General features: G+C 47.1%; 1 protein-coding gene across 1 annotated transcript; it reads left to right on the top strand.

Annotated features, from left to right (window-relative positions):
* Positions 1-31866: 31866 nt before the first annotated feature.
* On the top strand, positions 31867-60755 carry LOC119376252 (acyl-CoA:lysophosphatidylglycerol acyltransferase 1-like). Its single transcript, XM_037646156.2, is given in 7 exon segments — positions 31867-32007; positions 41248-41473; positions 47470-47684; positions 49393-49529; positions 52245-52377; positions 54397-54555; positions 60157-60755. Coding segments are annotated over 7 exon segments (1245 nt in total). The 5' UTR covers positions 31867-31905; the 3' UTR covers positions 60430-60755.
* Positions 60756-72089: the final 11334 nt, after the last annotated feature.

Raw genomic sequence — 72089 nt, 5'->3', positions numbered from 1 at the left:
GTGCGTTGGGTACCAGCGTTGCATATGCATGCTGGCGGGGATGTTGGGAGCACCGGGGTTGTCCACACCGATCGCAGAAGTTGCGTGTGTTTAGCGTGAATATTTTTCACTCGTTGCGGCACCACCGGTCGCGCACGTGGAAGTGTGCGCGCGTCCGTCCGTGAGTGGTGGTTGTTGGGTGCCCGCTCTTTCTGAGTATCTGGAGAGAGAGAGAGAGATCAGGGTGATTTCGGTGTGCGCGCGCCGATCAAGCGTTGCGCGTGCGTTCGCCGTTAAAGCCGCCGTTTGGTTTACGGGTCACACTACGTCGAGCAGGCGCACGGCTGTCGAGCTGTATGCGCAGAGCGATTGCGCGTGCTACCACTACTTCCCTCTCGGACCTTCTATCTTGTGTCGAAATGAGCGCTCGGAGTGCATTGTTAATTAGTGGGTGCGCTGGTGGGTGAGTTTATGATTTTGTTTGTTGCGGCTTCTTTCGTGCCGATCGTTTGCGACAGCGCGCGCAAGGTTGCGACAGTAACGATCGGGCCTGCTTGCTTGTCTGCGAGCTCAGTTAACGGATTGAACCGTCAACTATACACTCCCACGGCCCCGTTAGTCCCGCTGCGGCTGCACATGGTATTATTTGGTCCCTTCGGAGAACTATACAGTCCGTCGTTTCAACGGCGAGCATTCAGTCTTTCGCAACTTGTTTTGCGAAAGTTCGGCTTTTGCGCGCATACGCAAAGCGAGCCGCCCGTATACGAACGTGGCCTCGTTCAGAAGCCCTGGGAAGTTTCGTTCGCGCCGCCGTCCTTTTATTGCGGCAGAAAAAAAGTTCTTGTGAATTCGTTATCGCCTGGTTCATTTCTCTCCAGAAATTTCGTACACACAACTCAGTCCTTCGATTTGTGATTGAATAAACACAGACTTTAAGAGAGAAGCTTCTAAAAAAAAATTTGGATGAAGAAAATAAAACTCAAGACCCCTTATACGTCACGCAGCCATACTTCTCGAGCCGAATCTCCGCGAAACACTCATGCCCTTAGCGCCTTTTATATACATGAGAAATGATGTAGCCCCCCAAGTACGTGACTCTGCGCTTGGACTGGCGGCTTGCTTCATTTTGCGGTCGATTTCAAACCACGCATATAGGCACATATTTGAATGGCGTGCTTTCAGCAACCGTTCTTTCAATCGCCCAATACGTTTGTGCAACTTTGGTTGTTTGAGGCAGCGAATGTATACGGGCGTGTCCCAGCCAAGTTTCGCGAAGCTTAAAACTCGTAAAATATGTGCGGTTATTAGGGCAATACTCATCTGTCTACTTGTACCACCGCCACTATCATCATCGTCGTCGTCATCATCATCAGCCTGACTACGCCCACTGCAGGGCAAAGGCCTCTCCCATGATCAGCCAATCAACCCGGTCCTGTGCTTTTGCTGCCACGTTTCCCGCGAACTTCTTAATCTCATCTGCCGCTAACTTACTGCCCCCTCGCGCGCTTGCTTCTTGGAATCCGCCATTACTCTTAAAGACCAGCGTTATCTTGCTACGCGCTAAGTGTCTGCCCATGCCCATTTCTTCTTCTTGATTTCGACTAAGATGTCCTTAACACCCGTTTGTTCCTGTAGAACTCTGCTCTCTTCTTGCCTATAATAATTCTTGCCATGGCCGACTGCGTCGTCCTCAATTTTAAGTTTTAAGTTTTTTTTTTCGTAATCCTCCATCAAGGATCCTTGTGCATCACTTACTCACCTATAGTGACAGAAAAATAATGAAACATAAAACAACAGCCTTTGCTAACGTTACCTGGGACTACCTGTATATACTAAGCATCTTCGTTGCAAAACGCTTATGATACAGCCGCGCATTGTTTTGTTCTTTTTCGCCGAAAGTGCACGCTGAGCACGATGGGGTGGAACGCACTAAAATCTTATCGCGACGTGCTCGCATGTCGGGAAGAAGAGTTCCATTATTTGACGTTCATTTCCTGCCCGCATGTCAACTTTCACTCTTCAACAAAGTAAAATTTCAGGCTCCTGCGACCGCTTCGATCTAATCTCTCTCGACTGAAAGGCATTGTGTATATACACAGAGTTCGTGCCTTACAGGGCGCAGCCCGCGACGTGGCGAAATAGGTGTCGAAACTATACGCACCCCTTGTCTTGAAATCCAGATCGCCCGCTCGCCCTTCGCGTGCTTACAAACAACAATTACCCAGACGGGGGCGGTGTGCGCGGGGACCTTTTCGCCGGTAATGGTTGGGAACTGGGGCGCGGCATTGCGCGAGCCGACAGAATAATAAGACACGAGGCGCGGCGCATGCGCAAGAGTTCGCGCGTGGTCTCACTCCTTAGCGAGGCCTGTACGCGCACGAGTATCGCATTCGACGGTTGCGATACATCCATCAGGTTTTCCGCGCGCAAACGTAACCGGTCGGTGTGTACATGGCGTGACCTACTGGAACACTTCGTCTCACCGCTTCCGCGTAATCTTTCGCGTAGTTGATATGGATGTGGCACGTTAATTCCGCATCACTTTATACCCTATAAGAGTACAGTAGGTATTAACTATTTTATGAAATACTCGTAGCTTACACCGCTGTCACACAGGTACTTTCGATCGCGATCAGGGCCGATCCGGATTATGCTCGATCGGGATCACGTGTTGCTACACGCTCTCTCTTTTCTTTTAATAGCGACCAGGCCCGATCGGAATCAAGACGATCGCGATCAACACATCGAGATGAGCCTCCCAGGTCGCGATTTGACTGACGTCAGCGCCAAGCTCGATCCGGATTAGTCTGGACTGTGTAGCAGCGACCATTGTCGATCGCTGTTGACAAATCCGATCCAGATTGGCCCTGATCGCGATGAAAAATGCCCGTATGACACCGGTATCAGAGGCACGACCTTTATAGTATAGGTGGGCAGCAAAATGACGTCTTCCGGTTCGATGCCTAGCTCTTCGCTGATTCAAGGTGTGTGCCGCTCAGTGTGATCGGTGAGAAAACGGGTACTTTCTGCAACGCGGTTGTTACCACTTATCTTGCCTCCGCCCCGGTTACACTTAACCGCACACAACATGAAGCAGCGAAGAGCTGAGCCTTGAAGGTTCCGTGAACCGGAAGTGCTGTAGCAGACGACGCGCCGTTTTGCTATCCACCTATACTGAGATAAAACCATGCGTCGATCTCTCCTCGCATTTGGTTATGTTCTGCGTTGTGCGTTAAGGTACTCTACGCCGTTAAGTAAGTAATCACTGACTAGTCCAGTAACATGGCGATCTCGACTAACGCTGTAACGTCGAAGTTATTTCGTAAAATGAAGTACGAAATTCGCAAATTGCGTTTGCTTACTGCAGCAAATTATTACGTCAGTAGTGCAGATTTAAAATATGCATGCATGGTTTCGCTCTTATGACGCTAAATATCAACGAAAGAAAAAAAAAATATCTGGCATAAAGAAGGGCTTCTCTGTCATCGCATGCGTCAGGCACGAAACTGGCATCTCAACAGATTGCGATCGAGGAAAACGAAAGCGACAAAAGTGGCTTAGTAAAACCAGTCCCGTGTTGTATGTCGTTCTCGTTCCTTTCGCACTACGGTTCATCTTCTCCCGCCCCGCCACGGTGGTCTCGTGGTTGTGGCGCTCGACTGCTGACCCGAAGGTCGCGGGATTGAATCCCTGTCGCGGCGGCTGCATTTTCGATAGAGGCGAAAATGTTTGAGGCCCGTGTACTTACATTTAGGTGCACGTTAAAGAACTTCGGCCAGGTGGCCGAAATTTCCGGAGCCCTCCACTATGGCGTCTCTCGTAATCATATCGTGGTTTTGGGACGTTAAACCCCAAATATTATTACTTTATTATTATTATTATTATTATTATTATTATTATTATATTTATTATTATTATTATTATTATTATTATTATTATTATTATTATTATTATTATTATTATTATTATATATTATTTTATTCAGCTTCTCCCATTGTGCGCCGCTTCAAGTGTCCAAACTCGCATGCCTATTGAGTCGGCGAGCGCGTCTCCGACAAAGAAAACAGAATGACGTGTGTTCTTGCTGGACTATATAAGCACAGCTCGCGACTTTGACGATGTGATACATTCAGTTCGGATGAGTGCAGCGCATTTTCTATGTAGCCAGCTCACTGACTGATTGATTCACGGTTGTTACGAGTGGCCGTAAGTAAACCATGAGCCGAATATTTAGCGTCTGCGGAGCAGTGACTTTGCTTCGATCGGTTTGGACATTCGTTGTGCCCGTCCTCTCCTTGCTGCTCCACGCCAAACGAGCCACCGAACGACAGTTTGTTGAACGAAGCCCACTGAGTGATTCGAAAGTTGGCGCCGCGCGTCGGATCATTGCGACACTCGAGCTGACTTGCAGAGGAGGCAACCTCGAGCGGCGCGTTTGTTTACCACTGCACCGAGGAAAAACACCCGTTTGATGCGTCGGCCGTCGACCCACCGTTCTGTCGACATGCTCGCGGGCACTGCGCCGAGCACGGGTCGTTTGCGACGCATCGGGCGAAGGCTGTAGATGCGCGGCGTCGTTTTGTGTGAGCTTGCATGCGAAATTTACGGCGCGCGCGAAATCGAGCGCTTGCTTTCGCGATGCGCTTCGATCACGTGACTTGGTGTTCTCTCTCTGGAGGACCCGCCTTCGCTTAATAGGCTGTGATGCGCGTGTATTGCCCTCGTGTTGTCATCATCTCGGCCAGGGAAAGTTAGGCGACGTCCATTAGAGAGAGAGGGGGGAACTCGTCAACTCTGCCCGCTCATCGCGTACCGTTATTATGACTGCTGCAAGGCTCGAGTGAGCACCATCAAGAGAAAAAGAGGGAGAGAGAAAGAAAGAAATAGGGGGAACGTGGCAGTGGCCTCCATTAGATGTCTACTGACCCTCTTGCGACACATGCGGGATCTGGCCTATTACGTTAAGACGACACACTGCACAGAAAAACTGTTTATCGCGTACTGGTGGTGAAATTTAACAACGTTGCAGACATAAGGGTGGCATCAGCTCACTCCGAACATGCTAAATTGGAGAACGTTGAGAGAGGCCTTCGTCCTGCGGTGGGCATAATGAGCTGACTGATTGATTGATTGATTGATTGATTGATTGATTGATTGATTGATTGATTTGATTTTTAAGTTACCCTTTTATGATATCAAAGGCACCACTTTTGCTTCGAGAAGGCTCTTGTGGAGTGGGGAAAAAGAACGCGAAAAGAAAATGCAGGTACAGACGCCTTCAGGCTCCCGCACCAATTCGTTGTGACGTCATATATTTGGAGAGCGTCTGCCGCCAGGTCATACGTTATTCTTTACTGGTAAAGAAATGAGCGACGTTTTGTTCTGTGGGAGCCAGATACGTAACATTGCGTGTTTAGGGACATTTTATTCAGACAACGTGGCTAAACAACAAGCAGAAAGACATATGCCGCAGGGGGACACCACCTTAGCTGGAAGAGCTCAACGCGTAATGAAATTATGGAGAAATCAACGACGTTGTAGCGTTCAGTGGAGATAACTTTTCATTCTAAATTGGCTCAGTGTTTCACTCTATGATCAACACTATTCTTGCGCAAAATTTCTTAAGACAACGGACGAACCAGACACGGACGGGCGCAAACTTCCAGCTGAATTTATTATCCAGGTGTGACATATACAAATATAAGGATGACAAAGCTGAAACACCAATGGCACAGGTGCGCAGTGTGTCAGCGCGCACCTGTTCATCATGGAGAAGTGTTGATCATCGAGTACCAACTAGCTCGAACCCACACCTTATTTCACTCTATAGTGTCACCGTGAACGCAGTATGGTGCGCAGCCTTTAGTCATACTGAGGCTGCGTGTATGGGATACACATTGCGCATGCGCATATGTGTATTTGGCTCAAGGTCAAAGGAGTTCACGCTGTTTCGGGACAAGATGTGTCGAAGGCCTCACGCACATCATTTCGTCAAGATAATACCAAGTAATGGGCAGGTGTTCGCGCTGTACATAGGCGGGTATACCGTGCTCTGCGCCTTATATCTGCGACTGCAGCGCATGCATAGCGAATGGAAAGGGCGAGACTTGGACGGGCGTGAGCGCCCGTGATCTGAATGTGCCAAACGTATGCATGCGCTAGAAGCTCAGGAAAAGATGGAGGGTTGTATAGGTAAACTCTTGAACCCGCGGTGAGCTGACGTTTCGGCAAGTGGTCTCGTGTTCAAGGTAGCAACTGGTGACGTTGCGGCCTGGAAGATAAGACCGCTTGTGGAAACGTTCGCCCCAGCGCCGCCACCTGTTCATGGATTTTTTATCTATACGGTTTAATACTATTACCATTGAACCCACCTCCTTTCACGATTCGCGAAACGTCTCTCCATCTCGGAGGCTTTCCTTCCTGCGATACCGATTGCCCCGGCCCCTACCAAAACCCCACGAAAACGACAGAGGGCAGCACCGAAAAACGTAAAAGTGAGTGAGTGAGTGAGTGAGTGAGTGAGTGAGTGAGTGAGTGAGTGAGTGAGTGAGTGAGTGAGTGAGTGAGTGAGTGAGTGAGTGAGTGAGTGAGTAAACGTTTATTCCGAAAAACGTAAAAGGCGGATTGTGTAAGGGCGTTGTCGCCTCGCTTCCTTCGTACCCCTGTCGGCTGGTGTCGGCAAAACTGGGACGATAAAGGACAGCTGCGTATACCGCCCTCTGGTCAGTGCACGGTTCTGCTGCGTGGTTTCTGAGCCTCATTCGCTCGCGCTGCGGAGCTCAAATCCAAGGTTTTTGTGAAGGAGAAAGTGAAGGGAGGTAAGAGTAGACGCAAAATTCGCTTTTCGCTGGTCCCCGTTAATTAGTCGTGGCGCTGACGGAGAGCCAAATTAGAGCCTAGTGCGCGCGCTCTCGTCACTGGCTGCCTCCTGAGACTTCAGCTGCTAATTAGCCCCGCGTTCTTGCTAATAAATGGGGGGGGGGTGCTTTTTTCTTTTTGTTTGGCCCGCTTTTAACGACTATACGGGGCGCCTGTCGAAGTTACGGAGCCGTTTGCCCGTGTAGAAGTGCTGGAGTTTTGAGGATTACGCTTCACTGCAGCTGGCTGCGCGCTTTTGGATCCTCTCGCTTCCGCAGATGATAGGGGTCGTGTCATGCATCGATCGATTTTCGGAGAGGGCGTCGTGGGTGGGAAAGGGGTATGCTTTGGCTTCTGCATCGCTGATCTTCACTCTGTGGACTCTAAAGCGGTCTTCGCCTGAAATCTTTAATAATTGTTGGGGTTTAACGTCTCAAAACCACGATATGATTATGAGGGACGCCGTATAGTGGAGGGCTCCGCAAGTTTCGACCACCTGGCGTTCGTTAACGTGCACCTAAATCTAAGCACACGGGCCTCAAGCATTTTCGCCTCCGGGATTCGATCCCGCGACCTTCGGGTCAGCAGTCGAGCGCCATAACCTGTAGACCATCGTGGCGGGTGCCGAAATCTTTACTTTTTTATGTATGTTGTGAGGAACGAGACAGAGACAGCACCCGATCCTGGGCCAGCTGTTCTATTCTAAACCTCTTCTTCCTCTGCCTCTATCCCCTAGCTGTCCGCGCGCGCCAGAGCCCCGGTGTCAATCTTCGTCATCACATTCGGCCATGACTGCAAAGCGCGCGGAGATGTCGACAACATTTCAGGTGGACGGGGCTAGCTGAATCGCGCTGGTCGGAACAGACCACGCGGCCACTCGGTCAGAAGATCCGCCAGGAGTGTGTCCGGTGGGCGACACTGGCTGTTTCGTGGTGGTCGGCCCCGACCCCGCTTCAGCATGGTTTGGTGGTCTGCTAGAAGTTTCTCTGGTGGGCGACCTGGCTGTGCCGCGGTGGACGATGACCTCGGCCACGCTGCGACTTTGTAGGGAAATCTCTCCCATGGGCCTGTCGTGCACGGAATTGGCAGTGTCGAAGTACTCGAAGTTTTCGGCCAAGAGACCTCTCGCGAAATATCGGTAGTTGCTCGGTGTGGGGGCAATTACTGTTTCGGCATGATGGCAGGCTTATCCCGAAACGGTGACGTTGGTCCCGCCGCAGCTCTGAAGATAGTACAGCATGCGTAACTGTCGAGTGTCGACTATGTGAGGTCGGGTGCAGTTGTCACGCTGGGTCGAGCTGGCGTTTCCTGTTGAGGGTCACGTGAACAAGATGTGTCCAGGGGGCGAGCAGTGCCGTCAGCAGGGCAGTTGGTTTGCGGTGCCAAGTCTCTGATGATAATGTCCTCTGGCTGGTCAGACATCTCGTTTGCGACATCTGGCTGGCCTACTTTGTGAAGTGCCATGGCGTAGGTCGCGTTACTGGCGATCGTGGTCTGGTAGTCTTCATGGTCGTGTCGTTCATCTGGCACGGCAGGTGGGAGCGCCTGTTTATGCTCTGACGACGATGAACGAGAGGGCAGTTTCTCCGTTTGCAGAAGGTCTGGTGGCGATATGCTCATGTCCATTACCGACGCAGAGTCCTTGACCTGCAGAGGAGGGGCAGGGCTGCTCCGGTAAGCGTCAAAATCTACGACGTACACCGTCGATGGACTGCAAGGCGCCATTGCAGCCTCGAGGTTGTGACCCTCCAGAACTCCGTCCTCGGTGGAGGTCTTGGACGCACCGAAGGTACCGGGCATCAGGCCGAAAGCGGCAATCAGGGCTGCACTCCATCCTGCCCAGGACTGCTGCCTCACGCCCTCGTACCTGTGCCACGCCGCGGCACCTTCTCGAAGGCGGCCTACCGCCAAGGACCATTTCTGCGCCTCCGTCCAAGCTTCGCGAGCTCCCAAGGCGTTAACGGTCGCCACCCATTTTTCGGCGTCGTCCTGGAAGCCGCGGAACTCTGGTAGTACGAAGGTAGCCTGGGATAGTGATACGGCAGGCGCGAAACGGTAGATTGTGTACGTGAAGTCACCAAGTTGAGTAGAGACCTGGCTGAGGGTAGACTGGAGCTCTCTACGTTGCTCATGCGAGCTGGCCTCGAGGTCTAGCGAGGTGGCTACGTCCAACATGGTGTTGATGGCTGTCAGTGCCGGAATGATGGGAGGAAACAGCGCAGAGCTCGATGCTGTCAAGGCGTTGGTCGTGACGCGAAGTCGCGCAATGGTACGCCGCAGGTGCGCTGCGCTCTCCGATGGTTTGCGTGGGAAGCCAGTAATGTCGGACCAGTAGGCGGTGGTGGTTGGGCCCTTGACGGCGGGCTGCTGGTCCGAAGGAGCTTGTACCGCATCCCAAAGCGGCTCAGGTGCCGATGGAGCCATGAATGAGAGGGTGTCGCCACGGGAAGCGTGAACGACGCGCGATGACAGGTGGCTTCAGCTGCAAGGTTCGGCTTGCGTTGTAGACTGCGCCATTGTGAGGAACGAGACAGAGACAGCACCCGATCCTGGGCCAGCTGTTCTATTCTAAACCTCTTCTTCCTCTGCCTCTATCCCCTAGCTGTCCGCGCGCGCCAGAGCCCCGGTGTCAATCTTCGTCATCACAATGTACATTCACGCACGCATACAAACACTCACACACTAAAGGTAGTCGAACCCCCTCCTCCTCCCTCCGGAATGAAATCCTGGCTACGGTCCCGCAACTCATCATCGTCGTGGAAGAGGACCCAGGAATGTAATTGGCCTCAGAGGTGCAAAAGCGCTCGTGGTCGTAACGGTCGAATTTGCAGTCTCACGTGCTTTGCTCTAGCGCACGGCGTCACGAAATCGGCCAGGAAAAAGAGATTATTGATGTGTACTTGTATACCTCCGCCGGCCCGCGCGGGGTATGCTCCCGGATGAGGCGTTCGGTAAACAACTAAAGGCGTAAACACGGGACATTGCTGACTGGCAAGTAGAGATCTATTGCGCCAAGGGCAAACAACGTATAGAAATGCACGCGTGCAACAGGAAACGCAAAAACACGCACGCAAAAAAAAAAAGACAAACGAAAGGTCGGCATCCAACCCTGAAAGCGATCGATAAGGCCTTTAAAACAGTCTCGCCCATTTTTTTGCCTTCATGGCGTGCATTGCATGCTTTACGCGCGTGTTTTGCACGTGTGCCAAAGGTCTTGCTCGATCGCCCTTCGCGCGGTAGTGATTCATGTCCGAGTCAATTACGCTGTGTGATCTTGTCAGGTGTAATCCCTGTCGCCTTTTTTAATGCGCTACCATTGAGGGGCCGAGGACGAAGAAAGAACAAAATGTAGGAGTTCGTCTAAATCTGATTAATAGTGAGTGGCATACTGTATTTACTCGCGTATTGGCAGCACTGTGTACGAATGTCGAATAATAACGTTGGCTATTGCGGTAATTGAAGGTGATTGGAAGTAACCATAACGACAATGCTAAAGCATTCCTCTGGCATTTTTAGCTAAATAGCAACTTTTTGTTTTCGTCTATACTTATATCGCGTTTAAAATTCAACATCACTGAGACAGAACCTGTCAAGCTTTGATTTATTTGGCGCCGCTCTAAATTTGCGTATAGTTCTTGTACACTGGCTAAGATATTGTCTACAACAGCGGAGGACGAAGGAGAGTCGTATATATCAAAGATCGCCTCCTGGATATGAAAGGGGGGGGGGGGGGGGGGTTCGGCCTGGCAGATGTGGTCGAGTGTCATTTTGTGCTCTTTCTGCCATGGGACGAAAAAAAATTCGGGGAAGGGGTGGGGTGCACGGGCCCGGTGTACCACCCCCATGGCTACGCCACTGCTAGCGCCAGATGTCCCGCTAGTATAATATTATGAAACTCATGACTATAACACTGGCAAAATAGCGATGCTTGTACAACGCCATGCACAAGCTTTAGCATTTCATTACAACTTTAATTTTGGCGGAGGTATGACGTCATGAGGGGCGTTTCTGTTCAGGTCACGTGACTCCCGCATGTGACTGCGACTGGAAGCTCCATCTAGTGCGCTCTTTAGGATTTGGATGCATGCTCCGTGGCGCGTGGCACTCACGCGGTCTAACTCATCGTGAACGCAGCGATGCTAGGCCGCACGGGCTGATTTGACATATTCTTTTCTTTCCATTCTGTGTTTCTTTCTCCTCCACCGCTGCCACCCGGCCGAACTTGCAGTCGCGCACGAGCTGCGAAAGGCACGCGATAAGAAGGAATCGACTTCGGATGGGGTGTAGTCATTGGAAATATTCCGCGGCCCTTTCATCTCTCGCTACAATCGCGTGAACAGAGGCCGTATATCCAACGCATAATCCGTAGGCCGCGGTGCTTGCGTATCAAATCGGGCGCCTTCGGTATGCATACATTTTGAGCGCGGACACGTGAATGGCGGGGACCGCCGCGTGCAGCCGCTCGTTGATCGGGGACGCACGATCAACCTTGAGCAAGCGCTGACTCTCTTACCGCCGCCGCTGCTGCTGCTGGCTGCACTGCGCGCACTTTTATCACTATATTTGTTTTTTTCTCTCCATTTTTTTGTTCTTTTTCGTGTCGACGATGGACGAGGCGCGCCGGTTCTGCCGCACGCGATGGCCGCAGCGCGCACGACATCCCGTGCGGGAACGCAGTACGCGTTCACCGCTCGTATCTCTGCTTTGCCGCATGAATGCGTGATAGATGGGTACGTGGGTCATCCGACGAGTAAATGAAGGACTGCCCGGACGAGGCACGGAGCCACCATGCAGCGTGACCTCCGTCTTTGCCTGCATGAACAGCGATTTCATAACGAACGTATATACAATGCGCTTTGATAGACGCGGTGCGGTATAGGACGATAGACAGGCATATTTGGGCGCTCTTTCAGTTTCTCTGTCAGGTAACCATGCCGACGTGTGTGCCGCGGGGAATGCAAAAAAAAAAAAAAAAAAAAAAAAGCGAACAGTGCGACGTCTAGATTCTCTGCTGTTCCGCATTTATTTTCAGGCAGTTGTAGCCTGGATGATAATAAAAAAAGCCACCAGAGTCATCTGTGATGCAATCACGAACCCGTCCTTTTATTGCCACCGAGGTCAGAGCGTGATGAAAACAGCGCGCCGCACTAATCGTTTCTTTCTATCCCCCCCCCCCCCCCCCGTGCTTGTATTCAGGGTGTTTAAGCTTACTTGCGCCAGGTATTTTTCACTAGAGTCGCTATTTCAAAAGTTAATTAAGCAGTCTTTGTTAATTACCCAGCTTGGCGGATTGGGAAAAAAATGTGACGACGTGCTGCATATGGCTCAGAACAATACCGGGCCAATTCGACACGCGTAGCGCGCGTGTTTGTTTTTAATACTTCGTGCAAGTTAGCCGAAACACCCTGTGCACATATTACACCTTAGCGCACATTCGTCGGACTGCACGACGAGCCTCGGACGCTTTCCTGGTTTTTTTTTTCACCGAAAGAACAAGCGTCATGGTGCAGCGCCGATACGTCAGTGAATCAATGCGTTCGACCTCATTGATGGTGTACACCTCACTGATGGTGACACCTCACTGATGGTGTAACACCTCACCTCGTTTACACCTCACTGATGGTGTAAATTTTCGGCACTGGCGCACTCGAAAACATAAAACGTCCACGCGTGTAACACAAAAAGAAACGTATCTGTAATGTAGTTACGCGAAATATCGCAAAATGTCCCTATACAAGCGCGCGGCAGCCTTGTATACATAGACGGCCTTACCGGACACTCTAAAACTAATTGTCGTTACTGCGGCTTTAGTTAGCGGTATGAGTGTTATGAACTTTATAGACGATGCGTGCAATTCGAGTCATCGAAGGACCCATTCTATCATTGTGTGCAATTTCATGTGTAATGTAACCGTAAACGTCTCCTATGTATACGTTCATGAATGGAAGATGCTATAATTAACTTGATAGTATCTTATATTGTTGTAATCTGTGATTTAATTATGCTAATAATTATAATTATTACGGTAATGTGGTTGATAACGCTCGTAATGTCAGTTAAACTTGTTTCCAAACGGCCACAAAAATTGTGTTTTGTATGCATAGTGCTCAGTATGTGTATGTTTGCACCTGCAGCTTCCGCTTGTCTGTGTTTCCGGGATGAAAACATCATGCCAGGCTGATGCGCTTCGTGTGACGTCTGTGTGTTGTCTGGAAAACAAAAGCGATGACATATTAGGAGAATCAGACAGTCACAGGTCTCGTGTGCTCTGACAAGCACGACACTTGTTAAATACCTTTGTACTTCCTGTTACAGTAGCACACGGCCGTTCTGGAATGAATCAGTGATTCCCTTCACACAACAGAACAAATTATGTTCTGGCTCAACGTTTTATCCGCGTGCCTCTTCGCCGAAAAAAAAAAAAAAATGCACGGACGCTTTTACGAAAGCAAACAAACCTTATTCGCGGTGTTTTGTAAGGATCGATTTCGTAACGCGGCAAGGAATCTTTTCGGTATGCGGTTTCTCATATCCCTTACGTGTTTTGTAAACACCCGTTTAGTCAAACTTTATCCGTCCGCGAAACCGATCCCGACGATGCGGCTTCGTGCCAGCCACGCACGCGAAGAATGCCGGTGGAATCGAAAGTGGGGGGAAAAAAAGAGGCAGCTTGCCAGAACACGTGGTTGAATTTCCAGTCCAAAAAATATGCAGGGTTTCTGCGAACGCTGATTTTTTTTTTGTCACCGAATCGAATACGAATCGAACAGTGCCAGAAGCGAATCGAATAATGAATACTGCTTGGAATCGTTGTCCGTTATTGAACAGCCATTTTTTTGCAGTTGTTAGGAAGACACATAAACATGGTAGTATTCATGGTAGATGGTAGAAGGGGCATCGTGGGCAGTTGAGAGTATTCTTCGCATGCACAGAAGCCTTCAGGGAACGCTAACGGTCCATATAGATAGCCCAAAACTTCTTCGCTAAGAACTGCCGTGGCTTCCTACATACCCTGACGCCGAATGCATTGTGCGATAGCGTTTCTCATGGTGACACCATGAGAAGCTGGTAAACACCTGGTGTTCACCAGCTTTTCTGACCAGTCACGTTAGAAGGAATGAGTGGCAGTCATTTTATTCGTTTGCTCGTTTCGATGCTGTCGACGACATTCTGGAATATTGGTGAGCAATTCGAAAAAGAAAGAATCGTGTTATATAATAGCGTTTTTTCGATTCGAAGTTCGGAATCTGATACGGCATGTTTTCGATTCTATATTCGAAATTCTTCAGTATTCGCATCACCCCTAAAAATACGTCTCTCGGGAGACTTCTTGTAATCACCGCGTTCTGGGACACGTGGACATATGATATTTATTTATTTATTTATACATACTGTCAATCCCAGAGGGATTATAACAGGTGAATAATCAAAGACAGTGATTTAGTACAGTCAATAAAAAAATAAAAGTAAAAATAATAATAAGAAATTAAAAAAACAAAAAAAAACATACAAGAACATTTTTTCAAAGTACAAACACATTGGCACTTTACTTAAACAAGAACAAAAAGTTCACGTAACACCATATTAAGTTTGCGAGGCTATCAAGTCGCCTTCTACTAGTTTTGAGAAAGTGGCTAAGGATGTGCTACTGGTAATGGAAGGGGACAGGCTATTCCATTCTCTGATCGCAAGCGGGAAGAACGAGAATTTGAAAGCATCTGTGTGATATTTGTAAGGGGCAAGGGTATGAGAGTATTTGTGGCGGGTAGTTCTAGCTGCGGATAGCTTGATGTAGCGGGACTTGTCTATGTTTAGCTGACTGTGTAACAGTTGGTACATTAGCTTTAAGCGTGCCAATGTCGCCCGGTTTTTTATGGTTAGTAGTCCAGCCTTCTTAAGCAGTTCTGTAGGCGAATCTGTTCGATTAAATTTGTTAAAAATAACCCTAAGCGCTTTTCGTTGGACACCTTCGAGCTTGCTGGTTAGTTTTTTTTGTACGGGAACCAGGCAGCGTTTCCGTACTCCAGGATGGGTCGAATAAGTGTATTATACGCCAGTAACTTTGTGTGTGGTGGTGCTTGCTGTAATCGCCTTTTTATAAATAACAGTCTTTTTAGCGCAGATGATGTGATGTAGTGAATATGAGCGTCCCATCGTAGGTCATGTGACAGAATGACCCCTAGATACTTATGTTTAGTGACTTTAGAAAGGGTAGCTGAATTGATGACGTAGTTGAATTCGGATGAATGCTTTTTTCTAGTTATAGATAAGAGCGCGGACTTTTTTTCGTTAATGTTCATTTGCCACTGACTGCACCAAGCTGAAACCGCTTCTAAGGCCATATTTAAGGCGATATGGTCCTCGTGTGAGTTTATTTCTTTGTACAGGATGCAGTCATCTGCAAATAACCTGCATCCAACACTAACAGATGAAGGCAGATCGTTTACAAAAAGTAAGAATAATACCGGCGCCAAAACGCTGCCTTGCGGTACGCCAGAGGTCACCGGTACAACTGACGATTGGACGTGGTTTATTTCCACGAACTGCGACCTGTCTGTGAGAAAGTTAGTAATCCAGTCAAGAATTTGGCCCTTGCCCAGAGTAAGTTGGAGTTTCAAGATGAGTTTGCTATGTGACACCCGATCAAATGCTTTCGAGAAATCCAGCAGAATAAGATCAATTTGTTTTTGATGATCGATGCTTAATGAGGCGTCATGGACCATTTCAATGAGTTGTGTTACTGTAGACATGCCCTGACGAAAGCCGTGTTGAAAAGGGGATAGTATTTTGTGTTCTTCAAGGTGTTCCGTTATGTGCTTTAAGATTATGTGTTCGAGCAGTTTACCAACCGTACACGTTAATGAGATGGGTCGATAATTGGAAGGTTCGTTTTTATTTCCGGACTTATGTATAGGAATCACTTTTGCTATTTTCCAATCCTTTGGTAGGGTGTGCAACGACAATGATCGGTTAAAAAGTAGGCAGAGGTATTTTGATATCCACTCGGCATATCTTTTTAAAAACGCATTAGGTATGTTGTCCGGTCCGGAACTTTTTTTGTCATCCAACTTCAGTAGTAAGTTAAAGACTCCCGCTTCTGACACGAATAATTGCTTGATAGATTTCTCGTCTCTAATTGCTACGCGAGGTTGTTTTCCGTCATCAATTGTGAAAATTGATTGGAAATAGCTATTTAATGCATTTGCGGAATAGGCATTTTCTTCAGGCGTTTCATGGGTCATTTTACGGACCTTGGGATTCATGTATTGCCAAAATTTTGTTGGGGAGCTTTTTATGAACCGAGGTAGAGTTTTCTCAAAGTAAGTAGACTTGGCTGCCTTTATTTTATTTTTCATGTCAGATATGCCTGCGCTCAGGTTTTGTCGGCTATAAATGTTCGGTTTCTCTTTTAGATTTTTCCTCAAACGCTTCACCTTTCTTTTGGCATGTATAACGTCGCGTGTGATCCACTGATTCATCTTTCTAGTCTTCTTCTTTTTCGATGGAACGTGATTTTGCAAGCAATAAATAACAATTTCTTTGAATTTATGCCACAACATTTCTATAGTCGCAGTGGAGTCAGAGATTAATTCCTGAAATGATGGAAATTCGTCAAACAGTAAGTCTTGTATTGCTACGTCATCAGCTTTACTATAGTCTGGAAATCTTTCCTCTTCGTATGCAGGCGTTACACTGTCATTTATAGGTATTCTGCAATAAGTTATTTTATGATCTGATATGCCATCTAGTATTTCTATCTTTGCTTCATGTATCGGAAAGTTATCAGTGAGAAAGATTAAGTCCAGCACACTCGAGTTGTGTCCCTGTACACGTGTAGGCTGCGTCACTATTTGTGAAAGATTTAAAGAAAGCATTAAGTCGTAAATGATTTCTGAGCTGGCGCTGTGGTACTGCATTGATTCCCAGTTGAAGTCAGGCAGATTAAAGTCCCCCACTAGAATAACTCTGGCATTAGATGCGTGACGCCGCATATACGTGCTCAGTGCATCCATACACTCAAGGCTCGATGAAGGGGCGGTATGCACACCCAAGAACGATAACGTGGGTTGTGAATTTAAGTTTGCAAAATACTGCCTCTACACCATCTACGTCTGGAAGTAATGTGAAAGGGATTTTATACTTATAAAGACAGCTACGCCGCCACCACTCGTGTTGGTCTATCCTTGCGTATGATCGCGTAGTTTGGGGGTGTTAGCTCAGCATCTTCGATATCACTTGTTAGCCATGTTTCCGTAACGGCCAAGAAATCGGGTTTGAGGCCGATAAGCAACGATTCTAAAGCATCTAATTTGTTCATGATACTGCGCGCATTAACGTTTGCAAAAGTTATTTCGTGTGATTCCTTGGTTGTCGATGCCTTAACACCCGAGGTTAGGGATGAACGTTTTTTTCCGTTTTCTGAGGGTACTTCTGGCGTTAGTGTAAGGAAAATGAAAGCTGTGATCGTGATCAAGGGCATTGGTTGATGATTCGTTTGCTTCAGATGGCTGATATGAAGGTACTGGTTGGTGATACGAAAAGACAGGGGGATGAACATTTGAGGTGCGTCAAGTGGTTTACGACTTGACAGTTGTTTAGCACTGTTCGATTCCGTGTCCCACATGTAAACGTCATCATTAACGAACAACTTATTGAAGACGAGACGAATACGGTCACCGTCCTTTCTTAAGCTCTTTGAAAATTGCAGTAGTTTGCGTCTTTTGTCGCGCACGGCCTCAGAGTAGTCTCGTGCTACGCTTAGGGGTGTTTTTCAATTTGAAGCCCTTGCTCAAAATGGATTCGACTTCTTTCTCGTTAAAAAATTTAACAATTATTGGGCGCTTCTTATCCGTTGAAAACCGGCCCAGCCGGTGAGCCCTAGAAATAGAGGAAACCGATATGCCAAAATGGCTTGAACAGAGCTCTTTACAATTCTCTCAGAGGCCTCCCACGACTCAGAGCCGTCAGTATCGGCGACTCCGTAAAAAAGTAAGTTAGACCGGCGTGAGCGGTTTTCCAAGTCATCTATTTTGTCTTGAATTCTCGAAAGCTCCTTTCTTGCGTGAGGCCTAACCCGGAATTGCTCCCTGTCACCTTGGACTGTAATTCATCAATTATTACTTGCATCTTTGAAATGTTTTCCGCATTCGCGGAAGAGTGCTGTGTCGAAATTGACTGAATTTTGTTTTCGAGCTCGCCTACTCTTTGCGTCAAAGAATCGAAATCTTTTTTTAAGGTGGCATGAAGGAGCAAAACCTGGTTGACGGATTCGAGAAGGCTCACATTGTTAGCTTCAATACGTTGCACGCTATCAAAAACTGAATTAAGCTTCTCTTCCTGAGTTTTAGTCATAGGACCAGGATTTGATTCTATGTCACCTCCCAGGAGCAGGAGGCCTCGAAGATACAATGCACACTCGCGAACTGCTTCGGGGCACGGAAGCACGACAAGGAAAGGATCATCTGATCGGAAGCTGCTAGAAGGCAATTTGGAAAGGCAACCAACCTGCAGAGCGAAAAGACAGATGCGTAAGCCTCTCGTTGTTTCCGCCATCGTGCCTCCGTGCCCACAGAAGAGATACTGCTGGATGCTTGGTAATAACGTTTCCAAAATTGATGACGTCGTCGTCGCGGCTGCGCATCGGTGACGTTCCAGGGGGCGTTCCAATCGCTCGGACAGGTTCACGCAAGTTGTTTCCAACAGGCGCGGATCCATGGCAGGCGCGGCTTCACAAGTTCCTCCCAAGGACGGAAAGTCGTCCGGAAGGCCAAACACCGACACACCGGCCGCGATGACGGCGAACTGCAGAGCGAAAAGACAGATGCGTAAGCCTCTCGTTGTTTCCGCCATCGTGCCTCCGTGCCCACAGAAGAGATACTGCTGGATGCTTGGTAATAACGTTTCCAAAATTGATGACGTCGTCGTCGCGGCTGCGCATCGGTGACGTTCCAGGGGGCGTTCCAATCGCTCGGACAGGTTCACGCAAGTTGTTTCCAACAGGCGCGGATCCATGGCAGGCGCGGCTTCACAAGTTCCTCCCAAGGACGGAAAGTCGTCCGGAAGGCCAAACACCGACACACCGGCCGCGACGACGGCGAACTGCAGAGCGAAAAGACAGATGCGTAAGCCTCTCGTTGTTTCCGCCATCGTGCCTCCGTGCCCACAGAAGAGGGCACGGAGGCACGAAGAGGGCACGGAGGCACGGAGGCACGATATATACGACGTTCCGGTGCAAGTGCGCACTTACGCGTATTGATCGTGGGGCGTGGGTCTTATCGATACGCGCACGAGCGACCAGAGCCAAGAGACGCTGCGTGCGTGTAACTCGCGCACACACATCGTTCGTGTCCTCGGCCCACGTTAATTGCTCACCCGCCTCCCCTGTCGCCAGCTTATCGCGTCACCACCCGACGGAGCGAGCCTGACCCTAATTCCTCGCAAAGCCGCGCACTTACTGGGCCGTGCGCAGGCTTCGAAGTTGTTGCCAGACTAGCTCCTCTCAGCTGGCGCAAGTGCATGTAGCGCATTTCCGCAGCGGGGATTCGTTCGCATTCACTGCGGCGTTGAGGGAAACAGCGGGTGCGGAGGACTTGGCGCACATATACAGAAACGGGCTCGTTATCTATTACAACACTTATGAGGTGAAACCGTGCCTGCGGGAGCTCCAGAAGCGTGGCTGTCGAAGCGTCCCTGCAAACCATTTCGAGGTTATCACAGAAGTGGCCTTCCCATTAAACTCTCTAGCATCACAAATCTCTTGCTGCCATAAGCTTTCGAGTCTGTCAAGCATCAATGGATTTATCGCACAAAAGGAGCGCTCTCTCTCTCCTTTCGTCGCCATGAGCACGCTGGCAGATCTAAAAAGGGCGAGGACAAGTCGCCGGTTCGCCACCCAAAAGTTAAGGCGCCTCGCGTATTGTCCTTGAGCATTCCATATTCTTTTTTTGGTAACTGTATTGGTGTATTAACTCTAACTGTGGTGTAATAACTGTATATTCGCGCAGGTCTTATGGTTAAGACGTGCGCGAATATAGCACGAGGCGGCCTCTCGTGGGCGGCCGCGGTACCACCGCGCGCTGCGACACGTGGCCTCCGGGATCGTCCGCTGGTGGTGTTCGTGAAATCGGCAAATACCTGTCGCGGCCGCTGGCTTCCGCCCTCCCGATCCGCACTTGATGACCACCTTGCCGTGGACAGAGCAGACTACCTTTTGGTTGTCTCTGACACGAAACTACAAGTTAGCTGCTGCGTACAGTGCTATAATATTTGACTCATGTGTTCACAGGAGCCTTTGCAACAGATCGGTTGTGTTTTCTGACTATGTTGCAGGGCCCCTTTGAAACGAACATGAGGATGACGGTACGTTGATTTGTTGAAGCTTCATTCTAAGGTTTGATCGTACGTGTAACTAAATGAACAAATAAATAATAATAATAATAATGATAATAATAATTCAAGCAGTACCGCTGGTGGCGATATAGTGTGGCGATTTGTTAAAAAAAACACTTTTTTAAATTCTTATTGCACTAATGTAATTACTGCACTAATGTAATTACTACATTGTGTTAGAATTGTCACAATGCTTAATACGCACAAACTGGGTCGCTTCCTTGACTTCGCAGCCGCAGCGGTGGTATATATAGTGCTGGTACAGTACAGTGTTCAACAGTGTTGAACCGAAGGTCGCGGGTTCGATCCCGCCCGTGCCGTTCGCATTTCACTGGAGCAGGCGAAACGCAGGAGGCCCGTGTGCTTGGATATAGGCGCACGTTAAAGAACCCCCAGGTGGTCGAAATTTCCGGAGCCCTTCAGTACGGCGTGCCTCGTAATCATTTCGTGATTTTTGGCTCGTAGAACCCCTCCAAGAAATTGCTTCGCTTTACGAGTCGCATGCAGAACCGGCGAACGCTTTCACATAGTGCGCGCGCGCGTTTTTTCCTGATCACTAGTAGAAGAGCTCCCTTCCCCCCTCTCCCCCGCCCCCTTACAAAAATGGGTTTAGACATTCTGTAGACTGTCTAAACCAATTTTTAGACAATCTATAGACTGTCTGAATACATTTTTGTAAGCCCCTTCTCCCTCCTTTCCAGTCTTTCTATCCGCCTTCTACACCTTTTTGTGCGGCCCTCAGCCGTTTAGGTAGGGGCCGCGACCGTATCGCCATAACGAAAACCTCCGAGATCAAGAGGCGCATCGTGACTTTCCAAGGGCGCATGCGCTGTGGCATTGTCAAAAAGGGTGAATGCGAAGGGGTTTGGCCCCGCCTCCTTTCCCCGAGTTCAACGCCTGAGTGTAAGCAACGTCGCAGCGACCGGTGTAAGAATCACGATGGTGGTGAAATCTAGAAAACAAGAGGGGGGCGTATTGCTTGTGCGCTATTTTGCCGCGACACGACAACGATAAGCTCGGCTGATAGACATTCTTCGTGAAAGGGTCGTCATTGTCAGCCTGCATATTGTGCGCGCGCGCCACCACGACGGAGACATATCTCCCGGCGATCTCCTATTACCGTTGTCTCGTTGCGACAGCGCACTCCGTCGCGTATGCCTCCCTGCGAATTTCCTAATGCTGAACGCTTCTCCGGGGTTCTCAAGTTTCTCAGCTCTATAAGGTGAATGCGAAGGGTGAATGCGAAGGGTGCAGACGAGGCATGCGCTGTTAATAGTCGTGTATGCTCGCTGCGGCTTCCGGAAAGAGCGTCTCGCCTTTCTGGAATTCCAAGCGCGATTCGCGCGCTCCACACCGGCTGTGGCGTATGGCACGCGTGACCGTGCGAGTTGATCGGTGCGGTTGTGTAATGTATCTGCGCGTACGCTACGGCGATCAAGTGAAATGTGGCGATTAAGAGTACGCTAATTCCTGGGCATTTTTAAGGAGCCTTTAAACCACCTCCGATAATTTAACATTTCGAGTAAACGCGCGCATCGAGTTCGGAATGTCGTCAAGATGAACAATGCCGAACGCTGCAGCGCTACGAGCCTGGGGCGTGCCGCAAATTCCAAGAAACAATCCCTTCTCCTCGCGGGGCCCTTCGGTAACCTCCAGCGTTGGCCGTGACGTCAACATTCGCGTCTGGTTATGTTTGCAAGAAAAAGAACCTGTTTTAGGGGCGTAGCTCCTCTCAGTCTAACCTTGTCTCACGTCTCCGTTGTCCGGCGTATCTCCCGGCAGCCGGCAGTAAACGGCAGTATCTGTCCGGTGGTGGTGTGCGGCGTGACCACACTTACCGCGCATACCCTCTCCACACACCTCCTCTCCACTCCCCCTCACCATTCCGCATGTCCTCTACCTCTCCCCTCTCCCTCTTCACTCACCCTCTTCCCCTCTCCCATAACCAGTCTTGAAAACGGAGGGGGCGTGCACACATGAAGGCTCCCTAAAGACAATGCGCTGCGACAGTACGTGATATGTATCACCCTCTCCTCTCCTACGCTTCCCCCTCTTTCTCCTCTCCTACGGTCCCCCCCCCCCCCCCCCGTCTTGCCTCGCGGCGCCGACGCAGGCAGCGTCGCGGCAGCGTCTTGATTAAAAAAAACCGACCGCTCGCGCTGCACAACCGTTCACTGACCACCCCGTATATATAGGCACTGGATTTTGACCTCCAAGGTAGTGCGTGTGTGCGATTTCTCCTGTGCGTGATTAAACAATGAAAATTCACAGCGTACATGTAAAATTAAAGTGAGCTGCAAGTCGTCATAACTCTCATCGAACCTTTAGTATAAACGCGCCCGATCTCACGTCGGTGATGTACTGGTCAGAATTCACGGAAGATTCACGGTTTACCGATGAACCTCCGCAGCTTCGCCCACTCATCATCATTCACTCCGTGGATATGCTGTGATTTTTTTCTGCTCAAAGGTACGCGCGAGGAGGAGCACTCGGCCAGGAGGAGACACGCACGAGTCGCTCGACGGAGCATTGCGAAGGAAAGAGCGAAACGAGCAAGGGGCGCTTTTGGATCATCAAATGCGTTTCGAGAAATTCTCGCGGCTGCGTGTTTGTTGAAGGATCGTGAGCAACTGCGACACCAAAACTAAGTTTTGACGTCTCCTCACCTATTATTCGTATAGGCACACATTCGAGAAACAGTCTGCTGGAACGTCAGTGCATTTCGTAGCGCCTTTTTAAGTGTAGCGGCATCTCGAAAAGCGTTCTGCTGTCCTTAAAAGTCGTATTAAGCTAACTTAGTCCTCGGCTTCGATTTCGCGATTACAACGCGCGCGCTAAAGTTAAAAAAAAAGAGAAATCTTCGTTAAATTATCGCTGAAAATTTTCTTACCACTAAAATATTGACATATATCCATCTGTCCTATCAGTAATAACGGAAGAGGCTGACATGTGACAGTATTAGTTTAAAGTGCGTGATGTACAAAAAAAAAAAAAAACCCGTACAGATACAGTAATGTTTTGCACTTTCAGCATTTGAATGATGCCGCTGAGAAACCCGTATTTTAAACAAAGGTGGCCGCTCAAATTATCGATCTGCAAAGGGGGGCGTGCTTCCGAAAAATAGAAGCGTGTCAGGCGAGAAAACGCCATAGAAAGTTCAGGCGTATATAGTGGCTTCGTGGTATGCACTCGTCTGTCGCCCTTGTGGAAGCGGCACGTGCAAGTCACACGCATGCTCACGGCAGCGGCTTGCACGCGTGCGCGCGTGATCGTGTACGCGACAGCTGTCGTTGAGGTACTTTCACACGACATGCTTCCATTTTTTACGTTTTCTTTCTGACGGTTTTATGCGTGGTTTCCGCCGCCGCGCGTCTTTGCTCCAGAGCGAACCGGAAAGAGGTCGCCACGCTAATGACGGCCGTTCCACTAACGACGCCCGGCCGCGTAGAAAGGCTTCCACTTTTTCTCGCAAAAGCGAAAGCGGCGCATGCGCAGCAGTTTTCTCCGTGTGCTTCGTGTCGTTAGAGTGTGCAGGACGCGCCAGGAGTTCGGCTCGATCATCAAAATGTGTATACGACTCCGCGCGTTTCTGAATTTGTCTGATTTCCCGACATGTTTCTTTGCTTTTTTTTATCGTGAGTGAACTAGCTCGCACTATCTAACCACCGTTTGCAAGTGTACATTAGGATATTGAGCAGATGTTACAGTCATTAGTGCTTACTTCCGGGGATCGTACGCAGTGATTCCATCTGGCTGTCACGCAGAATAAAACATTGTGCGCAGCCGTTCTCTTTGTGAACGAAGTGCGGTATATTCCGAGAGATTTTTCGAGCCCTTGGCTCGCTTTTGTCCGCCGACGGTACGGTAGCTTCGATCGGCAGTCGACGGTTTTGCATGCATGCATGCATACATACATACATACGTACATACATACATACATACATAAATCGTGCGTGAATATCGTTTCATACGATAACTCTGAATATCGTGGAGTGGCGAGACATGCTGGGGGGGGGGGGCATCACCCCCCTAGTCACTCAGGGGGCGAAGGTTAATCGCAGCGGCCCTCCACCCCGCCTGATGAGGAACCCTGCTCACGCCGATGCTCGTTACCTTTCGAGAATAAAAGACGCTACCATATCCCGCGCTCAGCGCTCGCACGATACCGTTGAAAAAGTGCATGGGTGTACTATCGGCATGAAATGAAACGCGAACAGCGGAGCGCGTGGATCAAGCATTAGCTTGCCATCCAGTCTTCGCCATTGAAATACGCGCACATCTGGTGTGGCAGCACTGCGCGATCCCCCATATAGTGAAATATTTTTGCTTCCGTCCTAGTTCTGATATTTCAAAGGAAAAGAATAAAGATATAAACGAACAAAAACGTGAAACGGCCGAAAGCGCCAGGCACGCCCACGCCGGCCGCCTTTATCGCCATATCTGAACTTGAACAGAAACTAAAATATCGCGCAATAAGGGGATCGCACAGTGCTGCCAAACCGGATGTGCGCGCCTGTCAGTTATGGACAGTGCGCACTAAACCTTTGCTAATGCTTGGGCCACACTACAGTGTACTAGTACACTGTAGCCACGCGCTCCGCTGTTCGCGTTTCATTTGACGCCGATAGTACATGCCTCGTTGCTTGATACCTTTCACTGACCCTCGAAAGACAAAAACGGTCACTTTCGCGCCCACTCAGTCGCCGCGTGTGCGTAGGTCGATATAGTGTTCGCGGGATCGAAGGGCCTTCCTATAAAAAGACCCTGCGTGCCGTGTGTGTGCCCCTCTGCGTGCGTACCGCGATTTAAGCTTTCTCCAAAATGGGGGGGGGGGGGGGGTGGGGGTTATAGGTACAGGCGCGGGCCAAGAAAAAGAAAAATTAAATTCTACGTTCGACCTTGTCCTAGCCACAATGTTATAGAGGCTACGCTGCGTGTGCCTCTCCTATTGCGAGAAGAGGAAAGGAAGTTATAATAACGAAGCAATGAAAACGTAAGGACGGTTGGTGGAAAGGACCGAGAGAGAGAAGCAGCCGAACGGAACCATCTTGCGACACGCTGCCTTCTCTACGCGTGCTTGCTTCACCAACTTCTTGTCTTTTTTTTTTTCAAACGTATACTGTTTTTCTTTTTTTTTTCTTCTCTGGATTTATCGACCGTTCCGCTTCCCTGTCAGGCGCTTGCCGTACAACAAGAGCGCTGAGCAGTCTGCGCACGCACGCCGTAGTCGTTCATGTGCGGGTAAAACGGTACAGTACGTTCCTTTCGCAGCTTACAAGTAGCCGTCGCACGTGAGCAGGAATAGCTGCGTCACTGTCTATTCGTATATTCGTTCAGTGTACACTGCACTGTACTGGATGAGAAATGTAGTTGAGACGCTCGAACGGTGAAATTTGGAAAATCGATTTTGGAATACTTGACGAAAGAAGCGACTGCCCAATATTCGATCGGATGTTTCTTTTTTTCTCGTTTTCGAGCCAGAAAGCCGCACGAAATATTGACGTTACGCGTGGTTGGTGTGGTAAAACTTGCAGTGCGCCCTGTTAACCTCGAGGGTGCGGGTTCGATTCCCGGCGGTGGCGTATAGCCAGGGGGTGGCACACCGGGCCCGTGCCGCTCCGCCCCCTCCTTTCCACACAAATTTCTGCCTACGCCACTGATACCTGGCCTTGGTGGCCGCATCGCGATGGAGGCGAAGTGCAAGACACCCATGCACTTAAATTTAGGTTCACGTCAAAGGACCCCAGGTGGTCCGAAATTAATGTGGACTATACCTACGCCACTACGGCGTGCCTCATAATCATATCGGGGCTCACGCATAACACCACTAATTATTATTAATTCATGTAGTGTGACGCGTGATCACCAGAACTGTTTCAGCAAATATTCCGGTTCCTTTCGTATAATACAACGCATATCGTCTCTAAGCCAAAGGCGATTCCCGACCGCTCGGTGAAGAAACTGACAGTAATAAAAATATCTGAGGTTTTCCGTGCCATAATCACGATATGATCGCCAGGCACGCTCTATAGTGGAGGGCTCCGGAAATGTCGACCATCTGGTGTTCTTTAAACAGACATTGCACAGTACAGGGGTCTCTATAGCATTTCCGCCGCCACCGAAATGCGACCGCCGCGGCCGGGATCGAACCCGCGACATTCGCGTCGGCAGCCGAGCATCGTAACCACTGTTGTACCACCGAGGCGGACGTGAATGAAGCAGAGGAGGAAAATTCCTGCTTGGTATAGAGAGTAACATTCGATTGCTCGCAGCTCCCGTGATAGAAGGTGATTCGCCCAAATCCTGGTGCGAATGATTTGTTGCAGTCGTGGCCAAGTTAACAATGCGTATATAGTTTTCCTCACTTAAGACGTACTTCGTATACAATCAACTCGGATGGCGTTTTCAAGCGAAAATCATGTTGCCTCGCAAGTGTCGTTGGCGTTGTAGGTGCGAGCGCAAAAAATAAGAAACTTAAAAAATAAACAAGAATAAGGTGAGAGCTCAGCCGCTTCTGATACGGCAGTCTAGTCTTTTATCGAGGTGACTTGTCATGTCACGTTGCCGCGTTTCATTGTTTCCTGGATATGAACGCATGACCGTCGTTGTTGCCTGTAGCAACAGAAGTGTTGCGCTGTTCAGCACGTGAGGGAAGGTGCAATTCCCGGCATGGAGGAAGGAAAAAAAAGGTCAGGAGGGAGCATTGCGCCCTGCGAAAGGAAGGAAGGAAGGAAGGAAGGAAGGAAGGAAGGAAGGAAGGAAAGGAAGAAAGGAAAGGAAGGAAGGAAGAAACAGTTGTAGGTCAGACGCACACGCCAAGCTTCGCTTGACCCCATTTTCTCGAGAGGGCAAGGGCTGACGGCATCTCATTCTGAGACTGATTAAGATGCAGCCGGACAGTAGAAGCGAAGTTCGATTGCAGCCGATTACACGGGATTTGCGCTCGTGGCGAGAACCGCATACGAATGACGCTATGCACACCTCCCGCGATATGCAGGCGCTTCCTGTTTCGTCTGGCTTGGAACGCCCCGCTTAACACGCTGTGGCGTAATCGGGGCAACAACCGATATGGCTAAACACCTGAAACTTATTGCCGCTGCAATACTTTATCGCTGCGCTGTGTATATGTGTATATGGACACGGTCAGTCGGCACGTTCGCTTGTGCATGTGCCGTTTGCTATGTCACCGATATGTTTACGATCAAATGCGGTTGTTTTTCATGACTAACTCGCGCTCAACACCGTCTACATGACTCTTAGTGTTTGCCATATACGATTGTCTGTCAGCGGTTTCTAATAGGTGCGCGCCTAGCTCAGTTCACCGGATGTGGTGCGAAGTATTAAGGTTACGCGAACGGAAATGACGTAAACAAGACGAGTGAAATATGTTAGCCTTCTGTTTTCTTTTTTTTTTCTTTGCGCGCGTTTTGTGTATATCTTAAGCTATGGTATGCGGCTGGCCTAATCGGGAATCAAACGCGCATCCTGGAATGAGGCCGCGCGACCGTTCGATAACAAGATTAACTTACAGTTTATACGTATCCGAGTTGATTTTATACGCGTATATAGTTAGGGTGGCTTGCCGTGTAGCTGCTTAGAGTTGGTCTGGCCAAAAGGCAGAATACGCGGTCTTTTCCGTTGGTTCTAAATCGCAGTTCGTGCCTTGAGTAGAGCCACCTGAGTAGAGCGCACAGTTATTTAGCACCGTGATTTCATACGTTAAAGATGTGTCTGTTGTACGTAACTGTCGCTTCAGCAGGGAGCAGTTCCTCTCGTTCACATATAGTGAACTAGAATATACTCTAGTATATTCTAGTTCACTATACGTTCACATGATAGACAGTGGCCGCCATCTTGGCGAACCAACTCGTTGAGACGCAGGGTTAGCAGGGTGAACTCTTGCTCGAACGCGCCGAGCAAGAAACGGTGACATCAGATTAGTTCCGGTGCCCCCTCCAATCCTTTGTGTTCCCCCTTGGCGTAGCTGGCAAACAGAAGAAAGCGGGGAGAGCACAAAAGAACGCGCCGGGAGGGAACGACTGGCCGTCCTCCGCTGAAATGACACTGTAATGAGATAAAAAGGTCACGGTAGCCGCCATGTTGGTGAACCAGCGCAGAGAACCTGTCTGTGACGTCACGTGCAAGCCATGTTAGTGGTCATTCAACTTTACCATGGTACGAACGTGTCGGGAATTCTTGAAGAAAGTGTTCATTCATTCATTCATTCATTCATTCATTCATTCATTCATTCATTCATTCATTCATTCATTCATTCATTCATAAGGTCGCTGGATCGAATCCCGGCCGCGGCGGCCGCATATTCGATGGAGGCGAAAATGCTGGAGCCCGTGTGCTTAGATTTAGGTGCACGTTAAAGAACCCCAGATAGTTGAAACTTCCGGAGCCCTCTGCTACGGCGCCCCTCATAATAATATGGCGGTTTTAAGACATAAAAAACGCCAACATTTATTATACAAATAATTACTTTTTAAGCAAAAAACTGCAACCGCTGTGGTCGCACAGACTGAAGCCATCCGCTAACTCACGTGCTGTGTACTCGCATGTACTCCTATGTACTCCTGTAATCATAATCGCGTTCAATTCTTTTTGAGCAGCGCTCGCTACCTCTGCTTCTGCGGTTATACGTAGTTTATTGTAATGATCAAATAGCGTTGATTTTATTAGTCGCGTCGACAATAGTCCGCTTACTACGCGTTTCACGTATACTTCCAGCCGCTATGAACGTGGACAGTCGCATACTCTGTAGTTTGTGGCCTCACTGATTCTTCATTAGATTCATTCTCTACTCCGGGTGCAACGGTGCGTTTGACGGGATGGCAGGCGTTGCCGTTCGCTTGAGCAAGTTGTCTTATATTCGTGCAAGGTTCCTGCGCTTTTCGGTAGCCCGATGTCGACACGTCTCGCGTGTGTTAAGGGACTAGGCCTGGCACGCATTCCTGCGCAGTTGCACTGTTTGTTTTCCGAAGCTTTTCTTTTCCAAGGCTATACCCCATATACCGCGCTATTGCGATACGCGTTCCGAATAAGCGAAGTAAACAAGGCCGGCGCAGCAAGTACACCCAGTTCGAGCGCGGCCTGCTTTCGGAATGGAAAGGCTCGCGGCGTGTGTGGGCTGGTCCGATGTCGTCCTTTATCTGATTGGGGCTGTCAGGGTAAATATTTCCGAGTCTGGCCGCGTGGGCGGACGCGAGCTGTTTCCGGTGATGGACAATTGCGGGTGAGTCATTGAGTTTCACAACAGTATACACACTAGAGGGAAGTCTGGAACCAGTGCCTGCGGGAGCTGCAGCGCGCAGCGCTTCAGCCAGCATGGTGGGTAGTATAGATGGATTTGCCTAAACTTCGTTTTCGTAGGGGCGTAGCCAGGGGGGGGGGTTGGGGGGGGTTCGAACCCCCCCGAAATTTTTCAGTTTTGCTTGCGTACATATACACGCGCACATACAGACGCACGAACATACATAAAGTATGGTTGAACCCCCCCCCCCCGAAAAAATTTCTGGCTACGCCCCTGTTCTTTCGGTTCCGTGTGGTTTGCATCCGCTTTGTCGCGAGACGAAGTTCAGCAAAAGTTTAGCCGTCCCATTTTACCGCCCTTACCCGTTTGAGGCTGACCAATTCAAGTCAGCTGTTCACAACGAGTCATTCTTTTGTCCGAAACAAAAGCCAGAACAAGAATAAACAAACCCACCGGTGCGCGTTTCAAGCTGCAAGCACGTAGGCTGTGCAAATCTATATACTACCCATATTTCTCATGGTGGCTGAACGACCGCAGCACATGTGCACAGTTCCCTCTAGTAAAAAAAAAAAATTGCAGGGTCCCTTATGCATATACTGCACTTCTCCTGGTTTTGCACTGCCTCCGTGATCTGCCCAACTTTGACCGAGCGACGGTGCCATATGTGACGTCACAGTGAAGTCGCAACTTTTTGGCAATTTGTGACGTCGTGGTCACCTCATCACGTGGCTTTTTTGCGTCACTCGTGTTGGTGCCGTCGCCGCGGTACGCCGATCAATTTTCGTGTTTGATAAGGCATCTAAAGCTTTCGCCTTAATAATGTGGGAAACTCTGTGCGTTGAGTCCCCCCTCCGTCCTTCGCCTGCTCTGCAAACGCGCGCACAGGCCTACAAGGATCTCTGCGCCGTGTGGACGGACGCTATCTGGTGACCACTCTATCGCTGACTGTTGCAGGCGGTGGAGGCGTCATCGTTTGGCTCGCCTCGGGGAAAGGGAAACGTTACGGGGGGATGGAGAGGGTGCTCTTCGCAAAAACGATTCCGCAATCGTGAAGAGCCGCCCACTCGCACCCAATAAAGATACCACCACCACCCACTCGCACGTGGCACACTGCCAAAGTGGCCGCCCGAGCGGTGTCGTTTCATATTCGATCGCCGACAGCTCCACTCCATGGCTTCGACGATGGAGGCGGCCCGCTGTAGGCTTCACTCTACGCATACAAGAGTGCGGTAGCGCTTGGCTGGTCAGCCATATTGTTTCTGTGGTGCGGATAGGAATGAATACTAAGCAGGGTGATCTTCCCTATAATCTCGTGAGGTTACGCAAGCGCATCCGTGTTTGCTGTTTAGCGCAGGTTTTGAAGCGATGGACCACGCTGCATGGCAGTGCCATTCGCCTAAACCTGCGACAGGAACAAAATGAAAGTATCTTCGTGTACACTTCATTTCGAAAACTCCTAGAAAGCAATGACGTGTGCGTACGTTCTGTTTTTGACACGTTCACAACAAGATCGCGAAAAGGAGGGCGGTTTCGTTGTTATATATACTTTTTTCTTACGGGATGAATACGTTATAAGAAACAGTTGGCAGAAAGTCTTGGTAGGTGCACGGGCCCAAACTGCATCAAATTATACATGCCGGGAAAATATCCCAGCAGTTCGCGGTTTTAGCCAAGCGCGTGTCGAGTGCGTGGCCGCACGGGCAAGTCCTACGCGCCTTGTTTTCTCAGTGCTGCTCGGATCGGGCAGGCGGTGCTCTCGTTTCGCGGCTGGCGACGTCCTAGGACAATGCGCGTCGGCGTCCGTTTGTGTTGGCCGACCGTTCATTGTCTCGGACCTTGCAGGTCCGTTGCGAACAGCAAGGGGACCGCGCTTTGCTGCGCGAGCCGCGCTGTGGGCCGATCTCTCTTTTTCTTTTTGTTTAATCGTTACTGATATCACGCCGTTGATAGGGGCCCGAAACGGATACGCGTGTGACGTTACGGGGCAATGCTTTCGTCATCCCTTCCTCTCTGTCGTCATTTCTGTCTCTCCTCCACCTATTAACCGCTGTCTTGCCCGCCCTGCCCATATCTGCGCGCCCTTCCGTGTATGTGTGTCCGCCAAAAGTGCGCATGTGCCGCGGGGACTCCTTTCTATCAAGCAGCTTGTCAGCCAGGCCGCGCGCGTGCACTCAGCTGCCTGTGAGGTGCCGCCTTTTTCGCCGCTAGCTTCGAAGCTGCAGCAGCTGTGTACCGAGCGAGAGCTGCTCGCTCGCTCGCCTGCCTGTGACCCTCCTTTACTATTATAACCTTGTTGTGTTCGCGCTCTTCGGTGGTCCTGCATTTGTGGCGGTGAAGCGACTCGGTGCCCGATGCTCGAGTGAACGAGCTTGTGCTTCTTCTTGTTCATATACGCTACGCTGCTACGTCACAACTTCTTGAACATGATCAGGAGGCTCGAAGCCGCGTTCCTCGGCCGCGAGGATGATCACATCAGCAGCGAGCGAGCGACGACGGAGCGACGCCAGGATCAGCGCGCCAAGCGGGTGAGGAGGAAAGGAGGGGCTTTTCTGCACCGTACCCACCGTAGGGGTCTAGTGGATAGGTCGCGGGGTCGAATCCCGGCCGCGGCGGTCGCTTGCGATGGAGGCGAATTGCTGGACGCCCGTGTGCTTAGATATAGGCGAAGAACCCCAGGCGGTCTAAATTTCCGGAGGCCTCCACTACTACGTCTCTCATAATCTTCATTTTTGGATGCACTGGGGTAAATCACGGGGGGTAAAGGGGGTCCTGACCCGCCCTATGTTCAGGCTGGGGGGACACCACTTGCATTATCCCCCCTTGAGATTTATTTTTCAAACGCCACGTATTTGAATTGCTTGAGAGGTAAATATAGTGCCGTCAACTTTTTTTTGTTAATGCCTGTTTATTTTGCAGTGTGTGCAGGCCTGTGTTCAATACCCTTCAGCTATGTGAGATTACTGAAATCGCAAATGCCGCTTGACCGTTTTCGGAGAAGACTCCAAGAACAGTGCAATTACATGAGCTCGAAACCCATGCTCGTTTTTTAAAAAATTCATTTCAAAACATTTTAATATTTATATAAATAAAAATAAAAATATGCCCGCTATGACAAGATGTGTATCCCCCTTGTGGTTTAACTGGATTTACGCCACTGGTCCTAGCGACCTAGGCTTGAGGAGACGTGCAAGTGCAAGAAGCTTTCACGACCCTCACCCCGGCATTATCGCCCGCGTACCGCAATGACAGACAACCCATGGCACAGGCTTGAAAGCTGTGCGTATCCTCGGATTGCATAGGGGTTACCGCCTGCCAAGCAATTGCTGGCCACGTCTTTTGATTCGGCGCCCATCGGCTTGGTGATAGTGCATGACGCACAGACGCGTCATGCACTCGAAACTTTGATGAAGTATGTGTTTTTACCAAAAATAAATAATAAAAATAGGTGTCTTTCTCAAAAGTCAAGGTTTTCAGCAAGTGCCCCCACCCCCCGCCCACGAAAAAAATTCCTGGCTACAGGCCTGCTCACAACTGAATCTTTTATTTCAGAAACGACAAAATTCTATACAGCCCAAGTTTCAGTCTTATTACAATCCTCTATCTACTCGCCGCATTATAACTTCCATGACATTTCTGCATACCTCGCAATCACTGCTGAGGCATTCGAACAACGCCTGCTGAAGAAATACGCGGGACTGAAAGGTTCTACCATTACGCTTTCCTGGTGTCTGTAGCATCATTTCCATTCTATAGGTATGAATATAATTAAATGGAAATACTAAACGGACGGCCGTTTAATTTCCGATAATATTTTGACTGTTCGAAATTGAGCTTGGTGACATTGAAAGTCAACAGCCACGCGCGTCGTTCAAAAGACAAAAGCGTCGCAGGGCATTGCTTTGTGTTTTCAAAACATTTCACGAGTCAGCGGCGTGACTTATTTCTTTTCGTATGTATAAACACAGAGCGGCTGCCTTTTCGGCACCGCTATAGTGTTTTTGACTCGTTTGCTTGTGAGTTTCTTCAAGGCAATAAACTGAGCTGGTCTGTTAGCACACTTACACTATATATATTAATCAGGGGCGCGTAGCCAAGGGTGGGGGGGTGGGGGGGTTCAACCCCCCCCGAAATTTTTGTTTTGCTTGTGCATATATACACGCACACATACAAACGCACGCACGAACATACATAAAGTAGTATGGTTGAACCTCCCCCCCCCCGAAAAAAAATTTCTGCCTACGCCCTGATATTAATGAATAATGAACTTAAACACACACACACACACACACACACACACACCACACACACACACACACACACACACACACACACCACACACACACACACACCACACACACACACACACACACACACACAACACACACACACACACACACACAACACACAAACACACACACACACACACACCACACCACACACACACACCACACACACACACACCCACACACACACACACACACACACAACCACACACACACACACACACAACACACACACACACACACACACACACAACACACACACACACACACACACACGTACGTGCGTACGTACATATAAAGTGAAGTAGTGACAGTAACAGAGCAGTAACGGCAGAATTGTTCATTTGCGACGCTGCAATTGGATTCCGGCCGAAACGTCGTCAGAATAGGCTCTCAGCAGAACTTTATAGTATCAGAAATAAATGAAACCAATACGTACTGTACTGATATGTCGCATGCAGGGTGAGAGTCCGCGTTTCCACGTTGTTCATATCACACCGTCCCCTAATCGTAAGTTCACACTTTTTATCGCCAGGTAGTTTTGTTAAATCAGTTAAGGTTTTTTTGCACAGCATGCGTTGAAACTTTTGTTGTTTTAACGTGAAAGCGTGACGAATTCGTTACAACGGCGAAAGCGCGCACCTCGCCTGACGTCCGCCCGCAGTAGCAGTGTCCCGAAAGCATGTGACCTCTACCACCGGGTCTTGTTCAACGATTTTTAGATGCGAAGCATCTTATGGCGGAGTTCAAACCGGTGGTGGTGGTGTGCGATGTGCGGCTTGACCACCCTTTCTGCGCATGCGCATTCCCTCTCCACACACCTCTCCACTCCGCTCTCCCCCTTTTCCACTCCTTTCTCCCACCCCCTCTTCCCTCTCCCCCTGAAACGCGGGCTCGACATGCCTAAAGTCCCTAGATTTACAGGGAAATATCTAGGGACTTTAGACATGCCGAAACGCTGCTTCGCATCGCCTCATGGTCCCCTTGAGCGGGAGATGGTGTAATCTTTTTTTTTTTTTCATCACTTCAAGCCTGATCGTCTTTACCTGGATTTCTCTCTCGTTTGTGCTTCTTAACTTAATATCGCATTAGGGAATATCGTCCTAGAATTGTACGGGCGACGTGGTTTTTTGTTAATTATTATTCTTATTACTAAGAGGAATAACCAGCCACGGCCCACTGGGCCGTTCGCGCGGAAATCAACGCTGCGGTAAATTTGCATCGGAAAGAAAAAGCCACGAGTACGGAAGTGGAGGGTCGGAATTGAGCGCTTACGCATAACGCGATATGTTATCTAGTGGCGTCCGTTCGTCGAAACATTGCACACGGCACGCTTCCGCGAGCGGTGCCTGCTTTGTAGCGTGTCAGTGCCGATCACACCACCTACCCACGCCCGGCCCTTCAATCTCCGCTATCGGCCGTCTCAGCCGCCACGCACCACCTCTCGTAGATAGTAAGCTGTCGTATCTCACAGGGTGTGCAGTACAAGTGGACGGGAGAAGCCTCGGGCAAACACGGCGCCCGCGCGGCTGCTGCCAAGAGTCGTGGCCTGCTAGATGAGCACGTGTGTTATTAAGCACGATTGTGAAGAGGGATCGTCTTTCTGGTCCGCCTAGCCTTCAAACATGCGAGTGTAGGGCCTTCCCCAGGGCTTATCCGTGCTTCCCGCCCGATAATGCCGACTTGGCAGCTCGCAGAGTTGCCTGTGCCAGTTGTGCTGTTTGGTCTGGGGGGCGTGCCCGCACTGAAGGGAAGTGCGCCGCTATGGCGTTTAAACGGATTTAATGTAAATTATGTAACCCTTACTTCCCGTTATGGAATGAAAGCTACCGATACGCCCGCACTATATTGGGGTTGATTAAGTGACTGTGCGATTCTCCTGGCAGACAAATATACGCCACTGGTTCGATTGGGACGTGTCTACAGTAAATACTGGATGCCTGCACATGCTTCAGGTCCCTCTTTTTCACGGGAGGTTTAGGGGAGGTTAGAGATTGCCGATTACCAGGCGAGGTGGCCTGGGCTTCACCTCAAATGTTGGCAGAAGGGCCCAGCCACCCCAAGTTCTGCCTGACTTTGGTGCATGTTAATTTGGACCTCATTTGCGCTCAAGATAACCGAGAGTCCTCTACTATACAGCATGTCACAAATTTCAGTGTTGTTTTGGATGTTTAGTCATATTGATCATTCGTCATTGTTGATCTCCCACTGAACATGAATATCAGCGATCGATGAATTGTTATGAGTGAAGTTCAATTATCTTTTCAGCATCACCTATCACACTTGCGTGTGACCTGAATTCACTAAGCTGTATCATGTGGAGTATGCATCATGCCTTTAACGATGTAGTGATATCGCGTCCGCAATACTTATTGCAATATCTCTGACCAGTGTTTTCTATATTGCAAGTCATTTGGCATAAGATGGGAATCCTTATTTCTTATTGCAATTTTACGCTTTCACCACCCATCCCAGCTTTGTCTACTAGCACAGCACAGTGCTTCGTTAAAGTTGATGAATCTTTTACGTTTGAACTTTTGGAATGAAGAGAAGAGGTTGCACTTATTTTCATAAGGTACAGCATTCAAGGATGCGAAGGTGGATGTTTTTAAAATCTTGACTGCAAGAAAGAACAAGCAGCAAATCCAAAAAAAAAATATTTCAAATAAAAAAACATGTGAAGCATGTAATCGGGGCACTTGCATAGAATTTATCAATAGTTAAATTCACAGTCACGTAGTGACAAGGATGGATCGCTTACAAATAGTTCTGCATTCTTAGAGATGTGATACGCTTTTGAAATGTTGAACATGGTTTGAACAGGAGGCCAGAACAAATGAGTTGTATTTTCCAAGAGAGGTTGGAAACAGCATGAATGGCAATTACCCACACTCCAAGTTTTTTAATGAATATGAATTACCAACTAGCCCACGTATCCATCTTTTTGTAATTGAAATATACTGTTAGAGACCCTGTGGTCTTGCTTTACTTCCCGAGTTTCCGCTTTAATTGGTCGCCTGACTTGTTCATGAAGCGAGAGAACGACTGTTCTCTTGGCAACCTTGTTCAAGCCTTGCAAGCATGATAGAAAGTGCGCCTGATACTTCCAAGTGTCCTCACGCCAAGTGGTCTGACCTTGACCAATCTCCAAGTAGAGAGGTCTTGTGTGTGTGTGTACCTACATGTTGAGAATAGCCTCATGTGGGCCGGTCATCCTCTGCTGCCTGTAACATTAGGCCATATCTGACGTGACACACACACGTTGCAGTGTTTTCCTAGGACATACGATAGGACATGGAGTGCAGTCGAGTTGTCTTGAGCATCGTACGAATCTGCAGAAGGGGGAACTTGTCTCCTTTGCTTGTGTGACCCCCCCCCGCGCGGGAGCAGTGTACTGATAACCTCGTTGTGTGCCTGGCAGCTCAAAAGTGCCCCAAACTTATCACTGGTTCGCAGTGTTTATCTGGACAGCTAGGAATGTTGTAAACATGTAGCTCGGATACTTCATCGTGGAGAGCAGGGTGGCATATGCTATTCGTTCGAGAAAGTTATTATTGGCGAGGGCTCTTACACTGTGGCATGTGTAGACGGGATAAAATATTGCACATTAAGAAGGATGTCGGATAAGTAGCCTTGTGCATCCTCATGAAGAAATCGCCATCATCATTTAATTGAAACCATTATTCACGATGTCCTGGTGCAGGGAAGTTTATAACATTACGGAATACATTGTTAGAATCTTACGTTTTAATACGCCAGGTCCCAAATTCATGTTTGGGGACTTGTCTTGGGGCAGAGCAGTACTACATGTTACTTTGCTTCTATTTCGATTTCACTAGCCTCCTTCCCCTGAGCAGTGTGCTTTCTTTTATAAATTTAAGTTTTCAGTCAAGCTTTTTTACACTTTTCCTGGTAGGACAGTATGGGAAGATGGAAAGTGTACATTGGGATACACAGCAATGGGTGCTTTATGTAATTGCGTATGGATTGGCTTTGAATTTCTGCTCACTTTATTGGATGATGCCATTTTTAATTTGATATATGCCTCAGTAGTTAACCCAGAATATCTGTCAAGGGGTTGGGGGTTGAAATTTGGACAAGATCATGGGATTGTGGGGGGAGGAGGGGAAGTGGGCAGCTTGCATAATATGACATTTCCTTGCTTCAGCTAGAGGAATCGAACACCAAATGTAGTGCCAAATAATAAAATACCCAAGGATAATAATGGTGCTTATTTCTTCCGTGTTTTACTGAAATGTCTTGCAAGAGCTTGACAAAGCCAAGAAGCCATTCTGCAAAGTTGCTGCATGTAGAATTCAACCTGAAGTCACCTGCTAAATTTCAGTGACATCAACAGAATCTTTGAACGCATATGTTTAGACTGTTGGTTAAAAGGACAGTAGGGCTATTAGGAAAGGCTTGAAGTTGGCCTCATGGGGGCAGGGAGGCTGGGTTGTAACCTCTGGAACTCCCACTGTCAGTTCACCACTGGTATGACTTTTCTGACTGCGATCTGCATAATTTCTTTATGCTTAATCATTGAAACATGGTTCTGCAGTAGTTCCTGCATTTTTACACTCATACAGAGGAAAAAGTTCACTTTTTCAAATGATTGAAGACATCTGCATAAAACTGTTGTCATTTTTGGCCAAGTACTGACAGCTCAAGCATTAAAGATCTATTCTAATTGTTTGAGACATTTATGTTACATGCACATGGCGCATTGGTAGTAAGCTCAGTTGCATTTTGTTCATTCATACATGGGGGATATTTGTATAACTATCAGTTCTCTCCAATTAAAAATGCAAAACATATTGGAAGTGAACTATTCTAAGTTAAGAATCTTATGTCTTACTTTTGTTTCTTTAAATGAAATATTTAAAGAAACCGCAAAGCTTAGAATCGGCATGCAATGCAAGGAAAAATAAGTGACAAATGTACAAATATTTTTTGCGATTGCTATCTTGTAATCGAACGCAGTACCAGCATCGATGAACTAATGTGTTCTGTTTGTAATATGTGAATTGTGTTCAACTGTTCATGATATAGAATTACGTTGCCTTACAGTATTGAAGCAATTGGTTTGGCTGTGTTTATTTGACTACTTTGCAATAATTCATTAGTGCTAAGGTGCAGCATTTCTATCATGCAGGAATTTTGCTCATTCAGCATTCAGGCTTATGACATCAAGCAGGATGTAGTACCCAGTAGAATGTGGCCTCTGAGATAGTTGGTATAGCAGCAGGCATCTTGATGCATGCAAAAACTTTGCGCGCCCAGTTTAGTTGCGAATTCGTTGTCGACTAATTTTTGTCTTAGCATAAATGTTTTGAAAGTTATTAATATCTAAATGTAATATTAATTCAGCATGCAGCTTTCTTATAGAGGAACATAAAATAGAAATCATAATTGAGCTCCATCAATATTTAGTTAATTGCATTCCTGTAGTAACATTTAGGGCAGTCTAATGGAACAAAGCTTGGTAAGCGAGACAGGAATAGACAACAAAAGAACAAATGACACCTTCCTGTAATTCCAGTAATGAGTTAACTTGGCTGTTAATTAGTAAATGAAGACTGTGCTACATTCTAAGGGAGACACATTTAAGTTTCCAGAATTCTCCTTCACTGAATGATTCTGAGTGAAATCCATTAATGCCACTGACAGCACATTGGCATACTGGTGACGTTCGTGAAAACCTTGGCATACATTTTTTGGGCAAACAACTTGTCTCTTCTCACTAAATGAATGAAAACATCGCTTCGAACCAATATTTTCTCTGTGCCTGTCATCATAGAAAGTGCAAGAAATGCAGAAAAAAAAAGACCATACGTACGCAGTGCAAATCAACTGAATTTTATTGAAAAACACATACATATTTTAGTGCAAAGAAACATGTGGTCAAAATATGAATTGATTGTCACTAAATTGGTTTAAAGAAACCACAAAGCTTAGAATTGGCATGCAATCTAAGGAGGAATAAACAACAAATGTACAAATATTTTTCATGTTTGCATCCTGCAATGAAATGCGGTACCGGGCTACTGCCTTAAATTCAGAGTTCCTTTATACATAAAATCGGCAAAATGCTGTCACCTGTGTTGGTGATGGCATGGGTAAACCATGGCTGTCATGGGCAACATGATAGGCCATATATGGGAGACTTTAACTGACATTAACTGACATTAAATGACATTAACTTTGTTTTGGATTCATTCCAAAACAAAGTTAATGTCATTTACCCTACGTAATGCCCGCATACCAACATCTTACGTTTTAAATAATGCCGAAATAACACTTAGTTCTAGTTATAAATACCTTGGTGTTCACTTTCAATCAGATCTCACGTGGCATTATCACATTGACGTCATCCTTGCTTCAGCTAATCGTTCACTTGGTCTTATCAAACATTTAAGCTCGCCTATTTAACACTCGTTCGACCAAAAATCGAATACGTTTCAGCTATTTGGGACCCAGTTCAAGCCTATCTTATCCAGAATATTGAATCCTTGCAAAACCGTGCTGTGCGTTTTATTTTTTCAGATTACTCACGTCATTCAAGCATCACTGCACTAAGAGATCGCGCCGAACTTGAACCCTTATCTCATCGTCGCCAAGCAGCTCGCCTTTCGCTTTTTCACAAGCTATACCATCATTCAATTCTTTCTGACGATTTCTTTCAGCTCCCTGCAGTCGTTTTTTCTCGCCGCGATCACCAGTACAAAGTCATACGACCCATATGTCACACGCATCGTTTCGCTAATTCATTCATACCATGCACTATCATTGAATGGAACCATTTATCATCGCACGTAGCTACCGAAAAAAACATAACGAAATTTCAAGATCTTCTACGCACTGAGCGTATTGCCTAAACGCGGTGTCCTACCTAATTCATTTCTTTTCACCTTTTCCCTTTTTCATTTCGCATATTGTAGCGGTATTCCTTCTGTATTGTGTATTTCATGTACTCTGTTTGCGTAGGCATTCAGTAACTGCCTACTGTGCTTGCACCTTTTCCTTTTTTTTTTTACCATTTGTGTCTAGTTACTTCAGTATGTTGTAGTTTGCATTTACTTCATTGTCGTTGTTGTTGTTGTTTTCTGACTATGTATACCAGCCAAATGTCAAGATTGTACTTTTTACCGTTTTTCTCACTCTGTTGTTTTTCACAATTTATTGTAAAATGTCCCCCTATGTAATACCCTCGTTGAGGGCCTTTAGGGGTATTTTGAATAAATAAATAAATAAGTGTTGGTACACCAGAGAATGCTGGAATCTCACGGGAATGTGAGCTCATCACATCTTAATTTTAGTGCTAAGGAACACTGACACATGAGAGACGACAGGACAAGCACTTCCTGTCGCTTCCTGCTAAAATGGAGATGTCATCCGTATTCACCAACTCACCCAGTGACAAGTTCTTAATCTCTGTGACACTCTGCGCCCCCTTCTCAATTCAGTTCGTTGCTGCATCCGCAGGAGATGGAACTGCGGCGGCTGCTCCACCAGGTGCGCTGCTGGCTGCGGGTCATGTTTGTGCTCGCCAACAACCTCTACTGCATCCCCACCTACCTGGCCTGGATGTGGGTGGCCTTCTATCCGCTGCGCGTGCTCTTGCCCCCTCTGTACTGGGCCATCGAGCGCCAGCTCTTTCGCCTCCTCCTCCTCATGGTCTCCTTCTGGAGTTGGAGTGCCGAGTACTATGGTATGTCGTTTTGGTTGCAAAGACATTGTTAGCAGTTGGCAGTGGTGTGAGAATGATTTATAGACGTCACTCTGCCCAAGTGGCACTGCAAGAAAACAACCACCAGCACCCTCATCGCAGCGCTGGCGCGAACTGGGTAGTGCAAAGAGAGCTGTTTGCAAGCGAATGTGCATAGGCCACAATAGACCTACTTCTGTTGTTTGTGTCGAGGCACAGTTTCCTGAAAATCAAGGACCTGGAAAGCTACTTGCCACACATCGACGCTTCAGAAAAGTAGGAAACTCATCGAAGCGAACTGCAGGTACAATGCAAAAAAAGTTGTACTTTCGCCGGCTGCAACTCGCAAGTAAGCATCGCCTGACATCGAATTCGAGGCAAGCCCGCCGACATCCGTTCTTTAGGGCCTAAATGCATTATATTTGGGTATATACATAATGTCAAAGCCATGAAGTATATACCCAATCAGTTTATCTAGCAATGTATCTTAGGATCGGTGGTACAAGCTCGATTTATGAGGAACTTTTCCATACTGCTGCGGAATCCTCTCGCCCTCATTCCACAAGCGCTTTTCCTCATTATAATTGGCCTAACCAAATGTGTGAAGGTGATCTCTGTCATCGATGTTTGGCATTTTGTCTATAATCTGGAAGGTAATCACTCTTATTGAAGAGCTGTCAATAATGCATAGACAAGTGATTTTTTTGCCAAGCTGTTTTGCTTATCGTAAGGCAGTGCATATGGGCCACGCGGCTATACTGTTTTAGGCAGCGCACGCTGTCAACGGCTTCTTCACACGTACATAATAATAATTTCTGGGGTTTTATTTGCCAAAACCATGAGGGAACCTTCGTGCAAATTAACATTTGGACAAGCAATAGTTTGATATTTCACCAAATAAAGTGTTCTATGTCAGTTGCGCTGCACGAGATTCTTCAGCATACCGATCGTAGCGCAAAGACTAAATGCGTGAGCACACGTCAAGCAAAAAGTGCTGCTCGTTTGTGTCGAAGTGCTCGTCACACGTCTTCAATGGAACATAATGTGGTGGCAAACCAGTGCGCATAGAAACTGAGCCATGCTGCCAGTGACGCGCTGCAGTGAGCCCCAAATAATGCATGACTTGGCTGACATGTCCTCTTTGATACGCCATTTTAACAGCCACTCGTCAAAAAAGGCCACACAATCTGCTCTCAGCCTGCAAAACTTTCCAACTGATTCGGACCCATGCACTTGTTACAAACTACACTTGCGAGTGTTCTCAGTGCGGCTACCATGTGTCGTCTAATTGTTCAATGTGGCGCAATGATGAATCTGGAGTGCCACTGCCACGCGAGTTCGTCCCTGTACAGAGACCACGGAAGTGCGGATGCGACTTGCCATAGCTTTGTCATTACTTCCGAAGTCTCATTCAAAATAAATAAATAGTAAACCCTCTAAATAGTAAATTAATGGGTAATAAATGGTATGTAGTTCTCGGCACTTGCAGGACCCTTTTGCAGAACCTAGCTTGAGAAACCCTGCCAGTTAAGGATCCAAGGGGGGATAATACTGGTGGTGAGTGGGGGGAAGGGAGGAATGACGTTTTGACACATGTCACTCGCAGAAACTGTATTTCTCATGCTCACCTTTTCATTAGTGCTTCACCACAATTTACATCTTGTTTGTTGCGGTGAAAAGCCTGCATGTGACATTATTTTATGTGAACAGCCTAATTAATTGCTGCTCTCTGAATTTTGCTCTTGTCTTCTTGTTTACGTTAGAGCAGCATTTCGTGATTGCACTATAATAAGAATGTGCACTAAAAAGTCGCAGACTTAATCCTGCTCTACTCCATGTGATCCCGAACTCCATTTTGTATGCTCCAAAAACTGCTCCAAAGCACAATTTTTTCAGCTCCAAACATGCTCCTAAACACAATCTGCTCCAACACAGCTTTCTTCCTGCTCCAAAATTTGCTCCATATCTGAAACTGGCTGGACCACCACTGTATCAGTCTTTAGTTTTATCCAGATGCAAATGCACGCCACTCACATCGCAGCGTTTTCGAACACCTCCTGCTGCTTGCTACTGGCACCTCTTGATGCTGGTGTCATGAACTCACCTTCAAGCTTATAACTTTTGCTCTCAAGCACTTGCACTGTGTTGATTGTGCACTTGCTTCCGCCACTGTGTCCTCGGAGACTTAATCCACCTTGTGTAGCTCATGCATGAGCTCTTGCTCTCTTTGTAAAACAAACACACTGTGTCAGCTCCCACTGCAAAAACAAACATACACGCATTCTGGTGTCTTTACAAAAGCCCTCAGTGGGCAACATGAATGCCAAACTGCACATGTCCCGATCAGAACAGCACCAACGTCACAGTGCACCACAACACGTCCACTGCACATAGCGCTCCCTTGACACCACCAGACACGGCACCTAGGTGAAGCTCTAGTATGTTACTATGCGTGTGGGGGGTCCCAGGCTACACACCCCCATTCCAAGATAACTGGAGCATTGAAAAAGCACCCCTTCTCTCTGAAATTTGACCGGGACAGGACGGGCAACAAGGGGTCGAGGATAGTTTGAACTGGATATGACATAAAATAATCTGCAAAGCTGAATGGGGCACCCCCCTATTGATATGCTAGCATTCTTTCTCGTATATGCCCCTATATCGAAATCTCTTATGCTGCATGTTTTACGTACATTCTCGTAGAAAAATGCAATGCATCACATGACAGTAGATAGATGGAATATTGTTAAACTTGCTAGCTCTGTATGTTTACACTAACAATTTGCCAAAACCACTAGCAGCCGCATGTGAAGTCCTCCAGATTCGGATATTGAAAAAGCATCTGGCAAATGTAGTTAAAGTATGTTACTTCACAAGCTTGTGAATTTATTTTAATTTAGTCGTATGAAGATAAGGTAAAAAGTAGTACTTATTTGTAATACCATCGAGATGAAAAATAGGGCACATTATAAACACAATATTAAAAATGTAAATGTGCAGTAAAACTGCTGATATCTATGAAAGAATAGACAAAGAGTTAGTAATGTTCAAATCAAGCTTTAGAAAGGCACAAGTTGTAATGATTGAATAATAAGCTGCAGTAGAGGGCATTACTGCAAATATCCCAATAATACAAAAACAAGGGAGCAGACTTGTTATGCTTTGTGTAAGGGAATATTTAACATGGACTCACACCATTCTTGTTGTGTGCTGCACCAAGAGGAAAAGACGTAAGGACATTGTGATATGAAACTAGCACAGCGCTTATATCGGCACATATGGCCACTACATGGTAAGGAACATGGCACATACAAATACATAAAACCTCGATATAACGAACACGGATATAACGAATTATCAGTTATAACGAGGTAAATGAAGAATAGTCTTGTCATAGATGAAGTGTTACCAATAAACGTTGATAACAAATTTTCGGATAACGAAGTTATTTTTGTGGCAGATGAGTTTGTTATAATGAGGCTTGTGTAATGTCAAGCTGCAAACACATGGACTACTGTGAACATAAGTTGAATAACGAGTTTGAGAAACCTTGCATTTTGATGGATGGGACAAGCAGACCCAAAGGTGAAGAAACCTGAGGCAGGCGAGAGGCAAGTCTTGATGTACACTGTCAATTTTATGAAAGGGAACACGCGAGCGTGTGGCCCGCGAGCTCCGGCGGCTGCTTGCAGCGCCTTCAGGCGTGCGCGAGAGCAACCACGATCTCTTTTCGCGTCATCTAGTGATGAATAAAACAACCAGTCATGGGTAATATGCAGCCAGCTGCAAGATTGCAACCCCCTCCCCCTTCAAGCCGATTACGCAAGAGGCCGGTCCAGCGGCGTGTCGTCTGCTGCTTGTAAACTGTTTGGCACGCGGGAGCAATCGAAACGCCGAAGCTCTGCCGCTTGGCTTTCGCGCGTTGCACTTCGGCCGATTTAGAGCGATTTAAGCGACAGCGGTGCAGTCAAGTGAACTTTCGTTCCTGGTTTCCGGTTTTCAAATCTCGCATCGAATGCTGTGGAAAACATTTTTCTGAGTAGAATCCCACTTGGCCGAGAACGTGTCACCTGTCGTTAAAAAATGTACTGGCATGTCTGAGCTCGATGCTTTAAAGTCATGCATAGTGACTTACGCTGGGTTCGTGATGAGAGCGCGAAATGGCACTGCACATCAAAGAGAAGTATAAAAGGCTTTGTCATGGTTGTAAAGATTTTGATCGATAATTATCAGTAACATAAATGACGTGAGCATGAAACATGAAAAAAATTTCAATGCGTTTATTGAAACTGGAAAAACGTCGTCTTGCTTTTGACGTCAACATTAAAAGTAAAAACAGATTATGAGAATTGTTAGTACCTGGTGGCGTCACCGTTTGCGGCCCTGACAGCTGCCATTCTAGCTGGTAGGGATTGATAAAGAGCGGCGGTTAGGGACCTGTCTCTTCTCAGCTTCTCCCACTCCTCTTTAATGACAAGCGGCAGAGCTTCGGCGTTTCACCAAAAGCCAAGCGGCAGAGTTTCGGCGTTTCGATTGCTCCCGCGTGCCAAACACAGTTTACAAGCAGCAGACGACACGCCGCTGGCCCGGCCTCTTGCGTAATCGGCTTGAAGGGGGAGGGGGTTGAAATCTTGCAGCTAGTTGCATTTTACCCATGACTGGTTGTTTTATTCGCCACTAGATGACGCGAAAAGCGACCGTGGTTGCTCTCGCGCACGCCTGAAGGCGCTACAAGCAGCCGCCGGAGCTCGCCGGCCACACGCTCGCGTGTTCCCTTTCATAAAAATTGACAGTGTACAATGCTGAAGCAAAGATGACGCCTGGAGATTTGAGTGCTACGACAAGCAGTGAGCCTGCATCGCAGCTGCAGCGCGCGATGCAGGAAAGATCATTCTGCCCAGCGGACAACTTGTCGTGCTCGGGCACCACGATGCTAAGCACAACTGTATTCATTAGCCAGGCCACGATAGCTGCTGCATTGGCAGCTGACTGATGAGACGCCTTGCCCGTGATCCGCTGTGCTTGTGACTAGGGGTAGCACACCAGGCCAGGCCACGCACCATACAATACTTGTGCTGGCGGAATGCCACCACTGGTGGGGGTTGGGCGGCAGCAGCACTGACAGACCCGTTCCCTGGGTGCAGCCTGGATCATGGGTGTCCAAAGCGTTGGCCTGCCATCTTCCGTTTGCTGCTGCTTCGGCTTGTCTTTGGCTGCCAAGCATTTCACCACGTTTACAGCACACGTGGCCCAGTTGTGGCACACTGCATCTCTCAACCACCACTGGGCAACAGCTGATTCGCTGCACTCAAGCACACACCTGGCTCCAAAAAGCACACACCCGGCGCCACGCCTTTGATGTCGTCAACGCTTCTGTTCGTTTCATCATACTCTGTTTTACTATCCAACATGCAGTTAATTTTTTTCACAAAGGTAAATTTTTTTTAAGGGAAAGTAGATAGTTTAGAGCACACAATTCGGTTTGATGGGACTGTGGTAACCATGTTACCATTTTATGGCACATGTTATTGGTCACATGAATGACCATGTGACTGGTAAACCATTTGGTTTATAGGTCACAAGTCAGGAATACAGGTAAGTGGCAAATGTCAAGAGCAGATGGCATGCAGGCCTCTGCTCCCTTTAGGAAATGTACATGCATGGAGGTTTCCACCCAGCAGCTTGCCCACCTAGAAAGATAACTGTCAGTGAGGTATGACAGGAAATTTTTCTGTTCCTTGTTAACATTGTGCCACGTGGCTGGCCATCTTTCCACAAGGACATGCAGCAGTCAACGCAGTTGCAGTCTCTGTTTTGGGGTCTAATGGCCAGGAAGAGCATGCAAGTCACTCCAGTCTTATACGCAAATGGGAATTTAACAGGACTGTCTTTTCAGAGCGTCAAGGAAAAAGTAATGAACAAGCACATGTCGACGAAGTTTTTTTGCTCTAGTTATACTGGCATAGTGACGCTAATGTTGTTCCCGTTGCATCTCGCAGTGGACGAAGTCGGTGAGGACGTGAGCGAGTGCTACAGTGACCGGACGCTGGTCCTAGTCAACCACCAGTCCACGGCTGACGTGCCATTGCTCATGGCCTCCTTCCAGGGGAAGCGCTCGGTCACTGAGCACCTCATGTGGATCATGGACCGCCTGTTCAAGTACACAAACTTTGGCGCAGTCTCCATGACCCACGGTGACTTCTTCATTACCCAGGTGACCAAGTGCAGGCACGCTACATTGGGAGTCGCGGGTTTCACTCCGGCCGTCAGAGTGACATTATATGAGCTTACGAAAGAAGGGGAATTTTTTCGAGGGGCTCGTCTCTTTGTTAGACACAGCCAAGTGAATCCAATACACCATTAGGCCAGGGAAAGCGTAGGGGCCATTAATTGTTGTCTTTAACTGTAGTGTAATAATGTAATGATGTAACTTGAAATCACCTAAAGTGGACCTTCGAAGAATCACTCATCCCACTGACAAAAATGGCAATTTTTTGTCTACTTTAATATGTTCCAATTTATGTCATTATTGCTACCTACAGTACAGCTAAGAGACAATTAATGGCCCCTATGCTTTCCGTGGCCTAATTATCTATTGGATTGATTTGATTGTAGGAACTTGGTTCATTAAGCTTGTCATAGTCATGGTATCTAGTCGTGGAGAAAAAACGCTAGACGGTAACGTCGACTTGTTGTTAACGTTTCACTTGCTGTTATAGCATTTCTTTACCCAGAATGGCAACATTGTGCGATATCGCATAATGAGGCAAAACGGATGTAGAATGTGCACTAGCCTGAGGTTTGCATGTGCAAGTCAAGAAGCTTATTGAGTAGGTACTCCAGCGAAATTATAAAGCAGGGACCTGCGGTAGCAGGCAAAAGCACAATCCACAAATATCCAAGATGACAAGACTCTGAAATAAAGCTAGGCAGCTGCAGGGAGACTATGCTCACAGATTCTTGCTCAGAAAAACAAGCGCTTATATGGGTGTAGTAGCAAATGTTGTTGCCTAAAGCAGTGATAAAAACAAAAGCAAGGCATTGATAAAAAGGATGTTTATAGGATGCCAAAAAAAAAACAAATTTGCTGGAAGATAACCTTGCTTTTGAAAAATACAATAGATGTTGTGCACTTCCTTTTATGTAAAGTAACCCACGACTTCATGCAATATAAAGACAGTGATGAGCTTTGCCGCAAACTGTGTATATTGTCATGAAATGTTCATGTAATGCTTTTGTATGAAATGTTTTAGCACTCATATTAATGTTTGATGTGCGCCAGGAGTTCACTTTATTATCATAGTACCGTATTTTCTCGCGTATAACCTGCAGAAGATGTACAGAAAATTCCGAGCTAAAGTCGGGGCACGAGTTCTATGGGAATTTCGGTGAGGAAGGTGGCTTCATGGCAGTGCTTCGTAGTAATGCAAAGAAGGCAGCTTCATGGCAGTATGCGAGAATATTTTTCATTCTTATTTTTCCATGGTTTGTACTGAAAGTGCAGGTTATATACAGGGGCAGGTTATGCGCAAGAAAATGTAGCACCTTTCCTCTCTGTAACGCAATCTTTTGAATTACTCTACTGGAGAAATGTGTTCCCTCAACTTGAGCCCAGTCTATCCCTCTTAACCTCAGCTGCAAGAAATAAGTTTTGGACGTATTTTTGGCTTCTTGGCTGGCCATCGCTACGCACTGTTGTCGTGACCAATGCGATGCCATGGGTGACACGAATTCGACACCAAAGTGTAACTACGCTAGACTATGGTGCCTGCTGCCGAAATCGCTAGCAAAGCGTGAAGTATGCCATTGTTGGCTGACACCAGGAGTCTGTCTGAAAATTACTCCTCGTGGTTTAGGCTTTTGCTTCAGTGTGCCCGCACCCCAAGTTGGTCAAGATGGTTGGGGTTTGTTCTCGCACACAGGGCAAGGACACCCGCAACACCCAGTTGCAGCGGCTCAGGGACCACATTGCGGAGGTGTACCTCCGCCGCGGGCTCAAGTGGATTGTCCTCTTCCCCGAGGGTGGCTTCCTGCACAAGCGGCGGGCCACGAGCCAGCGGTACATGCTTGTGTTTGCTACGACTCGCTTGGAATGTACAGGCCTGTTGTGTTAAAGGGGTACTGAGACGAAAACTTTCAGTTGTCTTTTTTTTTTTTACGTCAAACGAAAGGACGGTTCTTCAAGAGCTTAGAAAATGTACCGGTAAGCGTGAGTGTGCCCTGAAAAATTAATTACAACATGTTTCTAAAAGCTAGTTTCGGTTCCTACTTTGTACCCTGTACCCGCGACACGATATGACTTTCTCGTTACACACTCGCCCAAGATGTTGTGACGTTTCTGCGGCCACTCTGCTTCATCGCTCTGTTGTTGACACGCATGCGTCCATCTTGTATGTTTTGGTAGCTGAAGCGATCACAACTAGCCATACTGGTGCGTGAAGTCACTAGAATTGACACTGGAGCCTGACATTATGCTAGTGTCAATGTCTGCGGGTGCACCATGCGAAAATTGACTTGAATGTCACAACAAAATATTTGATCAGCATTTAATGAGCTTCACACTTGCTTAGAGCCCTCACTGTATGCAGGAGGTTTGTTTCGTGGGCTAAACTCTGCTTAAAAAATTGGTCATTACCCCTCTTAAGGGAAACTGAGGGCCAATAACATGTCTTGTTGGAGCGATAGATTGATGCTATGGAACATATCAAACGTCAATATTATAGACAGCAGCTCTTTAGTAATACAAGTAAGTTTTGGCGAACACTTAAGGCTCCACTGGGACATTGAACTACTAATCCGATAATGTGGCAACTCCTCAGTATAAGTACGTCGCTAGCACCTTGCCGCTGAAATAAAAAGACCATTCCAGCACACTGTTAAACTGTTCGGTTAGAAATTGTAGCTCTCGCTGATCTTGAGAATAATTGTGCATCAATTCCTTAAGGTCGCTGGAAGCAAATTCCAAGACTCACTGTGTGCTAATCTAGTATGTTGTTCAGTGTGCATATCATGATAAACATACAATCTGCCGCCTGACGTCGGAAAGGAAGTCTTCATTTCTAGGGATAGGGGTGAATAGTAAACTTGCTGTTCGAAGCGAATTTGAAGCAAATAGTGATTTGGTCGAATAATTTTTTATCGAATAGTTTGTATATTATATAGCACATGTTGTAAAGGAAAGTGAGCACTTTTGTCATGACTCGACTAACTTGCGCAATATTTTTGAGAATTGGAACTAGGCATGCAGGCATGTCACTTCTCTGGTTCAAAGTGAAGTGGAGGCAGCTTTGAATTGCAGTAAGATTTGAATAGCAGTAGGGTGCAAGTTATAAGCAGTAAAATACATTTTAAAGGGACCCTGAAGCACTTTTTTGAAATTTCGTCAGCGCTTAAGCTGACAAAATCATTCGCACCACCAATTAAGCACACACCGTGTATCAAGGCAGCTACGGGCATTAATAGCTGTAACCTCCTTCTCCCCGCTGCTTTGCCTCCTCAACTCATGAAACACGCAGGCGTTGCTGGCGACCGCAGCGCACTCAACGAGTTGAGCTTTATCGAGTGCTCTTCGCAGTGCGCCCCGTCGGCCAGCACAGACGAAGTGTGCAGAGTGGTTCTACTCCGCCAGGTGCCGCCACACTACCAGCCATTCTTATTTTAGTCTCCCATACGGCCCCAATCTGTAAAGGCATGCGGACCAACAAAAAAGTGTTTGAGAACGATACCCGATAAGCGTAAACTCGGGCACTGTGGTTGTGTCTTCAGGGCTGAAGTTAGAGCCGCAGACGCGTGGTTGCTGGCATTGACCGGATAGCGAGGGCTCGACCCTCACTACTGTGACGAGCTGAAGCGACTCCGCCCGTCGGATGCCTTACAAGCCTTACCCAATGTCGCATGTTTAGAAGTCGCCAGTCGTTAATTTGTGTCTGAATAATGAAACCTTGAGACAAACACTGTCGCGCGGCTTGGGTCAACCTGGAGCACATTGTAACGCAGGCAGACGACGCTCGCTGCCCACCGGAGGTTCAGTGACGTAGACTGGACATATTCAATGAGATTGGCCCCCGGTGCTACGTAACATGGAGCAGTGCTACGTAGAAAGGGCGCAAGAAGTTGAAAACTCGCTCGGCTGAGGTGCTGCGATCTGTAGCGATTCACACGTTTAAATTCTCGTAATAAATTACACAGTTGATGCGGAGAGCTTAAATCGGTCTGCAAATGATTCTTGGGTCTTGCTTTACCAGCTCAATGCATCTATGCAAAGTTGTCACAACTGTTCCAGGTCCCTTTAAAATTTGCTGCACTTAGCGCGTACAGGCCCTTGTAACACACTTTTAAACTTATAATGATAATTGAGTTGCACTTAAAACGTCGGGTATCGCTACTGTATAACTTCAGATTTTGAAGGTCTGAAAAATTCCTTTCTTGATTTTACAAAGTTCCCGATTTAAATAAATAATGAGAGCATGGTCATCGCTTCAAATCAAGTTTCAACTGTGTTCGACGGTAACGAACCTCAACTGTTCACGAGCTCATTTTGCCCATACCCAGTTCGATACCCCGAGTGACAGCAGTGACCAAGCTTGCACACATTTTTTTGTATGTCTTTATTTTTTTGTCTTTGATGCTTTATATGAGGGCCGTACATTGTCCGCTCCGCCTTTTTGACACCGGTTAACTTGGCGTATAAGCTGCGAAAATACCCTGCACGAAGCGATGAAGCATCAGCACGGCGGTTGTTGAAACATGGCCGTCTATCTTTCCCTCTCTGCAGGTATGCCAGGGCCAATGGCTACCCCATCCTGGAGCACGTGACGCTGCCGCGTGTGGGTGCTATGAAGACCGTCCTCGAGACACTCTCGTCCGAGAATCTTGAGAAAGACTAACAAGGGTGAGGGAGAAAGACCGTGCCATTGATAATGGACCTTTGAGCACCGAGCATAACATTCTATTTGTTTGTTCACTGGGGTTTATGATGTGTTTGGCAGGGGTAAGTACACTGTGTGAGTGCCATGTTTATTAAGGCTGAAACCTCATATGCCTCGTTAAACGCGAAAAGTGACCATCGGTATAGTTGTCGTAGTCAAAACAAATGGTACCAATAGTCATTGTCGAAGAAGATGATGGTAATGATGATAATTGAAGACCAGAAAATGATGATTTAATGATGATCACCAGATAGCCACACCGGATGGCTTTGACATTCAAATCGTGAATGCGTAAGGGACCTTTTTCTGACACAGTCTTGATTTTAGAGTGCATGATTTTCTTGCTCAGACACCAAAAATGCGATGCTCGCTATGGTACATAGCCGTGCCAGCTCGGTTTTCATACTTCAAAGGATGATAAAAGTTGATATGCTGGATATTCCATTCACCAGCTTATCACAGCAATATATTTAGACATAAGTGATGAAGTGATGATCAGAAAATCAGCGATGATCAGAAAATCAGAAACGACCTAATAAGTAGGGATGGGCGAATAGTAAATTTCAGGTTCGAAGCGAGCTTGCAGCTAATAGTGATTTGGCCAAAAAATTTCAAATACAATAGCTCAAATAGTAATATCGCATATTATGAAGAAAAATTAGCATTTTTTCAACTAACTTGCGCAATATCTTTAAGAATTGAAACTAGGCGTGTGCAAATGCGACTTTTTGAGTTCAAAGTGAAGTGGAAGCAAATTCATTAGTGGCATGATTTGAATGGTAATGGGGTACAAGTTATCAGCGGTAAAATACGTGACGCTTAAGGTTTGCAATACTTGGTGCGTAATAGCTCATATAGCATGCTTTTAAACTAGGCTTGTGCGAATAGTCAATTTTTGGTTCGAAGCGAATAGTGATTTGGTCGAATAATTTCGAATCGAATTTGAATAGTATATGTCACATATTATAAAGAAAAATTAGCATATTTGTCATGACACGACTAACCTGCACAATATACATTTTTTTTAATTGAAACAAGGCATGTGCAAATGTCATTATTTTTGGTTCAAAGAAAGTGGAAGCAACTTTGAATAGTAGCAGGATTTGACTTTCGGTAGAATGCAAGTGATAACCTGTAAAATATGTTAAGCCTTAAAATTTGCTATACTTAGACCATATAGGCCAGTATAACGAGCTTTTAAACTTAAAAAATGACGAATCGATGTGAGGGTAATATGTCCATTTAACCTTGAAGTGGGGCTTCATGCCAGTGCGGATTTTCCCTGGCAAAGTGTATTCATAGTATAGCACTCCTCCACTGCAGTGAAACTACCTTTACAGGGGGTTACATGTGGACTAATATACACCCATTTGTTCATTTTGAATACTTCGAAATTTCTAATAACTTAAATTCGAATGGAAGCGAATTCGAATACTGTAATATTCGTTCAAATATTTGCAGTGCTCGAATATTCGCACAAGCCTATTTTAAACTTAAAAGATATGATTAATAGAGGCAGAGGTAACATGTGCACTTAACGTTAAGTGTGGCTTTGCGGCAGGGCGGATTTTCTCTGGATATGTGGTTTCTACGGCATAGCGGCCCCAAGCTGCAGTGAAACAACCTTTTCAGGGGGTTACATGCCATGAAATATACTTCTGTTTGTTCATATCGAATGCTTCTAAACGTGGAACAATTTAAATTCGTGCCGAAGCGAATTCGAGTACACTAATACTTGAAAGGCTCGAATACTCACCCATGCCTACTAATAAGGGCAACAGGACATGAAGCCAAGGAAAGCGTGGGGGACATTATTGGTAGTAATTCTTTCGCTCCAGCCAATGCATGTTAAACTGCATCGAGAGGTTTTGCAGGCCCGATCAGAAGTTCAGCAGAATTTGGTACCGAGTGCAACAAAGGCTTGCCGTGAAACAGTGTTTCACGCTGCTCTCTGCTACTGAACTGTGCATTCTCTTTGTATGGACACCTGCAGGAGAGGAGCCAATCAAGTGGGTGGTGGACATCACCATTGGCTACCCAGACATGGGCAAGCCCCTGGACCTGTTTGTCATTTCGGGTGGTTTCCGCAAGCAGTGCGTCGTCCACATGCACTATCGGCGTTTCCCCATCTCAGAGGTGCCCGTCCACGATTCGGAGGTGAGGGGGTCATTGAATTTTCGTGGAAGGGGTGTGAGAATAAGGAAATTTCGTTACCAAATTGCATGTGAATATTTAAAGAAAAAAAACCAAAAAGGTTGCCTCAACGTTCACATTCAATGTACAGTACTTTTGCATTTCCGAAGCGGCATCAGATGTGATGCTTTTGTAGAGTGTAATACAGTAGAATCTCGGTGGTACAAATCTGACTGACGGAATTTCGGTCTGATACGAATTAGTAAAATTCCCCGGCCGAAATCCATTGTGTCCACTGGGCCAAAATTTTGATGATCCAAACTCTTTTTTTTTTTTTATATCGCAACGGGTGATACGAACTTCGGTACTGAAGCCGTCAAGCGATGACCGAGAGCAGCGTACTCTGAAAGCTTCGAAAGTACACGCGTGGCCAGTGCACATACAGTCAGAACGGTGGGTACCAACCAGTGTGGACGAAACCGCGGTCACTATTGACGCGATCACGTACGGCGACGACGAAACCCCAAAAATACGTGTCAGAGCGATGCTGCTTGCCGCAACCGCGGCGGACAAAACCGCGGAAGACTCGGTCATAGATAACGATGTAGTTCTGAAGGCACAAGCTCGGCCTGAGCACACGAGTGAAAACGGAACTACCGTTTGCCGCAACCACGGCACACGAAACCGCGATCACTGTCGACACGATTATGTATGGCAATGACAAAACTGAGTGATCTCCAAAAGTGCATGTGCATCCAACACGGAGAGTCAAAGCAATGCTGCTTGCTGCGAACACTGCGGACAAAGCCATGGTAGATGCAATCGTAGATGGCAATGAATGATGTAGGTTTGAAGGTACGTGCGCATTCAGCGCACACAGATTAAAGACTAAACTACCGTTTGCCACGACTGCCGTGCACGAATCCACGGTCGCCATCCACGATATCATAGATAAGCGACAGTTTGCAGCTCCAAAGCTACGTGGCTAACGCAGCAGTAGATTGAAGGCAATAAACTCGTAAAAAGGCGCGAACCGTTTCGGCGTTCCTGTCGTCCTTTGCTTTATGACTGTAGTGGAGTGGACTTTAACACTTAGTTTTCAGTTGGCCTCACGCGAAGCTCTGAACGTGCGTTAGTGGCAGCCAGCTGTGCTGTTCCTTATCGGTCCATTCACGGGTGTCCCTGAAAGATGTACGCGAGTCATTTCGACGCAGATGAATGTTTTGTGCGTATATCATTGTTTGAAAATGAATTTTGCTAGCTTTTTGGTGATGCAGTCGATCCCGGATAAATCGAACTCAAAGGGGACCGCGAAATAGTTCGATATATCGATAATTTGGAATACGAATTATGCGTATTTAAGGCTTTAATTAAAGCACTGCAGGCCTCGACACAGTTTTCCGAAATCGTAAAAAGTGGGAACATAACGATTCGCTCATATGTGCCAAAGAACAAGGCAAGAACTTCTCCTTTTGCAAGTTAGCGCACTTTATTCCGCATGCAAATAGTCCATAAACTTGTCTTGCTTCTTGCGCGCTGTGAATTTATTAAGTCATCGTCAATATCATTGAAGCTTTACAAATAAGTAAATTCAGCACCTTCGGCCACAACAGCGGTGATCGACGCTGAACGCTGATGCGAGCTCTGTAGCGCGGTAAAAGGTTTAGCGGTGGCAGCGGTGGCTGGCATCTTCAAACCGCACGGGTCCATTTCCGCAGCACCGGCAACGTTAGCTACGACCTCGGCATCGATGCAAGCAGAAACAGCTACATCGTTATCTGCACCGATAAAGTCACTTGCTGTGCTCCCGTCCGATACGGCGCCCGGAAACGCTAAGTCACAAATTTCACTACTGACGCATCGTACGCCGTAGTCGGCAGTCATGACGCGCCCAAAGTCGTCACCTGGCACCAAGGCCCGTAAGGAAACAGTACACGACGGTGCTTTACTTGACGTTGTTCCCAGCACCGGTCATCATTTTTATCGCTACGAGCGGGACAATGTTTAGCTCGACTCCCGAATGACGATTTATCAAGAACGAAGCAAGAGTACACATGCCGCAAGAGACAACGCTAACAACGCTGCGCTGCACGAAGAACATTTCTCCACCATCGACATGTTAGCGATACCGATGGCACTTGTGGCTTTGTAGAAGGCAGCCGCTACTTTGGCGAGAGATGCGAAAAAAAGCATAGCCTCTGAGACCTGCATTTTAAAACCAATAACACTAAAAATACGTCACTAGGTTGCGGATCTCGAAGGCTATGCTTTGCGGGCCCGCATGCCATCGTGCGCAAACAGACAAGGAAGGGAATGCAAACATTACAACAACGCTGCCAAGCCACTTCGAAGTCTCATTTTGGTGCCCTCGGCAATCAGCCTCTTTGAAAAACACTAGCCCATGTGTTAAAACCTGTGGATCGCGCGTCAAATATACCGGTGAACTGACAAGCGCTGCGCAACGAACTAGAGCAACGCAATTTAGTCACCTGCGCGCGACGAGGGATTGGAACTTGCAAGAACGCGGCCGAAAAATGATCAATAGTTGTTAGGAAAAATGCACTTCCTGGGCTTCGGCGCGGAGCAGCGTCTGATATAGCGGATGTTTCGCTGTGCGGGAGTTCGATATACGTGCACACCAGCCCCATACTTTTGCATGGGATATTCAAGGGGATTTCTCAACTGTTCGATATAGCCAATAATTCGATATATCCGAGTTCGATATATCCGGGATCGACCGTACAAAATTTCGGCTGATATGAATATTTTCACTCCCCCTTGAGATTCGTATCACCAAGATTTTACTGTATATATTAACGCATTTATGTGCTGTATTTTATTGCGTAATGACTGCACTTCAGAAATTACAAAATTTGTTTTTCTTTCTGACATGATGATCGCCCCCGAATTCGTCACAAGACACCTATGGCATTTTTAAGTTTTCCTCGAGCAAGAGCATGACCCTTGAGATCTGTATTTGCAATCGAAAGATGGTACCTATGACGTATTTTACAAACCACTTTGGGCGTGCGCATTTGCCAAACATAAGGCCTCGAGACCTGTGTCTGTTGCCCAGAGAGCTGTAGCGTTGACATGCGCTCATCGTCATCGGAGAAGCTGCCATGCTTCCCGAAGTCTGGTCAAGATGCCTTTGCGTTTCCTGTGTTTGAGTTGTCGTGCAAGTGTGCTGCATATGTTTAGTTCTTTAGCGCTTCCAATTGTTCGTGACAACAAAATGATGTGCAGTTGTTACGGTTCTGTGAATGACCCCATTCTCATATATAGTAAAACCTCGTTAATTCGAAGGCCTCGGGACCGAGAAAAATATCCTAATTAAGCGGGATTCCCAAGTATCTGAAACAACGCGAAATCAAAGAAATCAGTCAGAAACCGAACCACTTGTTCTCTGCTTAATCCGATGAGTGCACAACATTAAACACTGTCGTACACCACTAAAACAAAAGAGCTGCAGTGTGCACTTGCGTGAAAGTAAGGCCACAACTTGAATTGCGCAGCTTTATTTATGGTGGTCACGTTTTGTTCTTGCATCATCATTCGCCGAATTAAGAATCGAGGTTGACTCGTAACATTCTGCGAATTTCTGTTGCCGTTGTGCATTGAGGCAACAAAAGTCTTGTAAGTCGATTTTATCATAGAACAGCTGCATAATTTGATCAAGCTCATAGCCGCATGGCTGGTAACTGTGAACAGCTCCAAAATACATTGGTCAGCAGCTCGAAACTTATTGCAAGTGTGCCGTTACCTAAAAAAAAACTTTCATTTGTGGTAAATACACTTGTTCTGGTTGCTTTTGCTGAGAATTTATCCTATGCACTGTCCAGAAGAGCTTCATTCATTTCTGGGTCACTGACCTCCGTATTCACGAACCTAACTTAACCTTATCCTTATGACTTAAGTCTCCCTTAACCATAAGTCCGCCCTTAACGCGTTTCAAGAACGAACCTTGTACTTATCGCAGAACTTTCCTTGTACTTATCGCCGTCATAAGTAAGGCTCGGTTAAGGTAGCCTATGACCTACCTTAAGGCTTCCTTGTAGACACACAACATGGCGGGGGAGAACTTTGCGCAGTTGGTTGATTATATGTGGACCGTAATAAAATATTGAACGGCACAGCGTATGCATACGCGTACCCGCCGCGGCGAATCCTCAGTGGAACCCGGTGGAGACCTACGATGGGCACGAATTTCTGTGTCGCTTCCGCTTTAGAAAAAGTGCCGTCAAGAAGTTGCTCGCAGTGCTGCCTCTGCAGGAAAATACCGATGGTGGTGGTGGTGGTGGTGGTAAACATTGTATTCAGAAACTCACAAGATAGCACACACACCACAGAGTACACTGTTTACGAAGTTCGTTCACGTTCATGGCCCGAAAGAAAGTCAACAACGCAGTACCTCACGGTACTTGTTGACGAGATCCGTCAAGACGCCGCGACATGGCCGCGATGCCGCACTCTTCGTCGTTGAAGTTCTCCTGATGCGTCGTTTCATAATGAACGCAATTTAAGAAGGCAAAGACTCTAAACCACTCAACCAATTGCATAAATCAAGTGTAGTAAGAAAAGTGAGAGATAACGATAAACGCTGAAGCGAGCACGAAAATACCATCAACGACAAAACGTACGTGAGAAGACGTCGAAATAGCAATCGTGCTCTCGCGGCCCGACTGTGTCGACGGGGGGTCAACAAATGTGGCCAGACAAATAATGTGGATTTCACCAAAAGCGGGCGGTGCCTTAGCAAACATTTTTGGTGTTTACGCATGGGTACTTTTGTGCATACCATTATTGGTTTCTTGCAATGAAACTATTTATTGTTGCTCGAAGTAATCATTTTGTAACAAAACTTTACCTACCCTGGCTCCCAGGGCACATACTTGACGAGTTAAGGACGCCTTCCATAAGGCGCACTTATGGCAAGATAAGGCAGGTTTTTGAAACTCACCTTATCCTTTTCTTATACTTATACTTTTCTCTTCCTTTCGTAAGTAGCCTTACCGCGATAAGTTAAGGTCGGTTCGTGAATACGGCGGTGAGACTCAGCTCTGCGATGTCCCTAAACAAGTGGCGACGTCTTTTTTTTTCCACACTGATCGAGATTTTTGCTTTCCAGATAATTGAGAGTTTGTTGTGTTTTTGTTTTTCTCAGGCTGCAGCAGCGTTATAGCCAGCTATGAATGTTTGCCAGTAAGAATTTTAGATGTCAACGATCATACTGGTAGTCTTTATTGTACGGCGTGTGCACAGTTGTCTAATTAAACGAAAACATGTGCTGTGTCCTGCAACAGCTGATAGCCCCTTCCCAATCTTAGTATGCTTTTATGCATGGCACCAGTGTACTAAGGTGAAAGTGGCCCATCAAGCGTTCTGAACATGATAGATCAGTGTGCGATTGTTCGCACGCGCAGTTTGGCTAGTTTGGCCATGTTTTAGGCTGGCAGTTGGCTTTACTTGAGACTGTTAGTGATACAAGAACTAAGTGTTCTGCCTGAAGTGACAAAGGCCGCGGATATTTTCAGCTTGGACAAGCAAAAAGTACGCATTGCCCGGATTTAGGCATTGCAGCATTTTGAATTGAGCGGCTTTAAAATATTTTCGTTCGCTTCTCAGGCCCTCACGAAATGGCTGTACGACCGGTGGGCGGAGAAGGAAGACCTCTTGGACATCTTCTACCGAACGGGACGCTTCCCGGGACGTCTCCACCGAGGCAAAGGGGAGGAGGAGGACATCGGCAAGGACCACCCCGCACCTCTCCGCGAGGCGCCCCTGCGCGTCGACTTCAACATCGTCTGGATCGTGCTCGTGCACGCCTTCTTCATCATGTCGACGTTGTTCCACGTGGCCCTGTTCCGCTGGCTCGCCTCGCTCGTGCCGTTCTGGTGACAGTTTCTTCTCGCTGCGGAACGGAGAGTGTTGAAGCTACTGTGGTGCGGATTTCTGCGTGATGGTTGCACTGCGTGACAAGGGGGGGTGGGGGTTTCAAGGGGCGCTCTCAAAAGTGGCAACGCCATCCCGCTTGGGTTCTTAAAAGCGTGTGTCCCCACCTCTCGTGAAGGCTCGATTCCTACGGGCGCGGCGGAGCAGTGTTTGAGGCTGGTTGTGAGGGAAGAATTTCTTCTTCTTGGGGGAAGGGGTGGAGCTCCTTTGCTGTTGAAGGCTCTTGGAAGAAAAGCACGGTTGCAAGTTCAAATGTACCGTGCAGTGTTCGATATTTTCTCGAAAGCCCTGCGAATCTGCATGTGTGTGTGTGTGTTTGCATGTGTAAGTGTGTGTGTCAGGCAATCCCATGAGGAAGACCTCGGGAAGGACAGTTAATGTCTGGAAATGCTTGCGAGAGGGCGCTTTCGGCTGATTGAAAACTTTAAAGGATGTGCTGGGAATACGATGTGTGAAAACTTGAGCTCACACTTCAGAAGGAAACTGAGAACGGCTGTGGAAAGTTGCAAAAGGGACCTGGAAAACTGGGAGATATCCCACTGATGATTCTAGTTGGGAGGCAGGAGGAAAGTTGATTGCAATGCCCTTTGAACTCGGGACCAGCAAACTTGAAACTGGGTTGTACTCCTATCGATAGGACCAGTGGGAGAATGCGCGTGTCGCCATACGTAGCTGAACAACCTCAGAAATTCCTGCAAGAAGCACCTGGATATTTACTCAAGGCCGAGTCATGAAAATGGGCTTTTAAAACAGTCCGTTATAACGTCATATGTCGTAATGAAAAAGTTGCGAGGCTGCATACATATTTCGAAGTAAGTTGCATGACAGATAAGACAAGCTTAGTTCTGTTTAGGTTTTTTGCATTGAGGGGCCATCGTCGCGTTTTTGAAAACCTAAGCCTGTTGGAGAGTCAGAAACTACATGTTGCAGGTATACCATAAAAACTCGTACACAATGTGAACATCAGTGTAGGTAATGCAAAGAAAGCTATATGCTATCATATTTAAAGGCCTAGTATTGATCTATGTTCTTAATGCAAACCTGGATATTTTCAACATTTGTGGCTGCTTCTAGTTGCACCAAAAAAAAATATGACAAGTCACATTAGGAATCACTAGCTGATCTCTTATCTTTACCGTGCTTGAGTCGCTTGAGCCAACTACGGTAGGGATCCTGCAAATGTGCTCTGTTTAGCAGGAATATTTGTTTACAGCACCGTCATACAAAACAATCCGAATTAGAGGCAATTGTGCCATATAAGCAGCTGTTTGGTTTAAGCGAATTCAATCTACCAAGATTTTATTATATATCTCAAAGTTGAAGCCTAACGAGAGGCCTAAATTTTAGGGCAAGTTAAGGTAATGTTTATGTGTATTTGCAGGTGGTGATTTATCGCTGTTTTCACTTGTGGCCTGAGTTATCGTCGCTCGATTTGTCATTGTCAATTCTGTTCATGGTAAATTTCTATGCACTCGGGCATCCATGAAGTAAAAGACTCAGATAACGAGAAGTTTGCAAGCAAGTTTGTCGGAGGCTTCAGTCTTAAAGAGGAAGACTTTAAGATAATGTTTATGGTAAAAAGATGAAGGAGGAAATGGAAAGACGGGGATGTTAGCCAGTTCTCAGGCCGGTTGGCTACCCTGTGCTAAGCACCTAAAAACCATTAGTATCTGGAAAGATGAGGTTGTTGTAATTCTGAGTAGCATGAATCCAAGGACAATCCTTACTCTCTTAGTGAGCATTTATAATATTCTTAGTACTCTGGCACCAGCCTCTTAACGTAAAATTTGAACACAAAAATTGCGGTGAAAACCCCTTGGTGTGGAACCGTTTGGTGGAAAGAGCCTGGAGGCATTCACTTGAGACTCGGGGAATGGCATGAAAGCATCTGCACTTGTGATGGTGCTTTTGCAGTGCGCTCAATATTTAATATTTCCTTAGCTGGGCAGCCGCAAAATCTAGTGGGAACACAAACTTCCTCGTTAAGCATACTGATTATAATCAAACTCGTTTCATGGCAAGAGGAAAAAGTTCAGGAATGGATAAACGACAGCTCTGCTATAGAGGGTGACACTGAAAGGCCTCTTCTCCCCACTGCGAGCGCAATCAGGTGCAAGCATTCGGATAAAATGCGATATTTGGCATTGTATAAAACATTTTTATTGCAACGGTTGAAACTTACTGAATACACATTATGGTGTCACAGTGTAAAATACGGTAGCATAAGAGAAAAAGAAAGAGCGTCTCGCCTGACTCTTCCTCACTGACGATGATTTCAGGTAGCTAGGCTCCGTGCGACGACTCCAGCGTCGCTTCACGACCGTGCAACTCATTGGCGACGAGTCTGCCTCGATGTAGTCGACAAAAACGTCCAGGACAATCGCGACTGTGCCCAGATTGTGTCTGTGTGATGACCTCGTGACTGTGTTCGTCAGGACCGTCGCCTTGCGGCCATGAACACTTTGGATGCCTGCAACCGAGCAACAAGAATTGGACGGGTACACTTCTGTTCCGAGGTACCTTGCAGCCATGCTGTCGTGCTTGGCTTCAATGACTGTTCATCTCTCGTGTTGAGCTCGCGGAAAATGTGACGATTCGACGGCGGTGCCTGATGATTTGACCAAGGCATAGGGGATTTCGTGCTGTACCTTACTGAGATGTTCTGGAGGTTCGTCCCGGCAAGACGGAGGTACAGTTCGCTGGGCTGTGATCGGTTTAGGAATTGTTTAGCTGTTACTTATCAGTTAGTTTTGTCACAAGAAAGTTTTCAGACTGCTGTGGACTGAATTATATTGCATTTCGACAAGCCCAACTTTTTCTTTCACTGTCAGTGTAAGAGAGTCGAGGGTTGCAGCTTGAGCATTTCGAGTTTTGAAGGAGCAAAGTTTTTGAATCGTGGGAGTGAAACGCACAGGTATCAACTGTGAACTGATTGCGGTGAATTGTGTCTGCTATTGCAACGTTCTTTTTTTTTTTTCCTCACGCCTTGTTTCCAATGCACTGTGGCAGAGAATCCGACACGATTCACTTGCTCATCGGGAGCACTGCTTTTTTTAACCTGTGCAGCACCTAATCTTTGGCCACAAAAATAGCACAGCACTATTTTTCACTTGTTTTTATGGAACTTTGATCCTGGGAAACATATCCCAAGGCATACAATGATTCTCAATTTTTGAAAAATAAAATGGTTGTCCTTAGTCAAGTTGTTTGAGCTGTAAGGGAGGCATTTGCTCGCGTTCGTCAAAATGCAGCCTTGTTCAGTCATCAAATCAGTGCCATGTAATTTGTTTTAGCCATTTCCTCACTGCAGCGGCTTGATTTTGAATTTCTGTGCTGGTCACGATATTAAGGGCTCGTTTTTAGGCTTGTTCATTCAGCAGTCGTCAATGTTTGGTGCGTTCGCAAGTGTTCGTGCTTCTTCTCAAGACCAAACAGCGGAGGGCACCAGTGGTGCCCCAGCTGATGTAATATGTAGCTGCTATCATTCGGGTGGCGATGTTCGTGGACACCCTGATGCAGGTCCACCGTACAAGCAGCTGGAGCTGACCTATTTGAAAGTGCTGGTGCATCTCGGAGGTGGTTGCACATTCGATAAGATGATGATAGTTCGCACAAGGACCAGTAGACAGGCAGATCTAAGGACACTACGCATTACCTGTCAGTAGTCTGTGCAAGGGAGCCTAGCCTAAGTGTACGTGCAGCGCCTCGAAATGACCACTTCACGGCGCTTTAGTATGTGTAGGGCCTCTAGCATTAACACCGATTAGTTTAGCTGGATTCTTCGCTCTTATATAAATGATGGCGCCGTAGCATGCACTTTGCTGGTCAGGAGGAGATATCGATTGGCCTGTGCAAAGTAGGTGTAGTCTGTGGCCGAAGGGTTGTTGTATCTTTTTCCGAGTTTGCACCTCGTGAGCAGCTTTCTGTGTCCAAAAAATTGAATAATAAAGTTAGGCTTACTGCTGCACGTGCTGTTGCTCATGGTTCAACACTGCTAGAAATGAATGAGATGTAGTAAAGCAGTGCAAAAAGTTATTTGGTGCATGTGCATGATAGCAGTGCACAGTTTTCCGTGGTAAAAAAGAGGAAGAGAAAGAGGGGAAACGCAGAAGGACATACTGCATGCAATTCTTCGCCAATCTTCTACAGTGATTGTGAGCCATGGTGTCTAGGTGCACTAGCACAAGGCCGCCCTCCTGCACTACGTCATTCTGCATGCCTCTTTCTTGCAATTTTTTAAGCGTACAACTCGGCGCTACGCAATCATAAAATCGCAATTAATGCATAGGAATAAGAGATATTCGAGGAGGGTTTTCAAGGAGGTCCACATGTGAGGTAGTACTTTTACTGTGCACTTAACTGATAAGCTGTCGAGAGTCTATGCTTTGTAACCAGATTTGTGTACCTGGGCAACTGGGAGGTACGGTTCAAATTTCTTTCAGCTGCAACTCGTACCATAAGCAACGAGAGTGTGGCATGAGATGCACAGCACCGTTTTCTAGGGCGCATTCTGCCGTCTATTTGTTTATAGCACCGGTGAATTAGGGAATGCGATAATTTTGACAATAATGTGAGACTCTTAGCAAGACTGTTGTTGCCACAGGTGTAGCGAATGGCTGTTCTTGTTATCAGCTCCAGCACCCTACTATGAGCAAAATTTTTGGGTGTACTCACGAGTGATTTATGCCCAGCGTGTTCTTGCAAGCTTGCTGTGAAAGCGGTCCCGTAAACGAAATGTACCGCCATGTCCCGTTGATCTTGGATAGTGCAAGGTTCATTACGTTTGGCTAGAGTAAAAGCCTGAGGCTGCAAAGTGGCCGGCATGTTTGGCGAATCACTTGCGAGCTGTGGCTAGAAAAGTTGGCACAATTTCGAGAGTTTTATCTAGGGTAGAATTCTGGCACTCTCCTCACAACTGCAGCCCCTTAACGGTGTATTTTTGCCACGCAAGAATCTCAAATGCATGCACTTGGTTCCATGTTGCATAGCTGGTACTTGTGTTGGGAACCTATGTGCGTGGTACCCACGTGCACCCAAGTACGTAGGTGTTGGGTGTGATGATACCCGTGGAACTCCTTGCTGTGAAGTGCTGAGCATGCAGCTTCAACTGAACGCATGGAAGATTCATGACAATAAGAGTTTTGTGGCAAAGTTGCACCTAAGGGGGAGTACTCGAGAGTGTAGATGCACTTTCAACAAGTCTCACAGTCGCATCGTAGCTTACAGATATTAAGAAGGCGAACTACGCTTCAGTGCATTATGCTTGCGAAAAGAATTGCATTCACATGAGTAAAATGAAGGAATGAAATGTCGATTGAAGCCATTGATTTCCTTTTGCACTTGCACTCAGCAGTGCCCGTTGGCTCCTCATGATTTGACTGCCGCCGTATGTCTTGTTGGTATTCCAACAAAAGTTTGTTAATTATGTTTCAGTGCTATTGTATTTGCTGTAAATAGAAATGCTTCCTTTCTTTTATTTTGACTGTATGTCTTATCAACATGTTACTTTCATACAGAGAGTGCATAAAATTCCTCAAATTGTGTCTTGTGGTTGTTCGACTCTTTGCTGACGTCTTATCACGCACGTGAATGTGCTTGATTTTTGTTGGAAATCCGAACAATATCTTCTGCAGATGCCGTGTACCGGATTTCTCACTAGTCATGACCAGTAGGGGCAAAAAAGAGCATCTGCAATGAGCGTCGGGTGAAATGAACTCCCTCCATACTCCATTTTTATTTAAATAGCAGTGCGCTGCATATTCTTAAAGGGACTGTCCACCGTCCTTCATAGTTTTTCTGTTTTGTACCGCAGTATAAAGCGTACAGTCTGAAGTGTCCAACCTCACAGCGGTTTCTCTGGAAAGTGAGTAGAAATTTTTAAAACAGAATTTTTCGATCTGCGTTCGGTCTGCTTCCATTGGCGTGAAACATGCCCACAACACTGGTTGGTAGACGCGATGATGATTGTAGTGCCGGTAAAAATTAAAACCGAAAGCACATGTGATTTCTGTAGGATTACTTTATTTTCACTGAACACTATTGTAATGAATGGAACAGTCTTTTTCAACGCGACAGCGGTTAATGGGAGACGTGGGTCTTGAAAAGTGCGTTTTCAATAGTTGAGTGAATGGAATGAAATTTAATACTTATTCAGTTTTTTCTGCAGATTCCAAATCTCTGAGTAGATTTTTAATAGCTGCGTTAGAACAAAAGATATGCTAGTTCTACAACCTTTTTTTTTCACAATTCTTACGGGGATTCTTGGCAACCTCATTTCGTCAAACACAAAAGCAAAGTATGCAGTAAGATCGCCAAAAAGCTGGTCTAGCCGATGATGCTATTTATTTTCTTATAATGTTGTTTACCAAATAATTCTCGATAATCATGAAGTGTATGATGAAAAATTGTTCACTCATATTTGCATCCGTTTATTTTGCATTCGAAGTTCGATGAAAACAATCAAATGAACATCATCGGCTAGATGAGCTCTCTGGCAGTCTCTGACAGACGAGCTCTCTGGCGCGCACTCACTAATGCGTGAGGTCGCGGTCACGTGATCAGCAATCCCCCCGTCTCCCCCGAGGATTTCTCCCTCGTGTGAATACCCCTTAACGTCGTGGCGTTTCCTGTCTGCTTCGACGGCAGGCCTCCCGAGCGGGGTGATGCTCTCGCATGCACCCTCCGAGCGACCGAAATGGGCCGGCTTGTTTGATCTCTGCTTCGGCCGCGTTCGTCGCCCCCGCTCGCACGCTTTTACCCGCGGTAGAAGATACAATGCGCGGGGGGATCTTATCAATTTGGACTTCGTACCGGAAGGACATGACGGCGACGGCGCAAACCCGGTGAGACTGTCCATATAATTGCTGTTGCAATAAACTTAAATATAAACGGCACTAAAGAAACGTTCAAATCGCTACAGCGAATCAGCTATCACGTCCGTCAGTCGTGTCGTCTACTGCCCGGCACTCCTCTATTGAGCAGCCTATCTGAATATTCATGCGCTCCTTGTACTCCCCTGAGATTTATGGCTCACATGCACTGCCCAAAGCGAGCGTTTAGCACTCTCTGAACAAGCACAAGAAAAAGATTAGCTAAGCGGAACTTTAGGAGTATACAGGATTTGGATAACGCCTCGTTCATGAGCTTTGTGCCCGAAGAAACTCTCTCCGTCTTGGAAACTGCTTCAGCGCTTCGAACAGATCGTCGTAAAATGTAAAAAAATGCATCTGTGTCTGTCAAAAATTTTGTTCCTGAGCAAAATTTTGTTGAAGATGGGGTTGCAGGGAAACGTCATTGTTGGACGTCCTACGCCAGGCGCAAGAAGGCGGATATCGTTGGTGCCGCCTCCAGGACACTTTCTGCGCGGACGCAGTCTTCCTTCATGCCCGTTTCGCGTAACGTGTGCTTTAGGGCTGAAGAAACTGTTGCACGCGAGAGCGCGACATGAGTGCGTCTAGACGAACTTTTTGCCATAATTGATTTCGCCAGGAACGACGATACAAACACACATATGTACAAATGCACTTTAAAGCAACTCTTAGTCTTTTTAAATGCGGAGCATTTCTTAGTCGCACCTGCGGCGTCGGCGGCGCCGTCCACACCCCCACTGCGCATGCTCGGCTCGTCTCGTGCCGGCAGCAAGCTTCTCCCCTCCCTCCCTCCTCTCCATCGAACGCGGGCGGTGTGTCTATAAGCGGCGGAGCGCGCGTTCGGAATTCAGTCAAGGGCGTCTTTTCGCTTGACTTGACGCTTTGCTTGACTCGAGTAGATGCGATGGAATCAACAGTACCTTCAATCAGTGTCCCACCACTCGTTGAAGGCAACGTTACCCCACCCTCACTGTCGTCGGTGTCAACATCAATTTCAAATGCAGTGATTGAGTTGCCTAGTCATTCTTTAACTCACGTTTTCAAATTGTGTAAATACGTGCAATGTATGCATTTGATTTGTGTACATTTTATATAGATTTGCGTCAACGTCGTAGATGACGCCGGCGACGATGTTGGAGCCCATAGGGATGTAGGAGCGGACGTTGATTCCATCCAGCTCTGTGACGTTGCGTAGTACGTTCAGAGCGGCAGCATGCGAAACATCAATCGCCATGACATTCTTACGCGGGTTCACTCTGATGTCGATGATTTCATTTGGCACCAGTCTCTCGAGCAGAGCCGAAACAGATTGCCTGTTGAGGCGCTTCATGTTGCCGTTGGGGACAGCAGGAATGAAGATGATGGTGTTGACTCGGGCCTTCGCGGCGCTCCGACTTGTCTGCCCTTGTCAAGCCAGCTAATGAAGCTAGCGTTATCGCTAAAGTTACTCGTTTGGGTACCTCACGCTGCGTGAAAATAGATTTCAAGGCAACTCTCTACCTTCGTACGTAAAGGTGGGTCACTTCCGACACCCTGTGAGACCTTTTGTGCCGAAGCCACTGCAATGTCACAACTGCATGAAGCTAGGTCACGTGAGAGGCGTATGCGAAAATGAGCGAGTATGTTCTCGCTGCGCTGAAACCCATTCTGCGGACACTTGTATAGTCAATGTTCTCAAGTGTTCCAATTGTAATGGACCTCACGAAGCTTCCTCAAAACAGTGCCCAAAAATGAAAAGAGAAATTGCTGTGTTGAAACAAATGGCAAGGAACCATACATCGCATCGCGAGGCTGCCGAAACAGTCACAAAGCGGCGAAATCGGCGCCGACGTACATCCAAGAAAACCAATGCTTGTGCATCTGCAGCGCCCCTTGAACGCCCTGCTTCACCAATCCCTTGTCACCCAGGCCCTTCGCGGCCGGCACGAAACAAACTGCAGTAAAACGCACAGTTTCTGGAGATTCCACTTGGCCTCCATTGCCGAAGCCACAGTCACAGAGATCATCGACGGCCGGTGCAAACCAGCACGACAATGAAGGCATGGACACTACTGACGCAGCTTGGCCTGCGTCGCCGAAGTCGCAGCGACATGCAGATTCACACTGCACATCGGCAACAGTGCGCACTGAATCTCCGACTGACCAGTTGCCTGAAGAAGACAAACCAACCATCATAGTGCTTCAGTCACTGTTGGACACACTCCGCGTGTTCGTCGGCAAGCTGAAATCGCCCTACGCTCAGTCCGTGCAACAAGTACTGGATGTTCTATGTCCAGTACTTGCAAGCCTTCAGTAGGCACCATGACACGACTCTCTACAGCGGAACGTCTGAGATCCTGAGTCCAGTACTATGGAACGCAGCTGTGTTCTTTAGGCTCGCGTGTTGTTACTTTTTGTATGCTCCCTTCTTTCTATCCCTTCTTTCTCTCCCTTAATCCCCTTCCCCCAGCGTAGGATAGCAAACCGGACGCGCGTCTGGTTAATCTTCCTGCCTTTCCTTCCTCTTTCTCCTCCTTATATAGATTTGAATTTTAAACAGCACACACAGAGAGAGATACAGCTGTTTAATGAAAAACAGAATTCTAATAATAATAATAATATCTGAGGTTTAGCGTCCCAAAAGCACAATATGATTGAGGGACTCTGTAGTCGAGGGCTCCGGAAATTTCGACCACCTGGGGTTCTTTAACCTAAATCTAAGTACACGGGCCTCAAACATTTTCGCCTTCATCGAAAATGCAGCCGCCGCGGCCGGGATTCGATCCCGTGACCTTCGGGTGAGCGGTCGAGCGCCATAACCACCAGACTACTGTGGCGGGGCAAAACAGAGAAATCTGCCGGCGCATATAAATGCACCGGCATGCTACTCTGTATGGGGAAGGCGCTTGAGGACAGAAAGGAGGAGGAGGGCAAAAAAGGAGAAGGGGAAGAAAAGATATTTATTTATTTATTTATTTATTTATTTATTTCAACATACTGCAGCCCCGCAGGGCTATCGCAGGAGTGGGCAAATGCATACATACATAGAAGAGCATAATACATACATATATACATAGCAGAGCATAACAAGTGAGCTGAACATCAATGGTTAGTAATATACAATAAAGTCATCGAGTGATAAAGATCGAACGTAACCGGCAACGCATTCCACAATTCAATAGAATGAACAAAAAAACTATATTTAAAAGCCACCGTACGATGGATAAAAGTAGTCATGCTCAACTCATGGTAATTTCGGGTGGTTGTTGGTCTAGCAGGTGCGATGTATTTGCTGAGTAGGAGAACCGTGGAGAATTAATTAAGGTATAAGAACCTTCAAACATTCAACGTGACGACGGAAGAGAGACTGGTAAGCTGTAAGATAGGAAGATGGGAACTAGGTGAAAAATACCTGTCAAAGCGACGATAAATGAAGCGTACTGCTTTCTTCTGAACAGATTCTATTTTGTTGATATCCGACATCTTGTGTGGGTTCCACACAACAGAGCCATATTCCAATATCGGACGAACCAGTGTTTTATAAGTGAGAATCTTATGCTGAGAGGTGCTGAACGTAATGTGCGTTGCAGGTAGCCTAACTTTCTAAGCGCACGGTTGCACATGAGTTCGATGTGATGAGACCAAGATAAATCCTGAGTGAAAAGGAGACCTAGATATTTGTATTGCGAAACATTTCCGAGAGGGCAACCATTAAAGGAATAGGTAAATGGAGGGGGGGAAGAACGCTTGGTAAATGACATGGATACTGTTTTTCGAAAGTTGATTTGCATTTGCCAAGTGTCACACCATGATTGAAATGATGCAAATGAATCGTTAAGGATGATCTGATCATGAGCAGTTTTAATCGTATGATACAAAACGCAGTCGTCAGCATACATGCGGATTTTAACAGGAATATTACTTGGCAGATCGTTAATGAAAATCAGAAATAGGAGTGGGCCTAATATTGAACCTTGTGGGACGCCAGACGTTGCAGTACAAGTGGAGGAATGAGAAGACTTGAAGAGTACGTACTGAGACCTATTGGATAGGAAAGAAGAAATCCAGTTATGATCGTTGTATGTACATGTCACAACGTAATGGTGCTGGTGTAAGTTACGTTACAGTTTATCAATTTGATTAATGTCCTCGAGGAATCTGAACAGAAATTTTAAAATCTGACGTTACTGAGAAGGAGAAGACGTAGGTCCAAGTATTTTCCCGAGATCTAGCGGTGCTTGGGAAGTTGAGCATATTCTACTTTGGCGACAAGTTCTTTCTCCTCTGTATGCCTGCCGATCTAATAAAAATGTGTTCTATTGATTCTAAAGCACCACAGTTATCACAATATAGCCGCTCCATAGACCCTGACTTAAAATCAAGTCTTCCGCATCACCTTCCTGGTCACCTTGAGACACTCTTTCATCGACTTCGCGTCAGCGCAGCATTCACCAATAGCTACATGTGCCGCCTTGGCTTGACCACTGAAGCAGCACAACTTTTTAAGCATGAGCTTGTTCCCACGGTGTTCGCAAAAAACTCGGCGGGTATGCGCCACTGAGAGCGTATATTAGCGCTCTCAGTGGCGCATTTAGGGTGGCCCGCAACCACTGGGGTAGCCAGGGAGGAGGGTTTATAAGGTTCAAACTCTCTCCCCCCCAGATATCTCTGTTTTGCATGCGTAGATATACAAGCACGTATACAAACGCACGCATACATGAAGTATGGTTAACCCCCACCCCCCTAAAAATTGTGGCG

Source organism: Rhipicephalus sanguineus, unplaced genomic scaffold, assembly GCF_013339695.2.
Source record: "Rhipicephalus sanguineus isolate Rsan-2018 unplaced genomic scaffold, BIME_Rsan_1.4 Seq1138, whole genome shotgun sequence".
Taxonomy (NCBI): Eukaryota; Metazoa; Arthropoda; class Arachnida; order Ixodida; family Ixodidae; genus Rhipicephalus; species Rhipicephalus sanguineus.
This window is presented reverse-complemented; position numbering and strand designations above follow the sequence as displayed.